This window comes from Pollachius pollachius (genome assembly GCF_949987615.1).
Source record: "Pollachius pollachius genome assembly, chromosome: 14".
NCBI classification, from domain to species: domain Eukaryota; kingdom Metazoa; phylum Chordata; class Actinopteri; order Gadiformes; family Gadidae; genus Pollachius; species Pollachius pollachius.
Genome location: NC_136947.1, coordinates 13,830,298 through 13,902,025, shown reverse-complemented (window position 1 = coordinate 13,902,025; position 71,728 = coordinate 13,830,298). Strand labels below are relative to the sequence as shown.

At 46.5% G+C, this 71,728-nt stretch overlaps 5 protein-coding genes across 5 annotated transcripts in view; 2 read left to right on the top strand and 3 right to left on the bottom strand.

Annotated features, from left to right (window-relative positions):
- ap1g2 (adaptor related protein complex 1 subunit gamma 2) overlaps positions 1-230 on the bottom strand; it is an 18,013-nt gene extending 17,783 nt beyond the window's left edge. Inside the window, exon 1 of the mRNA XM_079751086.1 lies at positions 91-230. The gene's annotated coding sequence lies outside the window, so the exon portion shown is untranslated. The remainder of the gene's footprint in view (positions 1-90) is intronic.
- Positions 231-25,717: 25,487 nt separating this feature from the next.
- slc7a8b (solute carrier family 7 member 8b) lies at positions 25,718-38,161 on the bottom strand (the record flags this gene model as incomplete). Its single annotated transcript, XM_079751096.1, has 11 exons — positions 25,718-25,842; positions 26,258-26,435; positions 27,365-27,514; positions 27,893-27,989; positions 28,600-28,703; positions 29,311-29,434; positions 30,095-30,248; positions 31,792-31,917; positions 33,586-33,737; positions 35,040-35,244; positions 38,014-38,161. The coding sequence occupies 11 exons, from the start codon at positions 38,159-38,161 to the stop codon at positions 25,718-25,720; spliced, it is 1,563 nt and encodes a 520-aa protein (XP_079607222.1).
- Positions 38,162-39,925: 1,764 nt separating this feature from the next.
- Positions 39,926-48,289, bottom strand: prmt5 (protein arginine methyltransferase 5). The gene is made up of 16 exons (XM_079751088.1): positions 48,176-48,289; positions 47,761-47,879; positions 46,877-46,962; positions 46,352-46,486; positions 45,923-46,038; positions 45,637-45,686; positions 45,378-45,541; positions 44,850-45,011; positions 44,511-44,588; positions 44,360-44,418; positions 44,090-44,212; positions 43,266-43,441; positions 42,217-42,420; positions 41,703-41,813; positions 41,443-41,507; positions 39,926-40,738 (listed from the first exon to the last, which is right to left on the bottom strand). Exons 1-16 carry the CDS (start codon positions 48,271-48,273, stop codon positions 40,586-40,588), a joined length of 1,899 nt encoding a protein of 632 aa, XP_079607214.1. The 5' UTR covers positions 48,274-48,289; the 3' UTR covers positions 39,926-40,585.
- An 893-nt stretch (positions 48,290-49,182) lies between these two features.
- On the top strand, positions 49,183-50,289 carry psmb11a (proteasome 20S subunit beta 11a; the record flags this gene model as incomplete). Its single annotated transcript, XM_079750614.1, has 2 exons — positions 49,183-49,762; positions 49,955-50,289. 2 exons carry the CDS (start codon positions 49,183-49,185, stop codon positions 50,287-50,289), a joined length of 915 nt encoding a protein of 304 aa, XP_079606740.1.
- A 304-nt stretch (positions 50,290-50,593) lies between these two features.
- On the top strand, positions 50,594-56,496 carry psmb5 (proteasome 20S subunit beta 5; the record flags this gene model as incomplete). Its single annotated transcript, XM_079751102.1, has 3 exons — positions 50,594-50,803; positions 51,355-51,661; positions 55,542-56,496. The coding sequence occupies 3 exons, from the start codon at positions 50,594-50,596 to the stop codon at positions 55,823-55,825; spliced, it is 801 nt and encodes a 266-aa protein (XP_079607228.1). The 3' UTR covers positions 55,826-56,496.
- Between the last annotated feature and the right edge of the window lie 15,232 nt (positions 56,497-71,728).

The following is a 71,728-nucleotide window of genomic DNA, read 5'->3' as shown; positions in this document are numbered from 1 at the left end:
AAGCCAACGTTAGCTTGCGGCTTAAAGCTCAAGCTAGCGATCCAAGCCCGGCTGTTAATGTTCCCCCCACCTCTAGGAATAACAACATACCTACTCCCTGGACAGTAGTCAGATATTGATAAACCTTTAAATGAATGGATCGACCGCCACGGAGACGTCAGAATTGGGCTGTTTTGAAAGAGGCTGCTCGTAGGGTGGATGTAGCTTAGCTACCGCCGCTTAGCCATCACTTCCGCAACCAGATCTTGCACTGTGGCGTGACTCCGCCCATTCCGATGACGTGTGTTTCAGGTGCGCCAACAGGTGGACTTAAAATATGGATGAGAACTTTAGACTTTAGTTTAATTCCCTTAATAATCAATGAAGCTGGCTCCTTGACATTTTCCTTGATCCGAAAGGCATCTTTAGAATGTTTGATTAATTGCTGACCTTTGTTTTTAATGTAATCCTTTTAAGAAAATGTTTAGATTAGCATGACTATGTTGTCCAGTGGCGGCGCTGGGGTGAGCAGAAATTACAACCGCATCACCATAGCACCACCAAGAAATTAACTGAAATTTGACATACAAATGGTCTGCTTTCTCTGTAGTTTTGAATGAAGCTCATTTTTCCAGTTGATCTAGTGAAACAGCGCCCCCGCACCCACGCAGCGGCAGCAATAAAAGTTACAAACTCTGTGCTGGTCTAAGGTCAGATCCACTCTACACTTCTGCTATTTGTTGTCAGTTCGTTGTCAATGTTTTGCCGTTGCTGTCCTCAGATCAGTTAAACTGATGTAAGCTCACTTACGTTGATGATGTCACTCACGCGAGAGATTTATAGACGATACATTGAACATTATGCTTTTACAAGCTAGCGTGCATTATTTTGGCCAGTGTTCGGCCAATTACCGTAGTGCGACTCGATAGCAGAGTCTTATCAAATCATGCTACCTATCAGAAAATGCCACCTTACGTCACAAGCGTATTTGATCTGTATACCAATCGCCTCTATCAAATGCTCCCACTGCAGAATCACGTTATTTTACACCACTACTCACCCTATGCACACTGTAAGAATATTGGGAGCATATTTTGATGCTTGTTTATAACGTCTTTATTGAAGATTTCAGGGGTACAGTATGTGGATAGACCAATTGCCTATATAATGCTCCCACTGCAGAATCACGTTATTTTACACCACTACTCATCCCATGTACATTGTTGATGCTGTTTTATAACGTAGCCTATACATTGAAGATTTCAGGGGTACGGTATGTGCAATGTATGTAATGTAAAAAACAACTAACCACTTAAAGTAAAAACATCAATAATCAATTAAACTAAATAAATAACTTAAACAAGAAAAGTGTAGCAAAGTATTGTTAAAACTTGTATATTGTGAATGGGATTCTGTATGTGTGGGTTTATATATGCAATATATAATAATTATTCAAAAGATAAAAACAACCAAAGATCTCAATTCTTTGTTTTATTTTGAGGCATTTCTTGCAGCGCTATTGTCATGGCCATATTGGGCACACTCAAAATGTGCCCACCGACTGCACAATTCACACTGCACCTGAAAAAAACAATTAAAAGAGCATGCGTTCACACCAAAAAACACATTTGTCGCCCTGTTGCTGTGCAAGTTTTGTCCGGTGATTCAACCCGGACTGCAATGCAGGGAACGGTTGGCTGGTTGAAGAGATCTTCAACAGGCGGTTCGCGGAGCCACTGCAGGGGGGTCGTGAAAGTATTGGTTGATTAGACATTTTTTTTATATTCCCCCCGGGATTTTTTCCACAAATTGAAATGTCTTTAAATACACATTAACATGAATCCAACACACTAGCCGCGTTTACATGGACACTTTTGATCCGATTTCTAATCGGAATAGACCTATTCCTATCATGCAATCCGAATGTATATATGGCATTTACAAAAGTGGTAAGCGTACGTTCGTATGTCTCTCACGCACACCTAAAAAGAGGGGTGGTGCGCACATCCAAAGGAAATCAACAGGTGCTAGACAATAGTATTGAATATAAGAAAAAAGGAGGGCGCACACCTGACACATCTGGACTGGCTGCGACATTTTTATGCATTTGATTTTAATGAAAGCCCAGCAGGAGAGAGCTTTTCTCTGCCTGCCCCTTCAATTTAAGGTCCCATGGCATGAAAATCTCACTTTATGAAGTTTTCTAACATAAATATGAGTTCCCCTAGCCTGCCTATGGTCCCCCAGTGGCTAAAATTTGCGTTCAGTGTAAAACGAGCACTAGGTGTTCCGCTCGCCTTTGAAAAAACGGAGGCTCAAGCGTGCTGATTTGGAATGTGGTCCCTTATGTCGTCATAAAGGATCTATGCTCCTCCCCTTTCTCTGCCATGCCCGCCCAGAGAATTTGGCCCGCCAATGAGACACGATCATGCGAGCGCTGTGTGTGTGTGTGTGTGTGATTAAACACACTGTAACGCAAGTTTTTGCTTTTGGTGCTATGGCGCATAACACGTTGGTTCTTTGACGTCTCTTGTATTTCCACAACGAGACTGTAGTTGGGGCTATCTCAGCCATAGTTGAGAAGGAATCGGGGGAAAGGAACTTTGGCTTTGACTCCCTGAAGTACATGAACTGCGACATGTTGCCTGCCGTCGGTTTCAGCGAGGCACCACCGCCGCGAAGCACCACTGCCCGGCAGCAGGCAGCCGGCAGCAGGCAGCGCGCGGTTCAGTCTACTTCATTGATGTGGAAGTGGAAGAACCAGAGACGTCGGAGTACCCGACAAAGTTGTTTGTGATTTATGATATCGTCTGGTGACGCACACAGCTTTTGGCCGTGATCATATGTATTATATGATATAGATATCTATGTATTATATGATGTTATTTAGATACAGAGCTCCAGGACTGTAACGCAAGTGTTGTACACTTCCTTGTTATTTGGATAACCGTTCTGCTGTTGGTGTTATGGCGCATAACACGTCGGACTCTCGTCTCTGGTTCCACAACGAGACTCGTAGTGGGGGTAATCTCAGCCATGGTTGAGAATTAATTGGAGGAAAGGAACTTTGGCTTTGACTCCCTGAAGTACATGAACCACGACATGGAGGAGAAAGGGATTGTTGGCCGCGAATGTCTCCGGCTTGAGCCCCGCTTCCCGCTGCCGAGGGACCACCGCCACGGCGCTGCAGGAGGCGGTGGTGCCTAAGCGCTGACGGCTCCCTCGGCAGCGAGGCTCCGTCAGGAGACAACCGCGGTCAACAATCGAGGGCAACAATCCCTTTCTCCTCCATGTTGTGGTTCAGTCTACTTCAGATTGATGTGGACGTGGAAGAACCAGAGACGTCGGAGAACCCGACACGGTTGTTTAAGATTCATAATATTGTCTGGTGACAGTTTATTATGTTATGTTATGTTTATGAATGGCAGTGGCATGGCCACCCTACTCACTGTACCTTGCACATGTTTGAAATAAAAACATGAATATATGAACCTGTGTATTATTTGAGTATCTTAGTATTGAATGCAAAATAACGAGGTACATTTATACATGGCACTATAGGACCAGTTCAATATAAAACACAATTTTATACAATATATAAGTAGGGGGTCCCCGCTCCATCTCTCCATCAGTTTGGGGGTCCTTGGCCTGGAAAACGTTGAAGACCACTGCACGTTGAAGACCATAATTCGCCCGATTCACGTCTCTACGTTCACTTTGTATGGGATCTTCTCGCCCCTTCGCGTTTGGTGTGAATGCACCTTTACAATTTACAATGAGATACATGGTAATATGCACACTAATTTTTGAGTCAATTAATAATGCAAAGCACATATTCTATGTTATACTTTACCGTTTTTTTCAGCAAAGGAGCAAACCACACAATAGTCCTCTGCATTCCCTAGAAACAATGGTTTTCATATAAGCTTTTCTACTGTGGCAACTCTAATCATTCTGTGTAAACTAAGTAAATAAATCCATCCACATAATGTACCCCTGAAATCTTCAATAAAGATGTTATAAACCAGCATCAAAATATGCTCCCCATATTCTTACAGTGTACATAGGATGGGTAGTGGTGTAAAATAACGTGATTCTGCAGTGGGAGCATAATTTGATAGAGGCAATCGGTCTACCCACATACCGTACCCCTGCAATCTTCCATAAAGACGTTATAAACAATCAAAATATGCTCCCCAAACGATTCTTTCCACCTTTCCTCCATAGCTTTATAAACACAAATATTTAGAATTGATGTATCAAGATATCTTGTTATAACATGATAAGATGTCGTCGCCCCCTTCCCAACCACCGACGAAAACTTTCTCCGCTACCAGTCCCTTAAAGATAACACAAATATCATCTTATCTCTACATTCAGCAGCAAAACCAGTGTTTACATGCACATATTTACATGCTTACAGGTCAAAAGGCGCAATGTTAAACATATTTGTAAGATAATTGCGCAGTTAAAAACATGCTTTAAAGAAAATACTCACTATCAGCCAAAAAGGTAGCAGAAATTAATGAATGCGCACGCAGGATGAATTTTCGCATGCGCAGAACCAGTAGTACTAGGTAGCAGAATTAGATGGTTAGCAGAAATTGAGCACCGGAGTGAAAAATTGATCGATTTTTAGTGAAAAAACGACCTAATCCAGAGGAATCAGTGGCGTCTCAGCCTGTCTAAATTGAAAGTGACATGCAGAAAGAAGTAAGTGGGGATGAGGACGACAGCAGTTCATCGAAGGCGTGTGAGGGCGAAGAAGAGGAACAAGAAATGGAGCGGGAAGAGAACGTGGAGGATGAAGCTGCTACTAGTGCTAGTGGGAATACTGTTAGCGATGTTAGCCAGCAGCCTGAGGAAGGCCCCCGTCGGCCAGCGTTGAAAAAGTAACCTTCGCAACAGTTTGGCAATCAGCAAAGGTAGGCCTACTTTTCTGATAACATCATTGGTGAGTGCAGTTGATTTTTTTATTTTTTATTTGGGCCTAGACTAGTGCTGATTATAATTATTATTTTGCGAATTTGTCGCGCCACATATTTTGCCCGCCAAATGGGCTTCATGCCAATTCATTCTCAACAATGGCCGAGAAGATAACCACCATTGCATGTCTTTAACTGTTGTGGAAGAGGGAGAGACGTCGGAGAACGACGCAGTCTATTCATAATATTGTAACGACCACGGAATTGGCAGTGAATAAAGTATTGATTAGACCGCGATTTATTAGATAGATAAACCGTTAGAACCCACAAGACCAGTAACCATTGCAACGCCGATAAACAAATCCCGCCAAGCCCAATCCCTACGAGAGCTCCCCGCGCTACGGCCATCCGGAGGCGCACAGAGCTTTTGGCCGTGATATTACATATAAAATTATATTATGTGATATACTATTATATATAGAGACGCTGGTTGAACACTGATTGGCTGTTACGTTACGCATGTCACACAGTGGCCACGTTGTTGAACGCTGATTGGCTGTTGTCACGCGAATGTCGCTGCAAAGTTGAAATATTTCAACTCAAGCCAATTTGTCGCGCTGCAAATCCACCTGAAAGCCGGCCAAAACTGTCGCGCTGCAAATCAAAATCGTGTCGCCCCTTCGCTTTTGCGTTGGCCTACACAATTTTTAAAAAAACAAACTTGCGTGACGCTTCGTGTGGAGGCGCATCTAGAGGATCACAAAACTAGACACAAGTCACGTTTCCATCTAAAAGGTGAAGCGAATCTTTAGAAAGTTCGCAAAAAAGAAATTCGAAATAGGTGCGTTTCCATCAAGTGGTTGGAGCGGAAAACTACATACATTCCAGCGATTGTCGTATCCTTTTGATAACATGCCCTCTCTTAGGTCCTGATATATCAGGGCTCCAGACTAACTTTTTTCACTAGGAGCACTGTAACCCCTAACTGAAAATTTTAGGAGCGCAACCATACATTTGAGGGGCACACACCGTAAATCAACATGCTAACCAAATATTCACATTTCTACTAATTTTCACTGTATTAGGCAAGGCAAGGCAAGGCAACTTTATTTATATAGCACTATTATTTATTATTACTAATAAATATTTTGATAAAAGATGCAGAAATTATGTGTTTCAAATTCAGTGTCACATTTTATTATGAAGATGCAACATAGTGTCATATACAGTACAATATATATAAAACATAGATTCAGAATAAAAGTGCTTAGTAACCTTTCTAACAAATGTATGTAAACATTAGGGGCACTGGCCAATAACATTCCACTAGAACAAGTAGGCCTAAACAACTTGTGCCTTTACTTAGAGCAGATCCTCCTGTGTTCCACTAGGAGACTCAGAAGGCCAGCCGACGTGCACAAGATGTAGGATGTTCTAGAATGGATCATTAGCATAGGTTTTATTTAATCAAAAAGTAATAATTGCTAAATCAACAAGGATATGATAATAATGGGTTAAGAATGGCAACTTTGTTACCTTCATCTCCCATAAGACTTGTCCATGTAGTTCCTGAAGATTACCCCTCCTTTATGCCCGAGATTGACAGCTGCACCATCAGCTCCCATGGCAAGTGTCTTCTCTAACCACCCTGTTTCTGTCCCTAGATGCTGGAAGGCCTCTTTGGTGGCATCATATACACCTTAAAATGAAAAGGGGTTATATTAATTAATTAAAGATAAACAGTTCTCATCTATCCGAACGGTTTCCACGTGTGCGCGCATGCGTTCGACGAGCACGGAAACGACAGTTTCACGGGAGTGCGCCCGCTTGTCGTGCCGTTTGATAGGACGCTGCACCTCCTCTCTGCCCACTCGTGTGAAAAGCCCTTTATGGCACCTGAAGTGATTATTTATGCTACAAACATATTCACAGTAAAGACAGCTACAGAAATGAGTGATCTAAACATAATCTGAATTGAAATACCTTGAGCGTGTGCGTGTTTCACTTCGATGTGGCCATAGTTTCATAGTTTGATACAAGAGCTATGGTTTGATAATGCACGGTTCAGTGCGTATTTCAGACTCAACAAGAGTCAATTTGAAACCCTTTTGCGCATCGTTGCGCCTTCAATAATAAAGCAAGACACCCACATGAGGCAAGCCGTCAGTCCAGAGGAACGACTCAGCATTTGTTTAAGGTAAATCCGCAAATATATTTATAAAAAGGCCTACAAAATCAGACATATGTCTCGTAGCTTCTTTTACTGCTAGTAAAAAGCAGGTAGTAGGTTACCTAGCTACAGGTCTAATGTAAGCTATGTTGTCTTGCCTCCCATACTCTTTGGTGTCGCAGAGCTTGTTCTCACTTTTTCAGCATACGTAGGCCTATTTTATATGTATAGCGCCCCCCTGGATAGCTGGACAGGATGTAGACTGCTAGCATTACCTACCTGACTGTCAGTCCTGCAAATTAAATAGAAACTGCTATCTAACTGCTAACGGCTACAATCAAGATCAACAGGTGTATGCATGCTTGCTCAATTGTTTCAGACTTAACTAAATATCACTCTTTGGGCAGGTATCTGGCAACTGGCAATTCATTCCGGTCCATCGCTTTCACCTTCAGGATGGGTGCCAGCACTGTGGTAGGCATAGTTCATCAGGTCTGCACAGCTCTTTGGGATTGCCTCCTGCCAGTTTGCATGCCTATTCCAGACAAAGCAGTGTGGAGAAAGATAGCCACTGGATTCCAACAGATGGATTTCCCTAACTGCCTAGGGGCAATGGATGGGAAACACGTAGTAATTGAGGCTCCTCCCTCCAGTGGCTCTGTTTACTACAATTACAAAGGCACTTTTTCCATCGTCCTTCTGGCTGTAGTCGACGCCAGGTACTTTTTCAGGCTTGTTGACATCGGGGCCTATGGAAGAAACAGTGATGGGGGAACCCTCTCCTCCTCCGCTTTTGGTACTGCCCTACGGCAGAACACGTTGGGTGTCCCGGATGACTCCATCCTCCCAGGGGCAGAACATCTTGGCCCGATGCCTCATGTGTTTCTGGCAGACGAAGCCTTCCCCTTGCACCGTAACATCATGCGCCCATACCCTGGCTACAACACTGGAGAAAAAAAAGTGTTTAACACCCGTCTCTCTCACGTGCGCAGAATGGTCGAGTGTGCGTTTGGCATACTGGCATCCCAATGGAGAGTGTACCGTTGGGTGCTGTGTGTCTCTCCAGAAGTGGCAGAGAACGTGGTTAAGGCCACCTGCATGCTGCATAACTTTCTGAGGTGGGATGCCAGCACAACAATACCTGCTAGGTCATCTACTGGAACATCCACAGCTGAGCCATCACAAGGTCTCCAGAACGCACCTCGCCTTGGCACCAACAATGCTGGCAGAGATGCTGTGGCAGTGAGGGAGAAGTTTGCTCAGTACTTCATGTCTGAAGCTTGACGAGTTCCCTGGCAGGATAACATCTAGGCCTTACAAGAACCAACAAAACCAACAGCTCTTTTAAGAGCTACCCTAAGCTTCTGCTTAAAAGCTATTCCATTTCATCACCAGCAAACATACACTTTTTGTATTCTTTGATTGCCAGTGCCTTACAAAACACAAAAATAATACCTCTCATTCTATCCCTGCAGGCCTCAGACTACACCAGATGATATGGTGAAGTTGAAGTTTTCTCTGAATCTTGGAAGCAGTACCACACCCATGAACAATAAAGCTGACATGGTTAAATAAATGTTGTATACCTAATAGAAATTGTGTGGCTCCTATGTATATCAAAGTGGGTATTGTAGTGATTAAACAAGATAAAATGTAAATCTCTTTCAGAATATCTAATGTAAAGAAAGAGGTACAAAGCAGATGTCAGTATTTAAATGTAATAATTTAATTTAAGAATTTCATTCATTCTTCTCCAAATTCAATATCAAAAAACAGTGACTGTATTCGACACTTTGCCAATGCCTGTTTGCGGGGCTCCAACCTTGCCAGTGTGGGTGCAAAGCTGAGAAGGAAACGCTCATGCTCATTCTCCTCTTTAGCAATGGCACTGAGGACCTGTTGCTGGTATGGGGTTATGGTTGCAGTGGCCTGCCTCTTCCTCCCTCTTTGTATTCTCATGGGCCCCAATTCTTGCTGCTGCTGCTGCTGTTGTTGTTGTTGAGGTGGTTGTGGGGGTGGAGATGGAGAGGGTAGGGGCCTAGATGAATGAGGTGGGGGCCTAGGTGAATTGCCATTCGAAGAACCAGGCCCAGGACTTAATGGTGGACTAATCACTGTGTCATTGAATGTAGTCTTGTCAGGTAAAGAAAGAACAGGACAAAACACAAAATTACATACAGCATAAACATTTTTTTCCTTTGCAATCCACATGATTATATTATTATAACACAGGACATAGTCCTACAGCTGATGAGCTTCACTCATTTGATTTAGCCTACAATTATGAATTGGCCTGTTCATCATGGCACATTAGCTCAATCTCTTCTAGTCTTACCTCATTGTTTTCACACATTGCATTCAAAATGCTCTCTGCTGTCTGGCTTGGCTGGTCGAAGTTGCTAACAGTGAGCCTTTCCTGTACATAAGGCTCCAGGAAAGTTCAGGTGTTCAAGTGTTCACATATTTCCAATGGTGCTTATGGCCTCCCTCCGATCCACTCCTCCTCTCCTTCATTTCCTTTCTCTCTTTGCCGTACTTGCCTCTAAGGTATTTCCATTTGTCACGGCAATCCTCCCCTACAGTGAATAAAAGTAAACAACAGGCTAGGATTTAGCCCTACCAAGACTTTCGCTAGCAGCTACTAACGCTTGCATTGTCCGTAACAACAGCCCTCAGCTGTGCTAACTGGTTAGCTTGTTAGGTGAGCAGATAAAAATTAAAATGAATACTTACACTTATGTCCCAAAATCCCACAGATCGTCCTCCAGATACTCTCCTTGTGATATATGTTATGGTACAACTTGTTGGTCATGTCGTATAGTTCAACATGTTCACTTACAAGGACAACCAGTTGCTCCGTCAGCAAAGACTTTTTGGTTTGGGTCGCCATTTTTTTAAATTGTTCTGTTTTCCTATTGACGTAAGTTCTCGTTCATTGGTCAGCTGTCAAAAAACTCCCTGACGTCGGGTGCTTTTTCTTGGCGAGTTGAACTTTTCCCAACTTGAAAACCACCCCGAGCAGTGAAAAAAACCCGCTGGCAGCGGTGTTTTTAAAAGCACCCAGGATTTTTTTTACAAAAACACTCTGTATCATAGGAATATAATGTAAAACATCCACTCGCACCTGAAAAAAAAACTGCCTGTGTGAACACGCCCCGAATCATCATCCTCCGACTCTGTAGACTGTGGCACTGGCACACTATTAGCCGCAAGTGCCGCAGGTCGGAAAAACGAATCAATTGTTCGCTTGCTCATTGTTCGAGTGACAGGTTGAGATCGTTCTCCTTCTCACAGACCCGCGCCGGTTGGCCGCGCTGGATAATCTCTATGACCCTCCCCCTCCACACATTAGCCACTTACAGTGGCCATTCCCTATCTTTCTCACACTCATTGGCCTGCTATAGATTCCGGATTCATTTACGCGCCCCTTCCACGTTTAACGTGTAAAAAAAAAAAGGGGGCAAATTTGCTGGTCGTGCATGCGCGACCAGCTGTAAAATTCAGTCGCGCATTCTCAAATTTTGGTCGCAAAACGCAACCAATTGGTCGCAGTCTGGAGCCCTGTATATAGTGGAATTGTGTTGTTTTCCATCTAAAATAGCTGTAATGTTTTTTTCTTCGATCAGAGCAAGGAAAAATTTTACCTCTTCAGCGGTCCACACGTATCTATTATTCACATTGGCCATCTGTTCCATGGAAGTATTCAAAAGATACATTGTACATATTTATAATTCGAAATTCGTCGCAGCCTTTATACAACAGATAGTCTAGGGTCTATAGCATATAACCGCGTTGTCTGATTACAGTTTATTCATTTTTCACAATTTACCAGCTCTCGTTTTGAAGGCTGAACAGACAATTTGACTTGAATTACGTAGTAGTAGTCCATATATCAGGGATTAATGGGCACGGTATAATTAAAGGATATACAAACATAGACGTCCTATATCATATATATGATATAGGATGTCTATGTATACAAACGCTTAAAAAATATATATATATATTGACGCTACAAGTCGGCAGGGTTGCTATGGCCGGTCGTTATGCGGAAATCGTAAAGACGTTGTCAGTCCTGTGTGTTCAATGTTCGCTACGTCACAGCTGTTTTCGAAAAGTGTGTTTCCATCTCCCATTTTGCACATTTACTCTCTTTCGCATAAGTCAAAAACCACCTCAAGCGAGCGGAAAAACCTTTTTGCGAATTAGAGGATTTTTATGTGAATTTTGGTGCTTCCATCACCGTTTACTGATTCGATACTTCAAAATTCGCATAAAAGCAGGGGGATGGAAACGCAACTAGAGTGTAAGCAGAGTGCAATGCTTCTAAACTTTTAATCAAATGTGCAGACAAAGTTCAACTTCATAAAGTAAAGTTCATTCATGGTGCATGCTGCTTAAATGTAATGCAAATGAGCCTTCAGTTGCCACACAAGGCGGCAACTGAAGGCTCATTTGCTTAGAACAGGGGTCGGCAACTAAGTTTGACAAAAAAAAATTCCAGCCAGTAGGTGGCTGGCCAGAACATTATCAAAGGCTAGTTCAAGGAATTGATTAATGAAAGTGCATCTGGAACTGTGACGCAGGCCCGTCAGCTGGCTTAGTCATATGCCTAGCAAGCACTAAATGATTCTTAAAAGACGTAAATATAAACAAGTGTATGGCCTTGTGAAAGTGAAATCCGCGAGCTGCTGATCATGTGAGAGAAGGTGATGCAGTCTTTAAACAAAGACGTTGAAAGATGGTGCGATCTACGAAAGAGACGCAGAGGAACTGTCCTTACGAGGCTTTTGTCGGGATAAAAAATCCTAACCCGTCCCTAACCCAAAAGTGGTCAGCAAAATAAAGAATATATTGGCGTTTTTGCACTTGTAAATAGTTAATCGCGTTTGTAGCCTACACTCAGACGTGAACTCATTTTTGCATGCGGGTGTCTTCATTCATAAAAAAATTAAAACATTCGGGAACATGCAAATTCTAAAGAGGTCCAGACTCCGTGCGCAGCCCCGCCTTCTCCAGTGAACCAAGAAAGCGCGCGCCGTGACGAACGGGGGATTTTACCCCCTTGTTTTTCCACAGGAAACTTGAAATAAGAAGGTGAAATCGCTTGACGTGCCAAGCCTCGACCGAACCGGCTTGGCACACAACACACGGCGGGTGCTGACTGACTGCACACACACACACACACACCACGGCGGGTGCTGATTGACTGCGCGCACACGCACATATACACACACCATGGCGGGTGCTGACTGACTGCGCACACACATAAACCTCCGTTCCTAGCCTTCTCACTGTTAGAAGAGCTGTAGGTAGTAGCCTCATAAGAGACTCTACTTGCGTTAAACAGCAAAGTCTCAGAGCTTGGCGTCTTAAATCTTTTGTGGACTTTTCTCAACAGCTCCCGCCTTTCTCTACGTGCAGTATCACACAAAAATACATAATGTCGGGTAGCCATGGTTGTTGTATATAGGCCTATAGAGAGGGGTTCCATTTCATTTAATTTTACATAGTTTCCAATAACTCCTGCTCAGCCCCTCGCAGCTTATGCGTGACCGTGGCGAGTGTGTCTCTAACCTTCCGGGAGTAGTAGCAGGATTTGATACAATTAAATTCAAAAACGGTTGTGAAAGAAACTAAAGTTCACTGTATCCGGCCCTTTACATTTAAGCTTACAGATATAGATATTTGATATTCCAAAAATAAATAAATACTAATAACTAAAAAAAAAATCATGTTACTTCAGAATAGAATCAGAAGAATTTATAATAATTTCATCATCACGTAAATCTTTTTTTTTATTTTTTGGAAAATCACGAGGAGGCGTTGCCTCCGTTGCCTCCTCTAAGGAACCGCCCCTACACAGTTAACTTCTATATGAGATCTATCAATTGCTGTTGCTTGTGAAACAACAGAGGCATTTACATAATGCTTGAAACTGACTTTTGAACACCACATGTCTGGCCTTGCGAATATATATTACCATCCAGTACATCCCTCAGCACCATCACTGAATAACTCAGACCCACTGTAGCACCAGCCACTGATGTTGTCTCAAAGATGCAAGTACTACTAAATAATGAACTCCACAACTCGGAAATAATCATTAACAGTTTTCTTTCAAAAGCCAATTAAGGCTTTTATTTCAGAAGACAGACAGCTCGACATACACATATTTGTCCATCACATGACGGAATCCCAATGTAATAAAACATGTCAACCAGTTAGTTAGAAGTGCTACATGTTAGTGCTACTACGGAGATTTCACGTGAACAATACAAACATTAAACTATATTACCCCCATCCTCCCCCCAACACAGACAGTATCACAGACCATGCAAAAACACATAAGACTTTTTAACTGTTAACATGAACATGGTGTGTGTGTGGTAAAGTGACCTCGTTCGTAACTTCGACATTGCACCTTGCATCACCTGTTGCCTGGCATAACTAGATTTGAGGCGGTGGTGTTCAGGGTTAAGGCCGTTCACAGAATGACTCAGTTCCTGATCGTCAAGTGGCTGTAGGGCTGTGCGGTATGGGAAAAAATGAATATCCTGATGCATTTTCTCCATTTCACGATATACGATATATATCTCGATATTTTGAAATCTTCTTTAAAGGACCCCATGAAATCGCACTTTTACCCTTTACCAGTCCCTCCAGAAAAAGGCTGCTTTTTTTGTGATTGTTGCGGACAAAAAACCTTGATTATGCGGCATGTTTTCTTAAAAAATGCGATGAAATATGCGGCCTATTTATGCAATTTTATGCAATGATATTGCGGGAACTGGCAAAAATTGGGGCAACAATTACATCACTTCATAACGTTCCCATGGCAACAGGGGGAAATTGCTGCTCTTGTGTGAAGTAAACGCAACATTTTTCAACTTTCTGCTAAGATATATGTGACTTTTTTGCAACGAAAATATGGGGATTATGAAATCATGCAAGCCCCGCATATTTTGCGCCGAAATTGGCAATTTATGCGGTGAAAGTGCGGCATATTTGAAAAAATGTGAGCCCTGCATGAATATGCGGACTTTGGCTGATGATGCGTTGAATTATGCGATCGCATAATCGCGTTTTTCTGGAGGGACTGCTTTACTGTTTTCACTACAATCCCTATAGACTTTATACCATTCTTGGTTATCTTCCCAGGTGGTTTCAATCAAAACATTTTAGATTTTCATGTTCATGTGATTAATCACCATTGAGTTGAAATAAGACAATTTTTTTATTCAAACAAAGCACAAACTGCAAAAACTATCTTCAAAATTACAAAAAAGGGGCAACATAAATATAACAGAAGAGAGAGAGAAAGAGAGAGAGAGAGAGAGAGAGAGACATTAATAGGCTTATAAAGGCTGAATCATTTAAAAATATTTTACACAAATAACTAATTTAGGCAGCATTTTCTTTATATGTAGGCAATTGCAATGAATTAAACTCAAATATTATAAACTCATTTTGATACAATGTGTTCGATATTTTTGAACCCATTGAATTTATTTATTTAGTCCCTCTAACCCCAGCGCCTTGCTGGGGTTGACAGATAACTCCTCTCTCCAACAAACCACGCAGACACGTCCCAGTTAACTCTGTATAGTTGCTTGAAGTAGGGTTAAACAACGATGTTTTCCGAGGCTAACTTATAGCTAGAGAAGTAGCATAAGATGAGGGAGCACCTTGTATTCCGATTGTGTGTGTAACTGTTACGGAGCGTGCAGCTGGTAACCATGGCGACATCAGATCAGACTAGACGTTACAAGCATTGGCGTGTTTTGCTCAAAGTCCTCCTCTCGATATCCAAAAAACTGCCAGATCAATGATCCCTTATTAGTTCTTTTAGGAACCAGCAGTTCGTCCGCTTCCATGTTTCATTTGTCGATTGAATTGGCTTGGATACACTATATGCTACACTGAGCCGGCCGGCACTGCAAACCGTAAAAAACTTGAAAATTAGTTCCCTCCCTTCCGCCCCTAGATGTCGCGTGGGATTGGTTGTTGAATGTGTGACGCAAGTGGTTTTTTTACCCCTCACTCACGTTACTGCGTGAGGGAGAGGGAGAAAGCCACCGGAGAATGTTTTAAATATGAGACCAAGGCAAGTCTCGGCTGCTGCGTGAAAAAACCCAGATGACCGTAAAATACTCGATACTTACAAAATAATAATTGTATGTATCTCACACAGCTATTTCGGAGATATATCGAGTATATTCGATATATTGCACAGCCGTGGATGTGCACCATTTCACTCCCAGTTCCTAGGATTCTGTCCCCAGCATGTTTTTTTAAACCCATGCGTTTCAATTCATGTCTTTTTCAACGGTTTCATTGGATAGCGCGTCAACCATCCACTTTTAGCGCCCCGTCTTCCTCGTGCCCCTCTCCTTTGTCCTCCTCTGGTGGGCTCTGGTCCATCGCAGGGTACACCACGGAGCAGAACTTCTGGCACACGTGGGTCAGTTACCTGCATGTGATAAAACAAAGTGGGAAGGAGCAGATTGAAGGAACTACAGTTGCAACTACTCCCCCAACCACTCCTCACCCCTAACATAATTATTTTAACATATTGTTGTTCTATTCTTTAGCCTATATCCACAGGGCCTCAACATTTAACCTGTTCATGTCTTTATTCTCTACATTCCATTCACATCTCATCAACTGCCCAAGCACTTTCTTTTTATCATCCTGTGCAAAATATAAATAAAGTGACAAAGAATAAAAATACATTAAAACAGCAATAGGTAAGTTTTGCCGTTAGAATCCTTTAGTGGTGTGATTTGTTGCTACAGTTAGTTTAAAAAGGAGCAGAAGGGGACGAGAACAAAACATTTCAGAGAGAAAAAGAAACCTGGATAGATTGACTCGTTGATGGCTGCGTTCAAGTCCTGAGAATGTCCCTAATGAATTGAACACCTGCAGCAGGAAAGTTATAGTGCAGGTTTAAACATCACCAAGTGCTTACAAAGGCCTATGTCGAACCACTCGGGCTTGTTCTCCCAGTAGACACCCAGGTAGTAGACGGGGATCATGCCCGTCAGCATGATCAACAGGCCGATGCCACACACCAGCGGCTCAGAGTAGAGCAAGAAGATCAGCAGGAAGCCCCAGAACAGCAGGTAGATGACGGGCCACACCAGGCTGATCTACAGGACAATGTGTAGATGTCACTGGTGCACATCTTCAGTAACTTTGAGACGCACTGAGGAGAGTGAACAGAGAAAGTTGGTTATTCTCTGGAGTCTTGCAGTTGGTCAGCAGACTTTCGATAGCGCCTCTGTAGAAGGTGATCAGGATGGGAGGAGGGAGGGAGACTTTCCTCAACCGCCGCAGGAAGTGCAGGCGTTGCTGTGCCTTATTCACCAGGGCGATCGTGTTGAGGGACCAGGTTAGCTTGTCGGTCATTTGCACCCCCAGGTACTAAGTGCTGCTGACGACTTCCACCGCAGTCATTGATGTGGAGTGGTGTATGACTCGGCCGAGATTTTTTGAAGTCGACAATGATCTCCTGTTTCTTTTCACTGTTTGAAGTCTGAGTGCCAGCTCGTCGGGGTGAGGGATAGCTTTTATTGCGAGCAAGGTGTTTAAATCCTCAAACCGTCCAAAGAACTGATTCAGTTTGTTGAGGAAGCTGATGTTTTTCTGACAGGGGGAGCGGGCAGCCTTGTAACCTCTGATGGACTGGATGCCCTGCCATAGACGTCTTGTGTTACCCGGTTCCTGAAAAAAAACATGGATCTGCTGGCCTTGGGTGCGCTTTTCTGCCTTGATGGTGCGATTCAGGTTGGCTCTTGCTTCTTTTTACAGCCCCGGTGTCACCAGATCTGAAGGCGACATCACGCTCCCTTAGCGCTAATCATACCTCTCTGGTCATCCATGGTTTGTCATTGGCCCTGGTGATAACAGTCTTTGTAACAGCGACATCCTCTGCGCACTTCAGGATGTACGCACACACGGTTGAAGCATACTCCTCCACATCTGTCAGTTGCAGCCTCTTTGAACATGTCCGAGTCCGTCCTCTCAAAGCATTCCTGCAGCGCCGACATAGCACCTTCAGGCCACACTTTAGCTTGTTTTACTGTGGGCTTACCTCTGATGAGCAGCGGTTTGTATGATGGAATCAGCATAACAGAGAGGTGGTCTGAAGAGCAAAGGTGGGGGCGGCGGGCTGCTCTGAAAGCTTTCTTGACGTTTGAATATACCAAGTCCAATGTGTTCTCTCCCCTGGTGGCACAGTCCATATGCTGGTAAATATGTGGGAGAACAGTCTTCATGTTGGCCTGATTAAAGTCCCCTGCCACGATGAACACTCCCTCTGGGTAAGTGGTTTGCAGGTTGCTGATGGCATTATAAAGAACCCACAGGGCTTCCTTGGTATTTGCACTAGGGAGGTATGTAAACTGCTGCGATGATTACTATGGAGAATTCTCTTGGGAGGTAGAATGGTCTGCATTTAATATTTATAAAGTCAATGTCCGTGGAGCATTGACTTACTAACATTTTAGCGTTGTTACACCAGCTTTTTTTTATGTAGACGCACATACCCCCACCTCGGGATTTACCGGTGAGAGCGCAGCTTCTGTCTGCTCTAAGTGGATTAAGCCCTTCCAGGTTAATGCCAACGTCCGAGACCGATGAGTTTAGCCATGTCTCTGTAAAAATGAAAACACAACAGTCTCTGATTTCCTGTTTGGGGGATAAATCCAGCTTCAGGTAGTCCAGTTTGTTCTCTAGAGAGCGTACGTTGGCGAGCAGGATGAATGGAAGCGGCGATCTGATAGGGTTAGCCACGCTTCTGTTTCCTGTCACACCGCCTCCGGCGCTCCCTCGGGTGGTCTGTGCTGGTGGGTACCTCCGCTGAGACCAACTGGCGTAGCAGTCCGAGGTTGTGTAGAGCGGGTAGCGCTTCGGTCTTTACTGACCCAAAACCGCTGAAACCACGAAGTGTCAACACAAACTGACGGTCATAGATGTGGATAGCGATGTTCCGCTTTATTGTTGTTAAAGATTTATCTTGTTCTCATGCTGTATTCATGCCTTATTTCCTAGTTTGGTGAAAACTATGTGAGCCAAAGTATCCGCAGCCGACATGGGTGCCACCGTTGCATAGCAACTATTGTTGCTATAGTTAGTTTAAAAAGGGGCAAAAGGGGACCAGAACAAAACATTTCAGAGAGAAAAAGAAACCTGGATGGATTGACTCGTTGATGGCTGCGTTCAAGTCCTGAGAATGTTCTTAATGAATTAAACAGCTGCAAAGTTATAGTGCAGGTTTAAACATCACCAAGTGCTTACAAAGGCCTCTGTGGAACCACTCGGGCTTTTTCGCCCAGTAGACACCCAGGTAGTAGACGGGGACACCCGTCAGCATGATCAACATGCCCATGCCACACACCAGGGGCTCAGAGTAGAGCGAGAAGATCCGCAGGAAGCCCCAGAACAGCAGGTAGATGACGGGCCACACCAGGCTGATCTACAGGACACAACATGATGATCATCACATCAGGTAGAGGACAGTATCCCCCAGGCTGATCTGCAGGACACATCATCTTAATAAACAAACGTCAAGTCACAAACCTATACATGGACGGACATACCGTCTGGTCATTTAGCAGACGCATTTGTTGAGTCAGACATGGCATTAAGGAGGATACCTACAGGGGTTTGGAACCTAGAACCTTTTGTAAACTCAATAACTACTCACTTTAATAACAACACAAGTAGAGTCAAATACAGCAATTACTTTTATATCCTGCCCAATTACGTCTCTAGTGATTGAATTTTATTAACATCCTTGTGTTTGCTTGGGAATGTTCTTGCCATTGATGTTTGCCTTGTGAAAAAAACAATTGATACGCTGATCCACGTTAAAACATAGAACAAAGCCAATTTTCTTTTCCGTTTCCATAAGCCAAGAATGTCATCCCAAGAAAATTTGAAGAGCCAATATGAACAAAATGCAAATCCTGCAATGCGGGGCTTGTACCTTGATTGGTCGCTTGAGGTCCGGCTGTTTGATGCGCAGCACAATCTGCCCGGCGACGGTGACTCCGTAAAAGAGGTAGTTGATGAAGCCCACGTAGTTGATGAGTGTGTAGATGTCAGTAGTGCACATCATCAGTAACGTGGAGACGCAGTGAGGAGAGGGAACAGAGAAAGTTGGTTATCTTCTTGAGTCTTCCCAGAAAAAACAAAGGTATGCGTTAACATCAGTGACATTCTGTTCTTTCAATAATTGCAAATGGGGGGGGGGGGGGGGTGTAGATGGTTTATTTATTGGCCGTTGGTGTTTAACAGTCTATGGGCCAGGGGGGAAGAAACTGTCACTGAACCTAGATGTCCTACTGTGGATGCTGCGGAACCTCCTGCCAGAGTTCCGCAGCACTGCTCGTACCTCTCTGGTCATCCATGGCTTGTCATTGGCCCTGGTTATGACAGTGTAACAGCGACATCCTCTGCGCACTTCAGGATGTACGCACACACGGTTGAAGCATACTCCTCCACATCTGTATGTTCACTGTCAGTTGCAGCCTCTTTGAACATGTCCCAGTCCGTCCTCTCAAAGCAGTCCTGCAGGGCCGCCATAGCACCTTCAGGCCCACTTTAACTTTTTTTTTTACTGTGGGCTTACCTCTGATGAGCAGCGGTTTGTATGATGGAATCAGCCTAACAGAGAGGTTGTCTGAGGAGCCAAGGTGGGGTCGGCGGGCTGCTCTGAAAGCCTTCTTGACGTTGAATGTACCAAGTCCAATGTGTTCTCTCCCCTGGTGGCAAAGCCCACATGCTGGTAAAAATGCGGGAGGACAGTCTTCATGTTGGCCTGATTAAAGTCCCCTGCCACGATGAAAACTCCCTCCGGTTGAGTGGTTTGCAGGTTGCTGATGGCATTATAAAGAACCCACAGGGCTTCCTTGGTCTTTGCACTAGGAGGTATGTAAACTGCTGCGATGATTACTATTGAGAATTCTCTTGGGAGGTAGTTTGTCTGTAATGGTCTGCATTTAATAATTATAAAGTCAATTTCCGTGGAGCAATGACTTATGAACATTTTAGCGTTGTTACACCAGCTGTTTTTTGTGTAGACGCACACACCCCCACCTCGGGATTTACCGGTGAGAGCGCAGCCTCTGTCTGCTCTAAGTGCAGTAAGCCCTTCCAGGTTAATGGCAACGTCCGAGACCGTTGAGTTTAGCCATGTCTCTGATGTCTTTTGGTGGATAAATCCAGCTTCAGGTAGTCCAGTTTGTTTGATCTGAAAGGGTTAGCCTTTAGCTTCGCTGCTATACCACCGCGACAGCCGCACTTCTGTTTCCTGTCACACCGCCTCCGGCACTCCCTCGGGCGGTCTGTGCTGGTGGGTACCTCCGCTGAGACCAACTGACGTAGCAGTCCGAGGTTGTTCTCTTCCGTAGAGAACAACCTCTACGGGACAACAAGCCAATGCAACTGCAGATACAGCCCAGGAAGGGCAACTCCACGATACATGGATTACTATCTGAGACGTGCCTGGAACTCACCAAGGTGGTTGGAACCATTCCAAGTCCTGTGGATCACAGCAAGGTAGCTAAGAGTGCTACCCAGATTCATGCAAGCCATTGCAAATGGGCACCATCACCAACAACAAAGGTCACTTCCGACCCAACCCCCTTGGCCGTTACCCCAACACTGAAACCAGGGTGAAGTGCTAGTAACTCACCCTCACACACACAATCACGTCAGATCCAGGCCCAGAAACTTTCTCTGGACAGGGGAGGGACGCGGCCAGAATCGACATCAATCAGCATGGACGCCAGACCCGGACGACGGTACCTCTTTCAAAGGCTTGGATGGGGGATCCGAGGAACTATGAACTAGGAATCTGTGGCCTGGTTGTTTTAAGTGCCATTATGTTTATCCCATCATTGTTCCTAAATCGGTTAACTGACCTCCCTTTACGGGAGGTCGGTCAAACATGATAGATTTTGGATTTGTGATTATAAATCAAAGGGTGGAGTGTGATGGAAAATCCACACGTTTTTCTTTATGAACTTAGGTTTTGTTCACTATTCTTCTTCAGGGTCGTCTAAAATGTAAACCATTGTGTTTCGTGTAATGTAATCTGTTTTCACATTCCGTTCCCTTGTTGTCTGTTGTTGGTTTGGGACTGTTTCCTTGACCCCCTGGGGAGCGTCGAGAAGCAAAGGGTGATAAGGCACGGCCGCGACCCCCTTTTATGACATCCTAAGTAGGGCTGGGTATCGTCAAGGACTTCGCGATACGATACGTATCACAATACACTGGTCACGATACGTTATATCACGATATATCGCGTATCGTGATATATCACAATGTATTGCGATATTCCACATACACAAATTGAGTCAAAACAATTTCACGTGATCGTGACATACGACTCAGTGGCTCTTGACGTCCAGCCGTCACACGCAAGGGCCACTCTTTCGGCTAAGCCAAGAGATGTTTTTACTGCTTGCTTCCTCCATAATGTTTGCGAATTGGGATTATATAGCGCGGTTCCATAGTGCTCACCATATGCCTGAAGCCACTGTTCTCAACCACGCAATAAGGGCGCATATCTTCACATATAAAATGAACGACCGACTCTGTTATCTTCTGAGCTCTAGATGAGGTGGATGGAAGTTAATTACTCGCCGTATTAAACAACGTTGTTTGAATCGTGGTCCATTGCTGCTGCTGTGACGTTGCTGTGTCGTCCTTGTGGTGTCTTGTTAAGTGGGCTCGTAAGTTTGTTGTGTTGCCTGAGAACTTTACAGCAGCGTTACAAAGTTTGCAAACTGCATTTGATTTATCCAGATCCCAACTCCGAGTTTGCTTTTGAAGCTGAAGTGCACCCACACATCGGATTTGAATTGGGAAGGGGCAGCTCTAATGCTATCCTCGCTGTTAGCCATGTTGTTTGTAGCTAAGCCATAAACATGAGAAGGATTCAAGCCGATTCCAGTTCTCACTCTGCCACACATGCGACACCTACTGGAGCGGAGTTTGTAGTTTACATTTACAACCCTTTTAAAAAATGTTTTTGTCTCTGTCTATGTCTCGTCCCTACATCTGTGCTGCTTAAATGTGAACACACAAATTGTCATGTGCCCCACCTACTATCATGTCTTTCACCTGTATTGTCCTGTATCGCATCACTTAAAAGAAAAAGAAAAAAAAGTAATAATGTTTTTTCTTCAAAATATCGATATTTTGATCTGGAAATTGATACTGATATTGGCAAACTAAATATCGCGATATATTGCCATATCGATTTTTTGACACAGCCCTAATCCTAAGGAGCTTCAATCAATAGATTACCATTTGGTTAACAAAGGCTTTTGGTTTATTGGGGGACAGCTGCTCTCAAAAACTCGATCTAAGTGTATAAGAACTCATGACTTTAGCCACTGAGTGGACTTCTCCTTGCGAACCTTTAGAGATTCACAGGGTGAACTCCCATCTGAGGCCTCCGATTATTATTGTATGCCTGTTTTATTGTTTGTTGATGCATGTTGAGATGTATCTTTGTTGCTACAATTTTTACAAAAATATATGACCAGCAATTGCCTGCAAGTGTTGTTTGCTTTATGCATCTAAATATCTCATCTGTCTTATACACAATATCTGATAGAGGAATTGCCACGACACAGTCTATCCTCATATTTCCCAATTTTGTGTAAGTCCATGCCTCACTTTTACGTCCACCTCTTCCCTTCTTAAAGACCTTTTCGCTGCCCCATCAGCTAGCTCATTCCCCTCTATTCCCACATGAGCTGGGACCCACATGAACCCCACTGACTCTCCCGCCTGCTCAATCCTGTATATCAGGGTAAGAAGCTCCACCATGAGGTCCAACCTGGCTCCAAGCCCTCCCTCCCTCAATGTCATCAGCACTGATGCAGAGTCAGAGCATATCACAACTGGCCCTGGCCTGACCTCCTCCACCCACTGCATAGCCCAGATTATTGCAAGCAGCTCTGTAGTATAAACTGAAACCCCCTCTGACAGTCGCTTATACTTGATAACACCCAAATCTGGGATGCAAAAAGCAAACCCAGACTTCCCAGTTCTTGGGTCATGATCCCCATCAGTGTAAATTTGTATGTACTGTCCCCAAGTGTTATTTAGCCTTTCCTTTTCAATGCCCCCAAATGTTGCAGTTCTCTCATAAGCTAACACAATTAGATCTATCTCTGGCTCTGGTAGAATCCATGGTGGTATAGCTGGCCAGTGAACTATAGGGGCCACCCCCTCCTCCCCAAACTCCATCCTTCCCATCTCCTCATTGACTTTAAAAATGAAGCACACCCTTTTCACTCTTGCTCCTCCCCACTCCCATGCACCTTCCAAAGACAGCTGCCCCACATTGTCCCCTTGATGTCCCCTTAATTTACAGATGTACTGCATTTCCAGCTTAGATCTTCTGATACCCAATGGGGTCGCCCCCATTTCTACAAGTAAGGCTGCGATTGGGGCGGAACGGAATGCTCCACAGACGACTCTCAATGGCTTTGCCTGCACTACATTGAGTCTCTTGAGAATGGATTTTGCTGCCGTCCCGTAACACAAACACCCATAACCTATCCTCGATCTGACCATTGCCCTGTAAATCATTATCTGTGTTTCCTGGCCAGCACCCCACAGACTTCCCGATAGGGACTGCATGACATTTATAGCTTTTTCACACTTGCTCGAAATGCTATCTACATGCTTTTTATAAGTCAATCTTTCATCACAAACTACTCCCAATAATTTAAACTCTTTTACCCTCTCTACTGCTTGCCCATACATTAATAAACCTTGAAACTCAGTTTTCTTATTGCCAAATACAATAGATTCATTAGATACGATATAATTTTGATCCGTTGATATCCTAAATCCCCACCTGCTTCCCCAGTCCATTATTTTATTTAATGCCTCCTGTATTTTCTCTGTTATGTTTGATGTTCCTGCCTCTTTTCCACACTGTTCCGTCGTCTGCAAACAATGAGAAACCAAACCCTGATCCAATGTCTTTAAAAGTGTCATTCACCATTACATTAAATAAAACCAGACTCTACCATTACACTTCCCTGTGGTGTTCCATTATCAATACATGTGCCATTCGACATCGCCTCCCCTACCCTAACCTGAATTACCCTGTTCTTTAAAAAGTCCTGTACCCAGTTCAGCACACTCCCTCAAATCCCTGCATCATACAGCTTAATGATGAGCCCCTCCTTCCACAACATGTCATAAGCCTTTTCAATATCCAAAAACACTGCAACTACTCCCTCTTTATTAACCATGGCTTTCTTTACATTCGAATCCAGGGAGATCACAGAATCCATGGTATTTCTTCCTCTGCAAAACCCACTTTGCATTAGCGTGAACCACCCCTCATCCAGTTTGTATACTAATCTATCCGTCACCATTCTTTCACACATCACTGTTAGTGCAATAGCTCTATATGACCCTGGATGCTCTGCTTCTTTCCCTGGCTTTAAAATTGGGACCACCACTGCCTGCTTCCAGGCTAATGGAAGCCTTCCCTCTTTCCAAACATTATAAGTGCTACAATTTCTTCCACCACTGGATCACCCATTCTTTTAAATACCTCATAGCGTATGCCATCCTTCCCTGGTGCTGTTTTCCCCCCATTATTTATGGCTCTGCGCAGCTCTTCCACTGAAAAGTACAAATTAACACAATCAGTATTATCGTCATTCACCCCAAGTTTAAATATGCGTTGTCTTAGCGTCTCATTCTAATACCTTCCCCCCAAATGTTTGGCCGCTTAGCCATCACTTCCACAACCTGATCTTGCACTGTGGCGTGACTCCGCCCACTCCGATGACACATGTTTCAGGTGCGCCAACAGGTGGATTTAAAATATGGATGAGAACTTTAGACTTTTTCAATTCCCTTAATAATCAATGAGGCTGGCTCCTTGACATTTTCCTTGATCCGAAAGGCATCTTTAGAAGTTTTGATTAATTGCTGACCTGTTTTTAATGTAATCCTTTTAAGAAAATGTTTAGATTAGCTGGACTATGTTGTCTCAAAGATGCAAGTACTTCTTAAAAAAGTAATGAACTCCACAACTCGGAAATAATCATTAACAGTTTTCTTTCAAAAGCCAATTAAGGCTTTTATTTCAGAAGACAGACATATTTGACCATCACATGACGGAATCCCAATGTAATAAAACGTGTCAACCAGTTAGCTAGAAGTGCTACATATTAGTGCTAATACAGTGATTTAATGTGATGAACAATACAAACAATAAAATATATTAACCCCGTCCTCCCCCCAACACAAACAGTATCAAAGACCATACAAAAAACACATTAGGCTTTTTAACTGTTAACATGAACACAGTGTGTGTAGTAAAGTGACCTCGTTCGTAACTTCGACACTGCACCTTGCATCACCTGTTGCCTGGCATAACTAGATGGTGTTCAGGATTAAGGCCGTTCAAAGAGACTAGGAAGAAGAAAGCAGGAAAACCAAGCTCTGTGCAGCAGAATGACTCAGTTCCTGATCATCAAGTGGATGTGCACCATTTCACTCCAAGTTCCTAGGATTCTGTCCCCAGCATGTTTTTGAAAACCCATGCGTTTCCATTATGTCTTTATCAACGGATTCATTGTATAGCGCGTCAACCATCCACTTTTAGTGACCCGTCTTCCTCGTGCCCCTCTCCCTTTTCCTCCTCTGGTGGGCTCTGGTCCATCGCAGGGTACACCACGGAACAGAACTTCTGGCAGACGTGGGTCAATTTACCTGCATGTGAGAAAACAAAGTGAGAAGGAGCAGATTGAAACAACAGTTGCAACTAATCCCCCACCCACTCCTCACCCCCTAACATAATTATTTTAACATTGTTGTATTCTTTAGCCTATATCCACAGGGCCTCAACATTTAACCTGTTCGGGTCTTTATTCTCTACATTCCATTCCCATCTCATCTACTTCCCAATCACTTTCTTTTTATCATCCTGTGCAAAATATAAATAAAGTGACAAAGAATAAAAGTACATTAAAACTGTAAGTTTTGCCATTAGCATCCTCTACTGGTGTGATTTGTTGCTACAGTTGCTAAAAGGAGCAAAAGGGGACCAGAACAAAACATTTCAGAGAGAAAAAGAAACCTGGATAGGAAAGTTATAGTGCAGGTTTAAACATCACCAAGTGCTTACAAAGGCCTCTGTCGAACCACTCGGGCTTGTTCTCCCAGTAGACACCCAGGTAGTAGACGGGGACGCCTGTCAGCATGATCAACAGGCCGATGCCACACACCAGCGGCTCAGAGTAGAGCGAGAAGATCAGCAGGAAGCCCCAGAACAGCAGGTAGATGACGGGCCACACCAGGCTGATCTACAGGACACAACATGATCACCACAGCAGGTAGAGGACAGCCCCCCCCAGGTTGACCTGCAGGACACATCATCATCATCATAATAATCCGTCAAGTCACAAGCCTAAACATGGACCGACGTACCGTTTAGTCATTTAGCAGACGCATTTGTCGATTCAGACAAGGCATTAAGGAGGATAACTACAGGGGTTTGAAACCTAGAATGTTTTGTAAACTCAATAACTACTCACTTCATTAACAACCCAAGTAGAGTCAAACACAGCAATTTCTACACTACTTTTCTGGTCTTAGTTTCTTATAATGACTCCTATAGAGCAATCGACACAAATCACTGCACAAAAAAAAACTGTAGATTTTCAGGAAACTTCCTCTCATGTGGGCACTTTAAGCATTCTCTGTCAACACCCGGCTTCGTCCTTCTCCACCCCCTCACCCCCTCCTGCCAACCCAACTCCGTTGTGATTGGTTACCTTCCAGAAGAGCATGTTGCAGCATTACCATACATGGAAAATCCTGAATGTTCTACGTAGATAAATCCCGGAAATTAGGGAACAAGTGAATCGCGACTGCCGTCCCTAGTGTTTAGCGCTCTGCACAGCTACCCCAGACGGTCAGCAGGGAATACGTCTAAAGGCATGTACGTCATTATTTTACACTTTAGTATGGTTAAACATGACTATAAAACGTTTATAGGTCATAAAAGTCGAAAAAGCATAATAGGTGCTCTTTAACATCCTTGGGTTTGCTTGGGAATGTTCTTGCCATTGATGTTTGCCTTGTGAGAAAAAAATTTGATGTGCTGATCCAAGTTAAAATATAGAACAAAGCAAATTTTCTTTTCCGTTTCCATAAGCCAAGAATGTCATCCCAAGAAAATATGAAGAGCCAATATGAACAAACTGCAAATCCTGCAATGCGGGGCTTGTACCTTGATTGGTCGCTTGAGGTCCGGCTGTTTGATGCGCAGCACAATCTGCCCAGCGACTGTGACTCCGTAAAAGAGGTAGTTGATGAAGCCCACGTAGTTGATGAGTGTGTAGATGTCACTGGTGCACATCATCAGTAACGTGGAGACGCACTGAGGAGAGGGAACAGAGAAAGTTGATTATTCTCTGCAGTCTTCCCAGAAAAAACAAAAGGTATGCGTTAACATCGGTGAGATTCTGTACCCTTAATAATTTCAAATTGTATAAAAACCAACCCAAAGAAAGAAGCCATTACACAACATTTGCATTAAATCACGCAGTGGAATCAAAGTATTGCATTGATAGTGACTTATTTTGAAATCAGAATACGCTTGTTCAACCTTCCTTTTCTCAAATGGTTAAAAAAGAACCAAAACTAACAAATACTTTAACCATAAGCTCAGTAAAGTCAAAATTCTTTGTTATAAATCGAACCCAGCATGTGTATTTCGGTCCTTAGCTCCCGTCCAACACGGTCGAGCGCGACCCACCGTGAAGAGGAGGGCGGGGATGGGGGTGCAGCGGTTCATGTGGATCATGGCCAGGAGGCGGGGCAGGTGGCCCTCCCGGGCGCCGGCGAAGAACAGCCTGGAGGAGAGAACGAGGAGCCAGAAAAAAACCCATTTGTCCTTGCAGCGGCAGCATCGAGGGAGGGGTGTCGGCTTGACCTGTAGTTTATCGCCCCAACGCAAAGACTGATGTAGGGTGACGGGGTGCAGGAAGGGCGTAGCAAAGCTTGAGAGGAGAGGAGGTGGGGCAGAGGGGGGGAGACGGCTCAAGTCTCGTGTGGAACGATGACTCTGCACTCCAACGGAAATCAATATTCCAGATTTTATGTCAGGATTCCCGACAAACTGAAGGCTTCCATTTGCAGAGAAGAGTGCCTCTGATGTGAAACAGGGAATTCAGATGAAGGCCTTTACTGCCAAATTAATAGCAATAAATAATCAAACAATTTACCAACAATTGGCTTCTGACATTTATGACCACCAATCAATTAGCAAACATGCAATTTACTAATGGCCCTCTTGTCAGTTACAGCATCTCAGTGCTTTTGGGCATTGAAAATATTTTTTCTTTTCCAGTTCAGACCTTATTGTGTGTGGACTGACACGATCCCGCAACAAAGTAAACCGCCAACACAGTTGCGGAAATAAGAGGGAAGAAGAGCGAGGGATGGGCGAGGGACCAGACTGACCGCGAGGAGGTGAAGAGCGAGCCGTTGACCCCCCCGAAGGTGGAGAGGGCCACAGAAATGGGCATGATCCATGACATCACCCCTAGCAGCTTCTCTCCAAACGTCTGGGGGGGGGGGAAGAGAGAGAAAGAAAGAAAGAAAGAAAGAAAGAAAGAAAGAAAGAAAGAGAGAGCACATGCTTATAGCTAAACAGCCGCATGCCATCAGAATGCTAGTTAAAAAGGGTGTGAGCTAATGCTAACAAACCATTTTCTCAAACACAATCCTATCAATTAGCGTGACTACACTTTAGTAATAAATTGGATGAGTGCAATGGGACAAACTTTTAACAACCAACGGATAGGAAAATCCAAGCAATACAACTACATGCCTTGTGTGGATGGATGAAACGTGCATTTTATACATTCAGGAAGCAACCATGAAGAGTAAATATGGGCCCTTTTTTGGAACCGGTAGGGGTAAGGATGCCTAACTTAAGGTGCACGCAGCCAGTCAAACACCACACAAAACCCAGCATTAGGCCAGCGATCCCGTCGACAGATTACATTTTTTCTTTTTGCCAAACAAGTCTACAAACATCAACTTCTGCGACATTGCAGTGGGTCTCGGGTCAGTGTCCGATCACCTTTAAACCGCAGACCTTTGAGGGGGAAAAGAACCCGGGACCTTGGCGTCGAGGGTTCAACCGCCAGACTACCTGCGTGTACTCACCACGGCCACGGCGTTGGAGGCCATCAGCTCCTGGGGACTCATGGCGGTGATGTAGGCGACGTTGGCGAACACGTAGACAAAGGTGACCAGGGGGATGGAGATGAAGATGGCTCGGGGCAGGTTCCTGGAAAACCAGAGAGATAATTAATATTTACTCACCAAGGGACCTATATTTTTTGTGTAACCACCTAGGGGACTATTACTGGGCTTCTACAGACAAAGCACGCAGGTTGGTGATGAAGGAAACCGTTTTATTGTAGACATTTGTAGATAATGAAACATAGTGCTTGTGCGCTTGTTTAACCAGTGCACACCGTTTGCTCAATGTGTAACAGGTGTGCATCCTCCCCCAGCCCCAGAGTCCAACCAGTCTGACTAGGGCCAGGTGAGGCTGCTTGGACCAGCCATCATCCACACACTCACAATAAGGACAACGTTGTTGTGGAACAGCTAGGTAGAGGTTGCTTAAGGATCCTTCTAGATATTCTGCGGGGACGGTGGGTTTCAAACCCAGAACCTTATGGCGGATAGTTGAAAAGCCTAACACTGTCCTGCCCAGCAGCCGAGGGAGGATCTCATCTGATAATTCATGTAAAACTACCATGATCCAAATCACAAATGTGGGGGTTAGAATTAAAATACAAACTTTCTTAAGTTACATTCGGTTATGCAACAAACAACATTCACTTGGCCCACAGGCTTGTGTGCACTCTGCACGACAACACAGAACATACAACTTGCTGTATGCGTGTGCGCTACTCCATCCGGTCCCCTCCTCCATCACCTGTAGGGGTCCACCAGCTCCTCCGTCACGTAGTTGAGGAAGTTCCAACCTCCGTAGGCGAAGGAGCCCTGCAGGAAGGAGAGGGCGATCAGCCCCACTTCGTAGTCCCGGAAGGTCTCGAATGCATGCACCGGCTCCAGCCAGTAGTAGTGGCCTGGGGAGAGACAGGTATGGCTTCATCATCATAACCGCCTGTGATGCTGCTGCCACTCTGTTCCGTTTTGATGCCATGGCAACAAATACTCTGCAGTGATTAGAACAGTGTTTTCCTTTTTCCTACTTCAACCATAAATGTGAATTTTGATTTTAGATAGTGTAGAAATCATATACATTGCATAATTTATAGACTTATTAAATGTATAACCATGCAATAAAATTAGTCATTCAAACACAGGCAGACTAACATGTATACACACAAATATACCATGACCAAACAATATAAGGGAAAGGTTATGCAACTGGACCAACAAAGAATGTTAAAACCGGAGGAGATCGATTCCAGGAACGCCTATGTTATGCAGCCAACAAGTACAGTCACGCACACATGAAGATCCCAGGCAGGTATAGGAAAAACCGGCCCACGTTTTAAGCGGCCATTCTGGCAGTCTGACACCCCGGGTGATTAAGTCAGTAATGGTGAGTATCGCGAGTGGGGGGGGGGGGGGGGGGGGGGGGGGGGGGGGTGGAGGGTAGGGGTCCCTGGGGGAGGGAGGGAGTGGGTCCCTGTGGATTACGAACAGGAGACTATAATCCCTCGTTCACGTTGGGTTCATGGAAAATCCTGTGCGCCGGGATCAGAGGGGAGGGCTTTACGGCGGAGGTGCCAGCTCACGCTCTTATCTTGGAGCCGTTTGTCTTGCAGCGGTTTAGCAGGTAATTTAGATAGGGTGCTGTGACAAAGTCTGGAGCCAACACGTTGGTTACTGGGCTTGTCCTCCCCTGTAAGGGTCTTTCTATGTACTTACAACATTCCCATACATTGGTGTTTGTAACAGCGTTTTAAGTATCATCTTGTGGCTCGGCTTTTATTTTGGTGAATAGAAGCTGACGCTCCACCCACATCCATTGAAGAGAGATTCCTTGAACACCATGTTCTACAAAAAGTACAAGAAGGTAAATATACCGTGCTCTTATGCAAGTTTTTACAGCATCCAAAGATATGACCTCTTTGGTAAAACACACTTCTTCACTAAACTAACTTTCATAAATTAAATGTGTAAGAGGTTCATATTGCAACAAGTATTTCTGCTTCTCTACATGCTTGTAAGGGAAGATGGTGTTCAGGGAGTGAATGAGCTCTTGTTGGTTGAAAACATGAAGGAGCTAGTATTTAACATGGGGATGAGATGGTAGGAACTAAAAAGGGGGCCGGACAGGGTAGTCGCTCGGGAGTTAGGACTCCCAGCTCCATCCCCGCTGTCTGCATCCTAACGTATCCGTGAGCAAAATGCGCCGAACCCCTGTGCCTCTGAAAACCCCCCCGTGTATCTGAAGTCACTTCAGCTCCCTCTGGATTACAGTGTCTGCTGAATGACCCTAGGATGGCTTCACGTGAAGCAGCCATCTTGGCGTTTTTTTGATCGAGTTCTTGATCAAGCTGGACTACCACGAGGGCGACTTGGAAGGTGCTTTTGGGACAACCAATGGCATGATTGAAACGCTGCTGCAGGAGAGCGGGAACGGAGGACAGAAGATACCTTTGCAGATCTGAACGATGCCCATGATGATGATCAGGCCCAGGGCTAGAAGCTTCCCGGCCGTGAAGACGTCCTGGACACGGGTGGCCCAGCGCACACTGAAGCAGTTCACCCACGTCAGCAACACTGCACACAAACATCACCCGCACAGCAGACAGCCCCCCCACACAGCACACAGAACAATGGCATTAAACAATTAATCTGGTAATCCAAAACTCTAAACCTAAAATTCTAGGAATTTACATGTTGCCCGGATTTAACTATTCTTTGTGTTTGTCCTTGCGTGTTTAGTTATATAGACCCAGAGCAACCTCAAATATAACTTGTAACACAATTACACGGCTTTCCCTTCCCCTATTTACATTTTGCATTTGGATGAATCGTTGGATTCTTTACATAGAAGAGAATTTTACTTCAGGTCTGACGTGCAACTCGCCACCAATGTAAGTAGGGTAAATAAAGGCGGAGTGAATGCATTGGACCCAACCCCTGACATTCAGGTGACCTTGAAACTCCCCTTCCCAACCCGCGAAAACAAGCATGCGAAAGCCTTACGAAAACAAGTACGCGCTGCTATTGGCCAGAGAGGCAAACCAGGTCAGGAACATCAGGAGCCGTAAACAAAACTCCAATGCATATATGGGGGGAATCTTTACAAATTACCGAAGAACGTAAAGGGCACCGAAGCCCTAACACCAACTTAACTGACAACGCTTAAAACGATTCTGCTCAACCAATGAGTGCCAATGCAATATTATGATCATAAACAGGCATTCGTTTCATAAATGGCCTTCATGATCCGATACATCAACACGCTTTTGGCTGCAGACCTGGCAGGGGAGGGGTTTGTGATGTTTCCAGGATCCCAACGGACTAGTCTGGAAAGCAGCGGTTTGTTTGAAATATTTAAGTGAAGTTGTTTTTCTTCCAGATCGCCTCGTGCAGTTCACCGTTGGGACAGTAGATACTCAACGGCTTTAGAGACCTCAAGGCTTGTGTATATTTAGTGATAAAATTTGAATTTTCAAATCGAAACAGGAAGGGAAAATCTCAATTGGTTACAGCTTCAAAAAAGGTAAGAAAATCTAAAACGCACACACAATTGTGTCCCACACAATGAGGAATCATTCTAAGTCGTTATCAGGTTACTGTAATATTAGCAACAAACAGATATAATCAGTTTCACATGAGCAGCAGCCCGAGAGAGTGACAGCTTTATACGAGACCATTATGAGTTGCCTCAGGGGCTTGTCTGGCAAGGGAATAACAGGAACAACTCATTCCACGGAAAAAAGAACAAGACAAAGCAAACCTATTCCTTAAGGCCTCCGGGCCCCATCGGACCAAAGACCTGCCTTCCAGAAAGAGAACCCCCATGCCCCAGCTACCACTTCATTCAAACTGCATCAACCCTGACCTCTATTTATTCCAAACTTTACATCTATTCTCTACACCAGGTGTTCCCAATGTTGTTTAGACCCTAGACACACCAGGAGCAACCCAAAAGCCAAGGAACACCAAGTTAGAGTGGTTTGATTATGGACAATGTAACATAATTGGAAATTATGTAAACATTGTGATTAGCAATCACCAGTTTATTTAATGTCTAGGATCGAGGATATGCTGGGGACCAATGAATCAAAACTAAAGCAAACATATCAGATTGCAATCAATGTCGGGATAATGTATTAAACCCACAACACATCACGGCTAGTCCGGTCTCCAGGGATCCCGGAGCTTTAAACCACTGGTCTGGGGCCGCAGAAAAAGGGTGCATTTGTTTTGCTGACTCACGCAGGCAGACGGCGGCTAGCAGACGCAGTGCGGTGTCCGGGGGCAGGCAGCTTGGGAAGAGGGGCTGGAGGATGTAGTTGGCGAATGTGAGGGCGATGACCGCCTGGTTGGTGGGGTAGATGACCAGCACGGCGATCCACAGCCGCAGGAACCTGGGGGGGGGGGGGGGGGGGGGGGTCCCACGCCAATGTGTTCGTGAGAACATGTGACTTTAACGACCCATTTGTTTGTGGCCCCACCGAGGGGGGACACACACACACAGTATTTCTCATACCAATTGCTACTCTGATTTCCAATCTTTAAACTATGTTTCTGCAGCACTTTTTTTTGTATCCAACTTGTAAGTCTGTTTGTATAAAGGCTGCAGCTAAACGGAGATGTTTTCCCCCCCCCTCACATGAAACAAAGAAATTTCTTGTCTGAACATTGTATTTAATATTATACTCCTGCACTGAAACAGGGATGAAAGATAGAGATGGCCCCAGAGCACACAGACCTCGGAAAAAGGAGCGTGCATAATTATTTAATGAGATGGGATTTATTAAACCAGGTGGGAAATTGGGGAAATGGGTTCTGGATGTGGTCCCAAAACTGAAATGTATAACCGAAAATAAACGTACGGTCTCCATCATTGGACTCCGAATCAATGATAGCATGCATGCAAAGGTGCTTGTGAAATAATGAGCATACGGGTGTACCCCTAGTTGGTGTTCTTCGTTACTCTGGTGCTGTGGTGCATGAAGGTCCTAATGTGTGTGAACACCTAATAAGCCTGGGACTGAACAACAGCCCCACAGAAGGAGTGTTGTTGAGATGTGTGATGGCCCATAAAGAGCAACAGTGTAGAATGTCGAATGTAGCACGCATGCATCTTTTATAGCGGATGGGGTTGGAAAGCAGGGTGAAGGGGGGGGGATGGGGCATTCATGAGGCGCATGCTTTGTCTCCTTTTGAAAGGTGGGTTGAATTTATGAACTGGCATTTGTTGCGGCAGAGCCAGGAGTTTGACAGAGCTTGTATAGGGAGAGCTACACTACTGCTGTCCAGTCGTCTTTATTTACGGCCTGGTGTGCAGCCAGTAACAGAGTGTGGAACATCAAATTTAACGTCTCTTTCCAAGTTCGGAGTTCCCTGAAGAAAGGCCAATCTTTTGTTGACTACCTATAGTTGAAAATAAAAGCAGCACTACCAAAGTAACAAAGCACAAACAATTTCATATTTTCAATATTAAATATATAAACAATTCCTTTTCATCACAAATGTAATGCCTTTAAATGCAAGTATTCTTTAACATATTACTTAATTTTATCTGACTATATTGCTTGCAGCTTAGTTCTGTATATCGAGAGTGCCCACGCAAACCAGAGCCAAGTGCGACATATTTGATCATAAAACCTGACTCAGACCCCTTGAGAAATCTAACTCCATTTGTTTGCTGATGCCTTCCACCTCACCCTGCCAGGCCGCCGAAGATGTCCTTGACGTAGGAGTAGTCTCCTCCAGACTTGGGGATGGTGACGCCCAGCTCGGCGTAGCAGAGCGCTCCGATGGCGGTGATGCCGCCCGTCACCACCCACACGATGATGGCCAGGCCCACGGAGCCCGCGTTCTCCAGAACCCCCTTGGGGCTCACGAAGATCCCCGACCCGATGATGTTGCCTGGGAGACGGTGGACAAACCAACTTCATTAATCAATTATCAGAACACACACACACACACACACACACACACACACACACACACACACACACACACACACACACACACACACACACAAAAGTGGGCTTTGGTTGTTTGGATGATTGGTATGTTGACCGCGCTTATACAGCGCTTTTCAGATTGGTGTCCCTTAAAAGCATGAATTATGCCTCACATTCAAATAGTCATACACCTACAGCAGAGTCAACTATGCAGAGCAACAGTGAGTATTGGGGTGTCTTGCTCAAGGACACCTCGACACAAAGACAACCAGCTCTACCTCCTGAGACCATCCTGGCCCAGTCTGAGTGGCACTAGGTTCAATGCCCGCTGTCCAGCCGCTACAGTCTGCCGAAGGCATCCCTGAGCAAAATGCCCAAACCGCTAAACTCAGTCCCAACAATGCGGCCTCGGAGATGATTGACAAACAAACATTTGATCATGAAAGCAACATTGTGCATTGGTCATTATTGGGAGTGCACGATGGTCTTATGTTCAGGGAGTTTGACTGCCAGTCGTCAGTGTCCAGAGTCCACCTGTAGGCCATGTTGAACACCATTCCTAGCCTCGTTGGACCACCCTGATCATGAGATTCCATTCTGTGTTGAAACCATTGAATGTAAAAATCAACTCACCGACCGTCTAGTCCTCTATCGGGGGAGGGGTTTACGTTTATGATGGCCATGGAGTGCCGCAGTCTGCACAAATCCTCAACCAAGACGAAATCAAACTGAGTGTTACTTCCAACATAATCCATCTCATTCTGTGCATTTTTTTGTACAATGTACTGTCATGCCCATATTTGGAAACACAATTGCTGCCTAGCCAAGGCCGGACGGATATTCAATCCATAATGCAAAATTCAATATCTGGAATGTCTCACAAGGCTAGAGAACGCAGAACTAATCCCACCTGCTCCACAATGATATGAATCAAATTCACCGAGTTGCTTTGGCTAAACATCCACCAAGGGAGGCAACATGAAGAACCACAATGTGATTCGTTCTCATTGCCCAGAAGATAAACCCAGACAAGGAAATTGTCGTTTGTTCAAGGACAAAAGGTATTTAGTAACCGTCAACTACTTCGAAGATGCACTGCTATTGCCATGTTTATGCAGCACTTCTCTGTGGAAACCGACAGCAAGAGAGTCGCAATATGTGCAACATGGGGGACAAATGAAAATCAATACATCGAACTGACGTTGGTACAAGAACACCATTTATCACATCTATTTACACGCTCAAGTAATCAATAACATGAACTCACAAGCAGGGGGGCTACAGTAACACACACTACAAAAGACCCACTTCCCAGCACCAATTAGTGGGACTCAACCCCCTGTCCTGCGGGGACTCTAACCTACTGTAATAACTAGGTCGGGCCGTGACACCCGAGACAAAGGGACTCAAACCCACCCTGATCCCCTACACAGGGCTTTCACCCCCAAAAAAATAGGACAATCAAGGGCCACTCAAACCCCGCCCCCTAATCAGATGAGGTTTTACCTCACTGTTGGGTTGGCATCCAACACAGAAACAAAGGGAGTGCAACCCAGACCGGGATCCAGTCCTTTTAAAGGACTGAACTGGGACAGGTACCCTATCTGCCTGCTGGTATTGCACAGACTTCCATAATCGTTAAACCTAAAAAACAAGGAGAGCTGGATTTTACGAAAGCTCATCATTCAACAGAAACCTCAACAGGAGGAGGCTGGGGGGGGAAACGTTTCCTTTGGTGTGAAAATGCAAGGAGGGCAGAAAAATGAACGAGCGACGGAACAATGTCAGCTTCCTGTATGGAGACGTGACACAAAGTCCGTCCTCTACCTTTCTGTACAGGACGGCCAGCAGTCCAAACCCCTCGTCTTGTTGTACCTCATCTTCAATACAGCACACCAACTTCTGTCATTCTGTGATTGACTGACGATGGCTCAGTCGGTGGCTCAAACAATCCAGATCAACCAATGAAGCACATTTGTGTTTCAACAAGCACACAAAGGCCACTTAGTCGAGCATACAAACTAGTTAGGAGGCTGATTTGAATTGGCTCATTTAGTAGGCTTAAATAATACCATGATGAGACATCCTTAATAAGTCACACAGAGCCACTATTGGCAAAAAAAGTAACTTTGGAATTAGAGTGCAGAAAACGATTTACAACCTTTATGTTGCTGGCCATGCACGCGCACAGACACGCGCTCGCCATTTGAATTATCACTCCCCATTTATTTCACATGGGTCAGCGGAAAATGGATGTCTTGCATGGTCATATGTTAAAAGGAAAAACACTATTCAGTGAATATCGCGTCAGCAACAGACGTGACGGTGGACGGGGGGGGGGGGACGGGCGGTGGACATTAGTGAGATTAAATGTATCGGCCTGCATGGTGTGCTGCGGTGATGGGGATGGGGCCGGGAGTCAAAGCCGTTTAGTCCACAGATCAGTTTAAGTGCACCATGTGATGTTGACACATATCTATTAAAGTACCTATATATCTATATAGATGTATCAAATTAAGTCATCTTGTTTCTTCACATTGTCTCCCAATTTAAGTTTATGATGAATAATAATTGAATAATGCAAGACGCTTCTTCCCAAAGCTTCGACGCTCCGATAACATTAGATTGTGTTACAGGGTAAACTCACTCAGCTCAACCCTACACAATGGGCTATCCGGTGAATGACAAAACCGGGACAGAAGTAGAAAGGGCAGACTTAAAAACTCACCAACAATAATTCCACAAGCGCTGACTAAACCGATCTCCTTCTTCAGAGCAACACCGCCTCCCCCTGATTCCTTGGCGGGCTCCGGCGTGGGGTCCCCGCTTTCCGAGTGGGAGCTGCTGGCACCCCGCTTCCTTGGTCCGTCACTCATCTTCGTTTATGTTGACAGCCACCGGTGAACGCCTTTTGCACCTAGTAAGCAGGTAATTACTCAGGTGATCGTGGGCACGGCTGGATATATCGAATAACAAGGAGTGGAATAAAAGCTCTATTGTAACCACGCTGCTTTAGGTGCCCTTCATTTTTCCACGGGAACCACCAAATAGCGACAGGGAGAGGGACCAAACTTTAAGACCCGTTTCAAAATGTCCTCGTTTAGTGAGTGGATTGCAGCCTGATAATTGCTTCCACTAGGCTACTGGACCGACGTGCAGTTCGGGTGCGTGGTTACCATTTTTTGGACACCATGTCCCCGCATTAATTATTTGGTGGATTCGAATAAAAGAGCTACGCCAACTGCAATCATTAAAAATCTATCAAAAATAAATAAATGTTACATTTATTTTTAAGTTAAATCCCCCCAAAAAACAGCGTCACGTTCTAAAGAAGCGCATTATGTTGGATGAACGCCTACACGTTCAGGTGTAGAGAGGGGTTCAATCGTAGGCTACCGGTTCGGGGGTTACAAGGGTGCGTGCAATCCCAGCCCGATGAGCGCAAAGGCCTACTGCACTTTGAGTCACAATTAAATAAAACTTCAATTCAACACAAAAACTGCGACTCACCTCTTCACTGCAGGAACTAGATGATTAATTTATAACTTAAGTTACGGACGTCATTTTGCGACCGGCTTCCTGCTGCTGACCAGGACGGTCGAGATGCTAAAAGATTACCGACGAGAACACCGCCGTGATATACACAAGCTTGTTATTTGCAGCCAATCAGGCCGCCGGGAATTGTCAACACATCAAGCCCCGCCCATCATGCAGAGAGACAAGACAGGTCTATTTTCCAAACAGGCAGGTCAAAAAGCTTTTTACATTAAATTCACCGCAAACAACATTTTAAGTATGAACTTGCAATACAAGGCCCATTTTAGATGTATGCTTATTGCACAACAAATCTGATGTAAGAAGTTTAATCCAAACCAGAGAGGGCAACTGTAGTTTTGTCTGTTCTGTGTTTGTGATTGCAACTTTATGTGATAAGCTTTCCCTGACCCATTTTATGATATATTTAGCACACTCAGTGGAAGGTATGGATAATGTATAGGTTGGTCAGCCGTTCATGGCGGAATCAACTTTTGAATGTTCAATAAAAACGACATTTAAGATTTCGAGACATGGCTGAAGGTTTACTTTGCATTTCGAAATGCATGAAGAACGCTAATATTACCTGGGACATGTTGGAACCATAGCGACCAACACTTTACCACCAACACTGTATCGGCTGCTCAGATAATGGCTCCGGCGACCCCTAGTGTATTCCATTATGTTCGACAAGTTGCATGCAAATTCGCATAAGTGTGTTTCTTTCAAAGCTAATCGCACAACTCGGGAATGAGCTGGAGTTATTTTACCAGGAAAAATTGCTTGAGGTCAAATGACCTCTTTTTCGAGCAATGCCTGGCCAAAATGGCAGCAGTTAAAATGAATGAAAGACAAAACAAAAAGAAAGCAGACATGAGAAAAAAAGAGACAAATACATTCCAGTGGGTGAAGAACAATTCCGAGACAATGATGAAATACTATTCAGTGAAACATTGACAAACTCCAAAATTTGCCATTAGAAAACATGTGAGTCGAGTTTTAAAATCATTCATAGTGATGAGCTCCTGCAATTTGACTGTTTTATTACAACTGCAAATGGACAAAAAACATTTGGACCAGTGAACCATGTATTCGGTGGATATGGAGTAACTTTTATTGATACAGACCAGCCAGTAACAGTGGAAAATACCAAAACAGGAGTAACAACATGTAAAATGGGACCCAAACTAATGTTTAGTCATTCCGAGTGGGGGATAAGTGCTTCAAATTTGAGGGTAAGCAATGTGGACCCCGTAAGGCAGAGTGGGCCTCAACCAGTGAGGGGGGGGGGGGGGGGGACGACAGAACCACACACACACATAATGTATGGTGACTCAAAAGCTTTGACACAACGGCAAAATTAACAAAAAGAAATAACTGAATGTGGGAACCACACATACAAGTGTTGAACGATAGTCCATGCCCTCAGGAAATTGTCCCAGAAACCAGTTGTTAATACTGGCATATTATCGACCAAATTGGCGTCTGAACAAGAACCCATTTAATCTGCTCCCTCACCGCTGTGACCCAACAAATACAACATTAAATCCCACCCAAAACCATTACAAAAGAGGACACTATGGGCCCCGTTCACTTAGCGGCCGTCTGGGTTTAGGACCTAGAGGGCCGCTAGGTGAACAAGGACCATTGGAAAGGCATTCCAACATAGTCCCAACTGCCATGTTATGATGTCATCGTCCGGGGTTCTGTGGATTCCTGATGGTGGATTGGCTGCGTAGGGGAAGGGGGGGGGGGGCTTGGCCTCTTCACAGGCCAATGGTGTAGGAGCGTCCGGCGGGGTTGTGGATGGCGGAGCAGGCGGGCTCGGTCACCGCCCACTCGTACCACACCTTCTTGCCGTTGTTGCAGCGCCAGAAGCGCACCGTGACGTCATCATTGTGGGACAGGGGGATGGGTTGCTGGTCGTGGTTAAAAAAAAAAAAAAAAAAAGAAGATGTTAACATTTAACAGTGACTTGAGCATTAACTATTTGAGGAGTGGTTGTGTATTGGAGTGGCAAGACAGTCGAGGTATTGTCTGCTCAACAGTGATAGTATTTAGCCTGGGTATACCCATGCTGCCTTGCACGTGATTTCATTTCACTCTGCTAGGCAGCCTGGATTCCATGGATCCGAATTTGGCCCGAGATAGGGAACCAATCACAGAACGGGGAGGGACGGCAAGACGATTAAGACGTCTATTCGACACACCCATCGTCTTCTTTCTCATCGAATTTCTGTCGCTCTACATACTACATCTGGTATAATTGATACGATTGGCTATGAGCTACATACAGACTCATATGATAAGAGATTCGTAGTGCCCAATAAACGGCTCCGGGCAATCTTAAACCACGCCTCAAATACGAGAAAATGAATGTGTGGTTCCCAGACCTCATCTCAATGTAGATTGAGATGGGGTCTGGCGTTAGCCAGGCTAGATAGTATTGAGTCACACCACAAACATATTGTATTTTATTTTTTTATATTTAAAGCACAGAAATACAGAGTATGTCACAAACATTTCAATGCACATCCTGTACGAGTAGGTAAATAATAAACCTTGAAATCTTGAACTTTTGTTCAATGGAAATAACAAAAGAAAATATAAATTGTAGACCGACCTTAAGTGGGAAAAGGATTGGGAACCAGGAAAACATCCCAGGGGAATGCGTTGCCGGTTTGATACCTGTAACACAAAGACACGGACATTACGTTTGAGGAATCACCACTCAACTTTAGCAAAACAATGTCTTTATGCGAGACAAGTTTATTTAAATAGCAGACTTTAAAACCAACATATCATTAAGAATGCTTTACATAAGCCAGGATTAGCATTGTATAGGCTTTAGAACGAACACACACACACAGTTTTGTTCCTTACTGAGTGTGACGTCTTTGTACAGGGTGGTCTCGAAGTAGCCGGCGAAGCCGTGGAGGACAGAGTTACAGCCCACGGAGAACTTGAGGCACTGATACCGGTTGTTGTTCATATCTAGAGGCGCATAAGAAAACAAGACAGGTTGGAACGTTTTTCTAAACTTAGAACACAACCTCTACATCCCCCATTTGTTAATTCCCTTCATTCCCTGTTTGACCACCAGGTGCACTGCCATTACAAGTAATTGAAAAAAAAAAAATTTGACATCACACATGGGAGTGTACGATGTATGATGGAGACACAGTCACCGAGGCTAACCAGTGTCTGCACAGAACACCCAGCTGGGTGCAGTCCCAATGGCTGATCAATGTCATACCGGGGGGGGGGGGGTAGAAATAAAGTTCCCCTTAATAGCCTTTTAAACCCAAAGCACATGGGGGGGGGGGGGGGAGGAACAGAACAGAGGACAGCCCACGGAAGGTGAATGCAGCAGGGCCGCCTCCTTCAGGGATCTCACCTGTAGTGGGGTGTGTGAAGGTGAAGCAGGCCTTGGGCTCAGCCAGCTGGTGGAAGTTGTGCAGGCGCACCACGTAGGGCGTCTCAAAGTGGCTCTCCGGGTCCTTGTCTCGCTCGCGGCAGCCCCGGACCTCGTTGTACAGCTTGGAGGAAGACAGCGGCGCCAGGAAGGACGTGTAGGAAGACGGGATGCTGACGCCGTCCTCTGCGGGGAGGACAGGATGGAGGATGGGGTTACATCCCAAACAGAAAAGGAACACTGGGAGAGGCGATGACGCGCAGAGAGTGCGCCGAAGTAGAACTGAGAAGCGGTTTTCCGACAGGAAGGGGAACGGTTGATGCGGACGCGGGTGTTGAATGACGTTTTGATATGGGGATCCATGATTAAAACAGAGGCTGGTCAGAGGTCACTACTGGGTGTTCATAGAAGCAAAAATAAAAGTAATAATAATAATAATAAATTTTATTTATGGGCGCCTTTCTTGACACTCAAGGTCACCTTACAAAATCAAACATTCATAAGAGAAAACAAAAAACAATAACATAATAAAACAGTGTACAAGAGAAAAACAGTGGGGTCATTCTAGTCCCAAGAATGCAACTGACTTAAAGGGAGTAGGCTTGGCTGAATAGATAAGTTTTCCGGTGAGATTTGAAAGTGATAATGGAACTGGAGTGTTGGATGTCATGAGGCAGAGAGTTCCAGAGGTGGGGGGGCTGAGCGACTGAATGCTCTTGACCCCATGGTAACCAGGCGAGCAGGTGGAAATGCATCAGACTTGTGGACTATTTTGAAAAGTGTGCTATAAACACATCGGTGTGTTGAATACAGATAGATGCAGTACCCCCCTAAGCATTTGTCTTTAAATGTATGTGACAATTCTGATCACTGAGCAGAACCTTTTATAATTACAGCCAGACAAATTCATACGTGTTCGGGCATCTTGCTCAAAGATGCCTACAGGTAGACAGGGTTCAAACACCCAAACCACTACACCAAATACAATTATGTGAGCAAAAGCGTGTGGTCCCGGCGGCGGTGGGCGGTACCTTTGAGGAAGTGCTGCGCTCCGTCCAGACATTCGGGGGACAGCTCGTTGTCGCCGAACGACCCCAGCAGCTCGCTGACGATGATGTCAGCCTTCTCGGGCGCGGCCCAGTCCCGCATGTCGCATGACACCACGGTCACCTGATCGCCCCACTCCTCAAAGCGCCAGTTCTCCAACCTGGCCGGGATAATGGACGACGTGAGACCTGGTGTTCAGGTCTTGGTTCCTGAACTCCAGGGAGATTCGGGAACTTTAAAGAAGTACTTCTTCTCAAACACAGCAGTGTCCGGATCTTGAGCACTTTCATGTGCTGAAGGTCAGTTTAATATTGACTCAGTGGTTCAACAGAGGGAGCAGGTTAACGGTTTGCCCCCTCGTCAAACGCGTGGTTCCAAGCCATGGGGCTGCTCCAATTCTTATTCTAAATGCTTGCTCTCAGGCTTTATCCCTCGGGCTTTGAGGCAGTAGCAGTATCGCAATGTAGATGCAATGTGGGTTGCTGACCAGCCGAGCTGCTTCAGCATCAAGAGTCGGCTTTTTGATGATCTGACCAATCACAACATCCACACTTTGTAGGCAATCCCGTTGGTTGATATGCAAATGTGTGATTAAATAGGGAAATTTAAGTAGTAGAGTCTCTGTACGACTCTTGGGTGGACCAGTTTTATTCTTAAATAGAGTAAATAGCTGCCATTTCACCTTTTATTCAGAATCATTGATTTATTGCACCGTTGTGTAAATATTATTCCTTCAACACCTTACTTAATAAATGGCGTGTCATCTTATCCCGGCAGGGTGACAAGATGGCGTAACATTGCAACTCACGTGACGATGGCGTTGGGGTTTTTCTCGACGGCGTAGATCTTCAGTTTCCTGTGCGCCTGGCGAGCAGCACGGAGGGAGGCGTTGACCAGTGGACCCCTGCCTGCCCCCAGGACCATCAGCACCCTGTGGCAGAGCCGATCTCGTTAAGGTCCAGTTTGTGTGGAACACACCAATCAGAACACGCATCGTCGCTCATATTCTATTTTGGTTCTGATCTGCTTCAGCATAGTGGGTCTTATGAACCCAAGCTGAGGGTTTGTGAACACTCACTGAACGTTGGTGTCCTTCTGCTCCTCAGGAACGCGGTCCAGTAAACACTTGTACACAGCCTGGTGAGAGAGGTAATGAAAAGGTCAATTCACTGAGCCGGAGATGCTTGGAGTTGGAGTTCTATGCTGTGGTCTGGTGCTGTGGAGGTTACCTGTTGGTACTGGGAGTACTTTATGGGGTCCTTCTCAAACACCTCGTATGTCTGGGATTCCAAGTTATCCATCAGGGGCTGACAGTGAGAAAAATAAGAATACCAGCCATGAAGACAATTTCAAGGGATGTACTGATACTCATTATCCTAGGCTGATAAATACAGATTATCGGTCTTTATTGAAACGGTAAGAAGCATCTTGCTCAAGGACACTTTCAGGCAGAATGCGGACAACGGGCATCAAACCTGACATCTCTCAGCTTGGAGTCAGACGCCCTGAGCATCTACACTAGTCTCGGGCAGAGAAGCCCACAGCCTACACAGTACACAAATGCACACCTGGAGCGGGGACTGCAGGTAGTCTTCGTAGCCCTTGGCGAAGAGCTCATAGGCATTGGGTGTGGGCCGGTTCTGGCTGAGGTACTCCAGGTACTGCAGGTAGGAGCGGAAGTCTTTCTCACTGTGACGGCTGGTGCCTGTGAAGATGAACTGGGCCTCCAGCTGGGGGGGGGGGGGGCAAACAGATATTTTGGTCAATGTTCCTCATTGAAGATGATGTGAAATAGGATATTTTTTGGACACGTTATTCAAGGATTATTTTTTTAACGTGTTTTAGATAAAGTGTTTTAGAGACCATCTTGGTTCTTTTCCAGGCAAAAATAGGAATATAAACTTGCATTAAGCGAAACATGAATGTGATTCTATCCTTTCGTTTGAATATTGTCAAATGAAAATGTTTACATTGAAGTCTTTACATGATGGAAGGGTAAACATGACAACAAACAAAAAGGTAGACTTCTAGATATTCTAGACAATGTCAATGAACAGCGTACAATTTCATAATACTAGTAAAGCATTGCCCAGTACCTTAAAAAGACTGAAGATTATCCGTTGGTGTGCTTTCGACAGCACAGGGAAGCCCTTTTTATTGGTCAGAAAGATGCTGGTGGGCAGAATAGCTGCTTTGATTGGCTCCCCAAGCCACTTATCAATCACAGCTTCTGAGGGCATGTCTGCACCCACTTCGATCGCTGTCAGGGAAAGGAAATCAAAGTCAGCACCAGAAGGACTACAACTCCCAAGAACACGACTGCTGACATTGCTCAATGTGGCTATGTGCTCTCACCAACACAGATCCTCTTGTTGTAGTCACAGAGAGTCCTGAATGAGTGCCACCTTAAAAAAAGAAATGGAAAGTGTCAGTCATAATTGAACCGTAGTCAACAGCAATGTGCATATTCACCTAGTGACCATCTTGGTTCTTTACGCTAGCTGGCTGGAGGAACTAAATGCAGAATTCCAGATTCAGTTCCCCCATCCAGCTAGCATTGAGAAGTAATAGGAGCCAAGATTGCCGCTTGGTGAATAGGGCCCATTGGGTGTTCCAAGCCGATGAAGGTCCACCTACTGACCAGATCCAGGTCTTCTCGTCCACGCTAGTGTCATCAGGGGCGGCTTTGCCCTGCTCGTTCTCCACCAGCTCGTCACGCATGTCCTCTGGCGCGAGCAGTGGTACGCGGATCCAGAACTGGTGGGACACACAATGATAAAGTCAGCACACTCCAACGATGGCATTCACTCACATTCAATCAAGATGATGGCGATGTCAGAACTCTGCACTCAGTTATTTACATGCACACCTCAATTCACCCAACTTCAGAGGATGTCTACCCCTGCGTACGGTTACGGCTCATGGATCACTCGATTTTGTGTTGGTCGTTCTCCATAGATAATTACATGCGACTGCCCCTTACCTATTGCATAGCAACAGTGATAATTACGACCATTCACTCATCATAGACCCTCATAGGGGTTGTGTGTCGCGTGTGTGGTCCGCTTACATTGGACGTGTGGTGCCCGGTCTGAATGTGGTTGACCAGCACACGGGCCAGGTTGGCGCTGTGGGCTCCCTTCAGGGGGATCATGAACGCAGGCAGACCCAGGTAGGCGGCGAAGTTCAGCTCCTGGACCAGCGCCTGGGAGGGAACACACACACATAGGAACACGTCAGTCAAATAATTATAAACCCTCTGAAAGCCCTTCATGATGATGGCAGGAAAGTAGACATTGGGATGAACGAGGCCACTCAAATGTACACGCACTTCTATTAATGTTGATACAGATGTGTGGCGCTTTGGACCCCGATGTTGGTTTAATAGGGATTTCTTGTTTTATTGTTCGATACTGATCTTTTGTTATAGTCTGTGAACTCATATTTTTTCGTTTTTGTACCGTTGTATGCTGAAGTTACGCTTCCATGTCATCTCAGCATGCCATGAAGGCAGTATCCCGCTAATCTAATGGAAGGGATAATACACCACCTACCGCTTCAAAGGAGCAGGAAATGAGAAGGCTGTGGAACTTACGGCCTCGGAGTTCCTGCGTTCTGTGGTGATCTCGGAGTCGGCATCAATCCATGGCGAGAGTTTGCCTACGATAAGGGTATTCCAATCTGGGGGAGACGTTCACAAGAACGGAGAGAGTGAAAGGAGCGTCAGCTTGCATGCAAGGCATTTCTCACCGCTGATTGCTCATCCTGTGGCCCTTCGTGAGCCAATGGAGAGGCAACGTGTCCAAGAAACACACATAAGCGACAGTGAAAAAAATAACCAAGTCTGAATTGGTTAATGGTCATCCAACTCTGTTGGATGACCAGAGATACATCTCTGTATATCTGGTTGTCCTCTGATTTTCTCGACCACCGTTCAGCCGACCGCATTCACACTTGGCGGAGCACCGAAGGGAGAGCAGTGTCGTGTGTAGTAGTTTGGATGAGTGGTTCTGGAAAAAGCTGCAAGCAGCAATACTGGAATTATAAGGCCCATTCTGGACACAAACGTTGTGCCCAGGGAATGCACTCAATAAAGAACGCAATATTGGAATTTGTTCATACTACTGTGCTGAAAATGGTTATACAGTATGTTTTACTACCTAGTGGGACAATTGTAATACGTTTAACTTGACAAACCCCAACCCCCGTGAATATGCAAAGTCCAAACGTTTCCGAATATGATATGGAATATTACTTTATATTTTGAAAACAGTTTATAATGTTTAACACCTTAATTATCCATACGCGTCCACATCGACAGTTACCTCAATAGCCCAGGAATGCGTCAACGAACTTGAGACTAACATATACATATACCATAGCTTTCTGACAAAGCATCAGTTGTGGAAAGTGTTGTCTTCTATATATCTTTGCATACACGCATATATTGCACATACACAACATATAAACCCACGTTACCTCTTCCACAAAGAAGCAGATCTGACCGAGTCTGGGCACCGAGCCGGTCTTTAGCGGGGGCCAGCTCATACTCCCTCCTGAACCTCGGGTGGTACAGGGGCATGCACAGGAAGTCAAACCTGCAAACACAGTTCAAAAAGTGGATCAGTGATGACAACCGGACGGATCAAACACATTCACTTACCCTAGCCATCTCGTAAATCATGGCACGTAAACATGAGAAACTACGAGAAATACACATTAAACGATTTTGGAGATAAAGAGGAGTGTAGGAACTCTGAGTAGCATCATTGTGATTTTGCACGTGCTATTCATTTGCCGGCTAACCTAGCAAGACTCACGTGCACAAAAGAAAATAGCTACGTAAACTCCACTCCAAAAACAGACTAGTATAAAGCAAGTGTATTTTTCTCACCCAAGTTTGGCGACTGCTGCTAAAGTGTCGGCTACCTCCGGCACACAATTCAAATCCCTCCCGCAGGATACTCTGCCTCCTGTACTACCAGACGCCATGATTTAGCAGAGTGAGTGAATGGAGAGAGAGAGCGCACTGTGACGAGCCCGTTCTCGGTTTTGGGGAAACTGGCGCCATCTTGGATCTCCAGACATGTTTACTCATTGCGCTCTCAATACATTAAGAGCCAAAATGTCTTCGACGTATTCCAGCTGCACGATCAACGAACTATCACGATACTAGCATAAGTTTGAAACGTACAGCAGAGGTAGAATCCGATTCGGGTAATTATTTTCTTAAATAATTAAACATATCCTCAAATATTTCTTCATGAATTGAGTAGAAGTTAATCCTATATTCTAACAGGGGAAATTAAAGCTGAATATTGTAGTTCGATTTTTGTCTTATAATAATTAAATACAAATAACAGTTATTCCTAGAATTGTAAAACGATCGCTTAAATGCGTTTTGTGGGTTTGCACATGAACAAGTCGCTTCAGCAAAAACGAATTGTTTGTAGCGTGGCTTTCCATATTATCACTTTCGTAGGATTTAATATCATAATATCCGATGTCAACTTCAACACAGTTTGGCTTGTGTCTGTGTGTGCGTGTGTGTGGGTGTGGGTGTTTGTGTGTGTATGCTCGCGTGTGCGTCTTTCACGATGGATTGTTTTACAGCACTATAAAAGGCCAGGTATTTTAGGTCAAATGGTTCCTGCACTCTTTGGCGTTGACCTGAGATGTATGGTATCTGATGGATAATAAGCAAAGAGAGAGGGCAAGCTTGGAGGATGTCCACATTGTTTCCTGAGAAGACATTGATGTCCCTTCGAGAAGACCTTGATGTTACTCACAACTTGAAGTATATTTGTTTTCGACTGACTAACTCAACTGACTCTTAGAAAATACTTTTGATCTATAACCTTATTTGGTGAGTTGAGGTCATCTTTCCCGATCTCCTCAGCCATGGCGTTAGAAGACTTCTGCAGCTTCAGGAACAACCCACACCTTTGGACTCCTGCATCTCTCCTTCTGCCTCTACAAAACCCAGCCTCCTCCACCCCAGGCATCCCCGAACACCACCACTCTGGACGGAGAAGATCGGAGTTGAGTAACCGTGACGACGGGCCGCCGCTCCGCCTCACCCTCCCTCCCACCTCCGCCGCCCGCCGCCTGATGCCCACGGTCCGGCGGCCCTTCCCCCTGACCCACGGCACCACCACCCTGGGCTTTGTCTTCCAGGGCGGGGTGATCGCGGCGGCCGACACCCGGGCCAGCGCCGGGGGTCTCGTGGCGTGCCCCGAGGTCCACAAGATCATCCCCGTCCACTCCCACCTGGTGGTCACGTCGTCGGGCAGCGGCGCCGACTGCGTGCTGTGGGCGCGGGCACTGGAACGCGAGATCCGGCTGTACCGGCTACGCCACGGCCGCGTTCTGTCGGTGCGCGGCACGGCCAAGCTGCTGGCGTTCATGCTGCATCCGTTCAAAGGGACGGATGTGTGCGTGGCCCTCACCCTGTGTGGGTGGGACCAGGGACCGAATGGAGGTCACCGTGATGGAGTTGACCAGGGCTCGGCGGGGCCATCCGGGGATGCAACCACAACGGAAGCACTGAGTCGGATAGAAGGGACGTCTCCGGCTCCGGGTCACGTGACCCAGAGTCCTGTCTCTGAACAGTCTGGTCACTCCTCCTCCTCCTCCTCCTCCTCTTCCTCCCCCTCCTCCACCTCCTCCACAGCTAGGGAAGGCCCAAAGGTGATCTACGTGTGCAGCGATGGCGCCCGCCTGCAAGGGGAGCTGTTCTCCGTGGGGTCGGGCTCCCCGTACGCCTACGGGATCCTGGATGGAGGCCTGAGGTGGACCCTGAGCCGAGAGGAGGCCTTCTCATTGGCCAGGGAGGCCGTCTTCCGAGCCACTCACAGGGACGCGTACTCTGGGAATAACGTGGACCTTGTTTACATCACGGAGAAGGGTTGGAGTCGCAGAGAGAGAGAGGACCTGAAGGAGGAATATTACAGACGAAAGGAGGAGATAGGGAAGATAGTGGAGGAAAGATGTAGAAAGACTGACTGAGTTTTTATTTTATGAACCCTGTTGTTATTTTGTAGTTATTAATAAATTGTGTGTTGTTAATGTGTTGCAGAAAGCTTTTCTTTTGGGTATTTGTTTTTATATATATCTTTATTTATTTTCGTAGGGGAATATATATCAGCACTAAATCATATATTAATAGACTGTATAGAATGCATTAAAACACTATTTTAATTGTGCTGTTTATAAAGCATCGCAAATAGGGGGCGCTGTCATATTTTGTCTGCACCACCAAACCATATATTGTAAACCAAGGAAGTCCATTGAACAATTATTAGTTTCAAAGATGGCGCTCGCTAGTGTGTTGGGCAGTGATTATGCGGATTTTTCATTTGATACTGACAAATCCTATGCTTTCGGCAGCGGACTCGCCGCCGAGCCTACATCGATAGAAAACCTCAGCTTCGCCATTAAAGGGGCGTTTGGCTCCGCGGAGCAGGACGACGTGGAGAAGAAGATAGAGTTCCTCCACGGCACCACCACCTTAGCGTTCAAAGTAAGCTAGCTACCGCTGCGCTGCTAGCCGGCTGTCTTTGTATCTGGTTCTCCTGTCCTCCATTTAAACGCAGGACGTATTTACCTGGCTAACGTGTATCGGAAATGTTGAACCACCTCACAAGTTGTAATGTCTCTGATAAGTCGTAAGCTGATTGTGCTTCGGGATCTCTTGAGAAATCTATGGTCGTTAGCTTTGTTAGCCTGTCCAATGCCGCCGCACCGAGGATGACAGTGTGGTTATTGTGGCTGGGAAGTCTGCTCGCCTCATAAACTTCAACTTCGCTTCTTATTTCACGGTGCATCAAACAGGCCTAATATTTACCTATCCAGTGTTACTGACCTGCTGCACATAAAGCGACATCAAGGCGTTGAGCTGTTTACAATTGATTTTACTTCCAAATCAAACTTTACTTATCGAGTTATAATAATAACCGTAACGTTGCACATCAGAATCACGATGATGCATTGAGGGAACGGCAATTGAGCACGCTCAAAACATATAAGGGAAACTACAAAAAATAAATTCAATACGTCCGTTATCTTTCCCAGTTCGACCATGGCGTCATCGTCGCCGTGGACTCCAGGGCCACCGCGGGCGCCTACATCGCCTCCCAGACGGTCAAGAAGGTGATCGAGATAAACCCCTACTTGCTGGGCACCATGGCCGGAGGGGCGGCCGACTGCAGCTTCTGGGAGCGCCTGCTGGCCCGACAGTGTCGCGTCTATGAGCTCCGCAACAAGGAGCGCATCTCCGTGGCGGCCGCGTCCAAGCTGCTGGCCAACATGGTGTACCAGTACAAGGGCATGGGGCTCAGCATGGGCACCATGGTGTGCGGCTGGGACAAGAGAGGACCAGGTAAATGTTACTGTGTGTGTTGACATTTATTTATTATAGTTTTATCATTAAAACTCCTCATGGCGTTGGTGATCTACCAACACCATTCCACTGCAATCATTTGCGCTGCAGTACTCCAGACCATTTCTGCCCCTCCAATACTGTGAGTAAATGACCGCTGTTAACACGTCAAACCCATTAAGGAAAGGGAAGTGACATGGAGACAATCTAGCGATCAATAAAATGATGCTTTTGAAATAGACCTCACCACTTGCTTAATGAAGTGAGGGGTAAAAATCAATTTGGCCCATAATGCGGCTGACAGGATGGCGGCGCTCAACTGTGCAAGGTCAACCAAACCTTAGAGCGGTTGATTGGTTTGTCTAACATTTAATGGCCACTCAAAACACTTTATTGACTCATTACTGGGCTCTATACCTACGTAATCGTCGTAAGCATCGATGTTAGTAACGCAGTGGACACTTAATAATTATGTATTGCTTGAAAATCAAGCAACCTGAAATTTGATTAAAGAGGCTGTTTTTTTTATTCGATTTGGATAAGAAAAAACATAATTGGGGAGTTAAGACATGATGATAGATTAAGTCATGATGAATGGTTGAAATACAATTCTCTTGAGAGTTGGAAAAGCCTTGCTTTAAGTTCATGGTGACTGCAATACACCCACATCGGGGTGCATCTCTTTGCATGGTGTGATGGCAGAATTGTAGATTGTAGTTACCGTTTCCAACACTAGATGGCACTGTCGGCTCTCCTAAACAATATCCCTGTCTCTCCAGTCGTGAGGGATGATTTATTTATTTCTTTATCTTTTGATACCACGGCAAGGACCCAAGAAGCCGTATATCACGGCCAGTGTGCTTAAAGAGGTCGCAACGGTGACACAGTAATGGCAAATCAATGAGGCTGCGAGCGCGGGCCAGGGAGAGAGGTCCCAGACGATGATGGACACAGGGTCTCAGCCCCGGACAATTGGGTCGCATGCATAATGCCGCCTGCCAGTCCCGATGCCACTGATCGATGGCCAGCGCTTCCGAGGGAAACTGCGGTCGTCCACCACGGGACAAAAGACCGGTAACCCGGCCCGGCGGTGCCGGCGTGGTTAATCACGGGCTCCAATCAATCGCAGAAATAACAACCGGCGAATAAGTTCGATAGGAGCGAGGGAGTCTCGCTGTCGCCTTGGGTCACCCTTGGCAACGGCGGTGATTGAATGGAAAGGTAAATGACATGTTAATGAAATCAATTGCGATTACGGGCGGAAGCGCATTAGCCGGCCGCAATCACGTCAAGAGCACTTACTCCTCTGTTGGGGGGCCCGTTACCGCCCTGCGGTGGAAGGCTTTAATAAAATGCGGGTTGTGACTGAAGTGATCAAGGACGCAGTTTGACCTACGGTAGTTTCCTATGGGGTCTCGACTATCTTGTACCTGCTGTACAGCACCCTCCTCTGGCTAATGTTTGACCCTAAAAATAATGATAATGTATATCAAGTGCGAGAATGGCGGGGGTCCCCAAAAATGGAAGCAGGAATTCTTCATCTTAACCCGGACCGCTTGGTGCCGACCCAGCTCTAGTCCAAACCGTCTCTTAGGACCACGGCGGAATGCACGTCCTGTCATAAAACATGGCCGTAGTGCCGCTGTTTTATCGCCTCTCCCTGCTAGGCAGACGGTGCCTTGATATATAATGGCGGCCGTTTGTTCGCCCCCCCCCTTCTCCCCTTCGTGTTCTCCGGTTTCATTTCAGCCCCAAGCCTGTCATGTGTTTTGTACGGGAAAGGGCACCGTCGACAGACGGCCGTCTATAGACAAGACGCAAAGCTAATTTAAAGCTGACGAACCTCCACCTTCCCTCCCCCACCTCCGCCCGCAGTGGTCCATCGAGCCAGCTGCAGTGGATGCTGGCACTCTTTAAAAAAAAGAAAAAAAAAAAATCTGCTTATCCACCTGTCAGCTGATGAAAGAGTGGAAGGAGCCGTCGGCTGGCGGAACGTTCCGCCATCCGTCCTGCGGCCCCGCCCGCCGCTCCCCTCGCTCTCTGATTCAAACGCCAGACTCATGAATTTTCTGTCTCAGCGGTTGTTTTTTCTTATTCAGTTTTCCTCGTTTTTCTTGTTGGCCAAGTGCCACTAAGGTGGCAGCACCCATGTGGCGCGTACATCCCCTAAACCACGCCGCGCTCGGCGCCTCAAAGGGCCCAGGTGCGCTGTTGCCATGACGGCAGCACACTTCTTCGTCTTGGGCTTTCTAAAGACGTCTCCATCATCCTCTCATCTCCTCTCCCCATCGGCGCTGGCACTGAGCCCGGGAGACTGCCTGGCTCTGAGCGCCCGGCCCGCACGTCGTGGGGGGGGTCCTTTTTTAAACGTTTATTTAATGACTGCATTTACGGCTGTTGAGGAAGCGGCGCCCCTCGGCGGGGCACGGCCAGGAACCGGCGGCGGCGCTATTCACTCAGCAGACGCAGGGTGATTATCCGTGCCGCCAGGTAGTGGCTGGATGGAGAAGGTGCAATTCGCCGCTGAAAGCGATTGCCCGCGTCCACATTATTTTCGTCTCCATGACTGTCATTTGTTTTTCAGTTGGAACTGCGCGTTTCCTTTTTTTCCTCTCTCCCCAAAACGTGTCGGCTATTCGCAATGTTCAGTTTTGAGTGTGGGAGTATGTGTGGGAGAGCTGTGTGTGTGTGTGTGTGTCTTAACAGGTTTAGGCCCTGTGACGCCGCTAGAAAAGACGTAATTTTCGTTCTGCCATCTGTCGGGAGTGCGAGGGCGATCGCAGGCTGTCGCCAACTGCCCGATATCTCACTCGTCACGCTCATCGCGGCCGGGTCACGGCGAGATGGACAAAAAGTCTTGCACGTGTCCACAAACGACAAGATGTGTGCTGTGTACACGCTTGCTGTCCGTGCACGTGGACTTATGGGGGGCCCTGTTGGGATTTCAAATTTTATAAATACCTTTTGAAGAATTGTATAGACGGGAAGTGTGCTGTTTTCTGGATACGCCTGTGGGGACAACCTTGTGGTGTTCAGGCATGTTTGCAAACCTGAACAACAGAGTCTAAAGCTGCGCCGATCAGCAGTGCAGGCTTGCATTATGGCCTGTATGATTGCATGTTTTTACTAGGTTATAGGGGAAACAAACGTGTAGGACATATGTTTCACGTGCGCGGTGTGCGAGAGCGTTCATGCATGTCTTTGTGTTGCGTCGTCCTTGTCTGAAGGCGAGAGGAAGCATCTCCGAGGTCCACTCTCACTCGCTCTCCTTCCTGCCAGCAGGAAGCGGCGGGGGAGGTCACCTGCTCAGCTCGCGTTACTGGTCGATAGTTAATTTTTGGTGTGTCGGGCCCAAATCAATACCCTGTACTATTCCTGCTGTAGCCGGGGGCGTCCGCGTCTTTTTGGAACGCGCGCCGTGTCAGCAAATTCCGTGGCCAGCCTCACCTCTCACGGACAGGATGCAGCTGTTGGCATCTGGCTGTCTCAGCACACACACACACCCCTCCTGTTCCTCCTCCATGAAATCACAGCTGTTCAACCCCCCCCCCCCCCCCCCCTCTGGTGGGCCCTGTGTAGGCTGTGGTTTAGGGAAAGCTGGGCTGCTGGATGTCACTGTTATGTGTATGCGGGAATTTTGTCCGAGTGTAGTGTATAACCAAGCTGTTGGAAGTATGCGTATGCATTTGTGTGGTCTTTGTTCTAATGACCCAGAACTCCACTCCCGAGTCAGGTGAGCGGTCTTCCGTGACGGCTCTGTGGTACTGACCGTACTCCCTTTTTTTCCTTCTCCCTCCCTCCCACTCCCTTGTCCTTCCCCTGCTTCCGTTCTCACTCTTTCTCCTCCCTGCTTTCCTCTCCCCCGTCTCCCCCCCTCCAGGCCTGTACTACGTGGACTCCGAGGGGAACCGCGTGTGCGGCGACCTGTTCGCCGTGGGCTCGGGGTCCATGTACGCCTACGGCGTGATCGACAGCGGGCTGCGGCAGGACATGAGCGTGGAGGACGCGTGCGAGCTGGGGCGCCGCGCCATCTACCAGGCCACGTACCGCGACGCCTACAGCGGCGGGCAGGTCAACCTGTACCACGTGCACGGCGAGGGCTGGACGCGCGTCTCCCAGGACGACGTGCTGCTGCTGCACCACAAGTACCAGGAGAAGCTGTAAAGCAGGAGGCCCGGAGGAGGAGCTGATGGAGGGGTCAAAGGGGAACGGCCACTTGAGGCTGTTTTCTGATGGAGGAGAGCGCTGCTTGCTACGCGTGTTGTGAACCAAAATGGCGGTCTGACAAATGGACTCGTTCGCGATCCCCATGTCGGACCAATGATATCAACGGTCCAACCTCTTTGTGTTCAATGTTGAGGACCGGTTAGTATATTTTTTCCACACCACGCGTGTAAAGCAGTTCTGTTTTATTAGAGAATAGCAGAGCGCCGCTGTTCCCAGTTGACCCAGCGGTTCATGGGTTACAAAGGCTGCGTTATATTCCCTGTTGTTCAGTACATGTTCACATTGTGTAACGGGCGGGGGGAGGGCGACGTGAAAGTAGTGCTGATCTGTGGGGAGGGCAGATGGATTTGTTTGGCGAAGGATGAGATGTGAGTAATTTGCCTCGTCACTGGGCTCCAATGAAAAGCATCCACTTAACGTTGTAGATTATTTTGACAGGAACACTTGTCAACTGACTACACACACACACACACACGGACACACACACACCTAAACGTAGGGAGTGATGTTTGTTAGGCTGAGGAGGGGAGCACATCGCTTGAATATGTAACCTGCTAAACAACATCCTTTCTAATTAATAAATGACACCTTGTTGGTTTTTTCCAGAATGTGCACGTGTCATTTGTCTTTTTTTTCTCTGTCGGTTAACTTTAAAATTCCTTATCCAGTGCATTCCCAGAATGGAAAGATGATCTTCGACACCCGTCCCCTTGATGTAGTTGCTTCTGTTTACATCGCCGTCATCTGTTCCCACAGCTGTTGGCAACTGTCGTTAGATCCACAAACTCCTGTTTCGGCAGCGTTCTGCAGCCTACGCGCGTCGCTTATTGGCAGAAACAAGAGCCCCGTTTAAATGGAAGTTGCTTAATTGCATCGGGCCATCTTCCGTTGTAATTGCGCCTCGTGAGTTGTGCAATGTATTTTGTACCCATCGCCGCATGCGCCCCCCTTTTAGTCTTTCAAAATGTCTCCCTGTTCTCCCACTTTGCTTACACAAATTCTTCCTTATAATTGCATGTGAAATGCACTTTACTTTTTTTTTCAACCCACGCGTGTTTTCCTTTGTCTTTTTGTTCTTCCCAACAATGTAACGACCCGCGCAGCGCGAGGGTGCCACTCGAGCGCCTTTTACGGTCTGGTATAAACACCAATAAAAGGCGATGAGTAGACCTCTCCAGCCTCGGAGCCGTGTTTAAAAACTAGTTTCACAGGTGACTAGTTGGCAGATGGGAACAGAAATGGGATTTCGATAAATGGAAAATGAGCTGGTTATTGAAGTCCAGTAAATGCTGTTCTTTTGAATCAATGTAGTGCCCCTGCTACACTGCAAGGAGAGGGCATAAAACAAAGGTGAGCGTGATTAAATAAGTTATATAATACTTTTTATGTCCTCTTCAAGTATTCCACGAAAAGACTAGAAAAATGAGCATTGCAGTGCAAGTTGTAAGGTAAGGCCTATTCTCGACATGTGGTAGGAGTAGTACAGACCTATTTAAGTGATTATTTTATAACGGCCATATGTGACGCGTTAACAATAACGTGCCTCACAGTCGTCAGCGTCCCTATGAAAAGTCACTTCCGACAATGAAAAAGTCTGCTTTAATGGGTTACAGTGTTGGCCCATAATTACTAGATAAGGGGTTATTTCAGTTCTGCAAACACATGCACGCGGGGGGAGAAGAGTGATTCACAGGAAGAAAACAAAACACTGCCTTTTGCTTGAATTTTACACCTTTTCCCTCTGATTACCAGGTGGACTTAGGTTGAAATGTGTATAAATGTATATTCTGTGTGTGTAAGGCTAGGTTGTTTGATCTTCTGGTAGCATCAATGTCTTTGGCAATTGAGTCTCCTCTTTATCTAGGTCGATCGATGTTCTTGTCATTTCATTTTGTGTTTTCGATTCATATTTAATCTGCCGTTGGTGATGCTCCGTCCCTGCGGCTTTTTTCTACCGTACTTTAAGAAACCTCACTTGTTCTAACCGCCTTATGAATAAGTAACTAGCAGACTAGAGGGCACTAATATCCCTCGCCTGGCAGTTGGGTTCAAATCCTATAATATATTCATCCGCAGCCTACTTTGGATGAATAATCGGACTTCTAGAGTCTCTTTTTAATCTAATAACAGGCATATTATTTACCTATTCAGCCGTGTTGGCCAGTATTTTGACATTTTTAAATTGTTTTGGTTGTAAAGGCAACCTCATAAAGCCTGCAAAGGGCACGGCTGGCAAGCATTTCAATTAAGCACGATCCAATCAAATCATGCTCTCCTCCTATGTTTTGAGCTTCGCTAATTGCCACGCACCTGTTCCAGACATCAGGATTTACAGATTTGCAGTGTATTTTAATTGGGAACGAAACCACACAATTTGCAATGATGATTTTTATAACTACGAAAACTTCAATGCTTGCATACATCATTAAGTGTGCTATGAAAAAGGTACAAGCAAAACACTAACCACTTAAAACATTGAAAAAAGTGAAATTCCCCTCTCTGTCCATGTGTTTTTTCTTTCATGTCGATTGGCTAGAGAATCAAATGTAGTAACGTTGAAAGACGGTTCCCTCTCATGTGTTCCTTCTCAAGGTAGGGTGATTGGTCGTCTTCCTTTTAGCACGTTGACACAAACAGTGATTAAGGGCTGTAGAAATAAATTGTACTTGACGCATCTGTTTAGTTTAGGTAGGCCTACAGGGTTGGAAACAGTTAATGGTTGCTATTAGCTCAGAAACCACTAAGGCTATCTGTTTAGTAAGGGGTTTAATGCAATCAGGTAGAAAAATCTATTAGTCATTATTGACCAATCACAGGCTGCCTTTAGCTTTGTTGGCTTTTCACGCTCTCTCTTGTGTAATTGAATCAATAGCAGCGTGTAAAGTGATGCCTTCGCGATAGCCTCACTACTCTTTCACCTATCGCTTCCCCGCATTGTTTTCACTCAGGAAGTGCTCCAGCTCAAACAATTCTCGCCGTGCGACCTTGGCAATGAACCAGCGGGTCAGCGAACATCTGGATCCACGACGGTGAGAGACGCGAGTGCTCAAACAGCAAGCCCTACTTTGACTACAGTAGGGGGTATTACCGTCGCCACGCGTGGCACTTGTTGTTTCATTAGCGGTTCGCACCAGTGATGGTCCCCGGCAAGGACGCAGCGCCGTCACCGCAGAGCAAATAACAGAAAGATGTGTTTGTATTTTTCATACCTAAAATGAGACTAAACTGCAATGAAAACGACCAGCTGGCAACGTTGGATGGTGGCAGCTCGATCACTTTCACACCGTTGCAAAATACCCAGTTAATTTTTTTTCTCAAATTTGTGTTTTTTCTTGCCCACGTTGAGCCATCTGTGAGGCAGAGGATAGTGTTTGATTTCTGTACCGGCAGAGAGCGGATTACACTAGAACACAGTCCTCAACAAGGCCTTCTATCACTTAGGTATGCATCCCGTGGGAGACGAGCCAATAGGATCCAGAGTATATAGGCCCAAGTCATTTTGGAGCATATTTATAAAGATTAAAAGGAAAGCACACACACACCCAAGGCAGACTCTTGTCTGCGGCCCTCCATTCTGAAGCTATTATTCTATCTGTTGATGCCGGGACCTGTTGTGGGGGGGGGGGGAAGCAATGAGGAATCTATTTGGCGAGGGGTAATGACTCCTTGCACGACAGCTCCCCTCAAGCCCTGAAGTCTCCCTGCATGTCACACAATCAGGGCGCCGGCGTCCTTTAAATATGATCTCCCTACTACACGTCCCCACCCTCCCCACATAATTACGTTTGTGCTCCCCCCGTGCTTTCCTTCCCCTCGCGTCGTCGCCGGCCCACCGAGTGGCGACCGCCGCCGCGCCCGCTCTGAGAGGCTCCGTTTCCCACCCCCCCGGGAGGTGACAGCCAGGCTCTCTTGTCATTCCCAGCGCGCGCCGGTGCATGTGTGCTCCCTGTCCCGATTAGCTCTTCCTGAACTGGATGTAAACCCCCTTCCCCAACCCCCTGTCCTTCTCTACCCTCACCCCTCTCCCCCCTGAACATATTCTCCTCCACCACCGGCGGCAATAACATTTTGTCAATTGCTTTTTTTTTCTCTTTTTTTTGCTAGCGTTGTGTTGCACGATTAATTCAGCGGCACGACTCGATGAAGCCGGTCAGGGGGAGACAGTGCGGCACTTGACTCACGTCCAATCAGACTCATTCCTCCGCTGGGGAGCTTCGGCCAAACACACCGCTCTGAACGCTCCTCTCCCTGATCACCACCACCACCGTCATCATCGTTGATCCCCATGACGATGATGGGATGGTGATGATCACCCTGAACTGGCCACCAACAACCCCCCTCCCCCCTGCTATTAGTGCAATATGTCCCTTACGATGATGACAGCCATCGTCATCATCGCCAGGACATTGAAGGTGATGATGGTGGAGATGACCCCCCACGAAGACAACCAGCAAACTCCACGCCTCCCCCCCCCCCCCCCCCCCCCCTAGTGTAGTAGGTCCCTTACAATAACCCTAACCCTAGCCATCATCATCAGCGCCATCATAAGGATGATGGCGATGAGCGTGGTGATGTCCAACCCCTTCCTCAACTCACTGCCCCCCCCCTCCTAGGCTATTAGTGCAGTCTCTCACTGCAGTGCCCAGCAGCGGTGGCTGTTTATCATGGTCATGACACCTGACTGTATAAATGGGAGCTGTCTGTTTGTTTTATCGTCACCCCCGCCCAGGCCTGGCCCCTCGCAGGCAGACAGAGGCAGGGTCACGGAGCCTATGTGGTGGGGAGACGGCGGCAGGAAGAGTGATGGACTCTGCCACGGTCAGTCCACTTGTGCTCGGCCGCGTGGCTCCTGGCTTCCCCTGACGCACGCCGTCTTTCCTCTTGAAGACGGAGGACTGAGCCCCAACAATAGTACATGTACATGTGGTACATGTAGTACATGTGGTTTTTCATGCGATGGCTCCCTCCCCGGGGAAGTTGCTGCATGTTACCCTGTCACCTGCCGACGAAGCGGCGACGCGACCCACCTGTGCTCCGCTTATTGCAGGTGAAACGAAGGGATGTTTACCCCGGAGCCTGCAACTCTGCAGCCCCAGAATGAACCAAATCCTGAAAGCTTTTTTAAAGGCGTGGGTCCTCCTTTATAACGCCAAGGCTGAGTGATTGGCCCTGGTGATGGAGAGAGTCTGACGTGGTGCATGATAACGCTGGAACGATGGCATGTTGTTTTGGGTAGGTCTGGAAATTAAACGGACGCCCTCCATTTCTACCGTCCCTGACGGCTGGAGCCTGTTATTGTACTTTAAGAGTGTTTTTGACGCTTTCAGGAAGGGAGCGTAATTGGAGCAGGGACAGCATGATTGGATTCTAACAAGGGTTTTACAGGTTTACATGGCCCAAACACAAGGAGTGCTCGTCTGCACAACGTGGCCTTCAAAAACAAACGACTAAGCAGACACATGGCAGGACAAGAAGAACCTTGCTGTGTTTGTTTATTGATGAGAGAGGGGGGGAGAAAGAGAGGGAGAGAGAGACGAATGATGAAAGGAAGAACAAACAGGCGACAAAATACACAATCAATGAGAGCAGAAAGAAAGTACAATAAAAAGTGTCTGCGTATTGTGGCATACTCCACCGCGACACAGGTATCTTTTTTTACGTTGTGCTGTGATGAAGTACACCTTGATTTAAGGACAGATTTTATTGTTATTTATAAAGTATGAGAGTCGTGTGCGCCTGTGTCTTCGGCTCACACCAAACATAAGGAAAATCATGTCAGGGAGTGTGTGAGTGTGTGTTATTGCTTTCATGGGGCTCAGAGCTGAAGGCTTTATGACAGACAAGCATAATGCCATGCAGAAGATTCAATTTCCAGGAGCTTGTAGTTCTTACACTTCCTTCTCTCGCTTTCCCTCTCTTCCCGTCTACTGCTCTCCCTTCCTTGTTCTGACTCTCTCGCTCTCTGTCTCTCTCTCTCCCTAGCTGCCTACTTCTTCCTTGCTCTGTCTTTCTGTCTCTTCTCTCTCTGTCTCCCAGTCTCTCTCTCTCTCTCTCTCTCTCTCTCTCTCTCTCTCTCCCTCCCCCTCAATCCAATTCAAAGAGGGTTATCAGCTTGGGAAACATGCTGTAACATAACATGTAAAAAGGAAATGAGATACATATTTTTGTCAACAAGTACATTGCCCAGAATATAACACAACATGTACATACAGTGCAAAATGTTTCACAGGTTTTTTTGGAGCGGAAAGAGAGAACTATTTTTACACATTTGGGAAGAACAAATGCGGTGCCAAAATGTTATTCTGTCAAACTCTTTGCAGATGGTGCGTGTGTTGCTGAAGGCTTTCTTGGTTGGTGGGATGATCTCCTCACCGTCACCATTGATACCATTGACCTTGGTGTGGAGCAGGGTAATGCCGGGTGCTGCAGACGGTAGGAAAAACCTTTTCAGTTGTAGAAGTTTAAATGAGAGGAGCGAAGGCTGAATCCCTTTCTCGCCCCAAGACTCTGGGATAATACGTCTGTGTTTAGTCAAGTCGTGCTGCAAACTCTGTGGTTGTCTGGACTCTATTACAATGTCGATTTTATTCCATCCAAAATCACTTTCTAACAATTAGTGAAACAACCCTGGAAGCCTGTGCCAAATTAAGGCTTTTTTTAGGAACGTGAAAGCAGGAGAACAAATAGCTCTGTGTTGTTGTTTATTTGGCTGTTAATTACGGCGCTGGGGGTACTACATGGGTGTTTTTTTGTTAATCTGGTGAAAATAACCGATTGGACATTTGCAGAGGACAATGTTTTCTGTAATTACAACGTGGTCGTCAAAAAAGTTGACTTTTGCTCCGCTTTCGTGGATTGACTTTTCCAGTCCTTTTTCAAATATTGGGGACAATCCCATTGCTGAGGAGCACGTTGAAGTCTGGTAGTACAGCTTATTGGGATTCAGGGTCCATGTCCTTTATCACTCTTCCTCCTGTCTGTCTCATCCCTCGGTCTCAAGTGCAATCACCTATTATGCCCGTGAATTTGCGTTTCCAAACTCCGAAGCGAATCTACCCCGGTGACCAGCTGCGGACGGTGCCGGATCAGCCCAGCCTAGGCAGCCGGTCTGAAACACCCCGTCTAATTCTTCACACTTGTTACGGACATGGAGCGGAAAACGCTAATTTTGCGACCATTTCCTCACCTCCACCCAGTCGTCCCCTCTCGGAATTGTTGAACCAAACGATCTTGCCTGTCCCCCCCCCCCCCCCACTTTCCCTGATCTTGCCTGTCTTGCCTGTCCCCCCCGCCTACCCCCCCGACAACCAACCAATCCCACCCCCCCTCCAGAAAACACTGATCCCGGAAGCCTGTCCCCTATTTCCCCCCTCCCGACCTCTCCGGTCAATTGGAATTCTGGAAGGATCCTGGAATGTGCGAGGGGTAATGACGGAGCGTCGGCGGCAACCGAGCGGATGACAACCTGGCTGACGGATGATCCTCTGGGCCGGACGTGAGGAAACCGACGGAGGAGCGGGGGGCGGGGGGGCTAAGATCTTAGGGGGCCCAGATGATTGACAGCAAAGCTCCGACCGGAGGAATAAGAGTGAGGAAAATAATGTATGACTCGCCGCCGCCGGGAACGCGGAACTGCCCCCCTCCCCCCCCCGAAATGAGGAATGACCTCCTGTTTGAAGTTGTGGGGCCTTTCTGGTGCGCCGGCGATAGTGCGGCAGTTTGTAAGGGACATGAGGGCCCGCCTGTCGCCCCCGCTGACGGATCGGGGGGCGACGCGTGAAGTGGTGGGAACAAAGGAATCATTTTATGCTAATGACAGTTAATTTGCCGCCGACAAACGCAGTGGTTGTGTGGCGCTCCCAGCCCACACAAAAGGGGATGCTGAACAGAGGCGTGGAGCAGGACAGCAAGGTTTTCATTCCAAGATTGGTCCTAATTTGGTCCAGTTTTTCTAAAGGCACTCTTTGTTGATCACCCTCTCTCTGACTTTCTCTCATTCTATTCGTTGTGTGTGTGTCTCTCTCTCTCTCTCCCTCTCTCCCTCTCTCCCTTTCCCTCTCCCTCCCTTCAAGAAAAGGTTAATAATTGCAGATGTTTTCAAGCAAGCGGTTTTGCTCCCCGATGCTCATGTCATGATGTCATGATGATGATGGCCAGTCAGCCCAGTGTGACCGACACCATTCCCCTTAATGCCTCCTCCGTCTCTTATCGCCTCTTGCTCTCTTTCCTTCTTTCTCTAGCTTTCCGTCTGCAATTTAGTCGCTTGTACTCATCCTCCCTCCCTCCCTCACTCCCTCCCTTTGGCTCGCTCTGAGCCTGCCTATGTTCCTTTCATCTTCTCTTCATCTTCTTTGCCTCCGTCGCTCTCCCTCTATCCATCTCCTTTTGGTCATTACCCATGTTGCTTTGTCACTCACGTCTCTCTCTCTCTCTCTCTCTCTCTCTCTCTCTCCCTCTCTCTCTCTCTCTCTCCCCCTTCTCCCCAGTCACTTCTGGCACCCTCTGCTTTTATACCCTGTTCAACTCATTACTCTTTCCCACTCTCTCCCCCTCTCTTCCTCCCAGTCCTCCAGAGGACAGATATCCTCTCATTACGTCGATGACACTCATGATACAGCTGAGTTCCCCCCCTTTCCCTCTCCGTCCCTGTCACTCCCTCTCTGCACTCCCTCCCCCCCTCTCTTTTCTTCCCTCATCGCTCGCCATCTCATCTCAATCATCTCAGTCTCCTCATCCTGTCCTACTCTCTCTCTCTCTCTCTCTCTCTCTCTGTCTCTCTCTCTCTCTCTCTCTCTCTTTCTCTTCCCCCCTCTCCTCTGTTTCCATCTTCCTCTGTCCACCCCTTTCTCTCCATCACTTGAAACTCTTTACCTATCTATCCCTCTTTCCATCTCTCCCCTTCTTTCAGTTCTCTCTCTTCCTCCCTCTCTCCAGCCACTCTTTCCACATCGTTCTGTCCCCCACTCCCTCTTCCTCCACTCTGTCTATCGTCTCCTCTCTCGGCAGCATGTGGCGGTTCGCTCTAGAAGCGTTGCAGTGGGTCACCGCAGCATCTGCTCCTTCTCAGCTCCTCCTTCTCTTCGCCTCCTTCTCCTCATCTACCTTTTCCATCTCCTCCTTCTCTTTCTTTCTCCTCCTTGCTGCAGCTCCTCCTGGTTGTGATTATTATACATCGCGCTGTGAGACCACGCTCCTCCTTATCTCAGCCTCGGTCACACCCACCAGGTTAGCATCCACACCTGCACCAGGTGTGGATGCTAACCGGGTGCTAACATACAGGTGCTAGAAGTCCTGTGTGTGTGTGTGTGTGTGTGTGTGTGTGTGTGTGTGTGTGTGTGTGTGTGTACCCAAGTAGGTGTAGGTGCATTTGTAGGAATATATCTCGATTTTTGTCATTGTTTTAGTGTAGGTGTGTGTCTCTATGTGTGTGTCGGATCATGTGGATGTAGTTGTTTTAACGTTTACCATTTATGTTGTTTTAACGTTAGGTGTGTGAATATGTATGTATGCAAATATGTTTAGATGTATCAATGTGTATGTAAATGGATGTGTAGGTGTATGTATAATGTGTGTCTATATATACGTATTTCTATATGCAGAAAGAAGTACCCCCTGTGTGTGTGTGTGTGTGTGTGTGTGTGTGTGTGTGTGTGTGTGTGTGTGTGTGTCTTGAGTTAAGTAAGAGAGTTAAGTTAGGTTAGTGAGGAAAGTTAGGTTACTGTCCAAAAGGGGTGCGCAATATGTCGGTTTATTTCAACGTATTTCTCCCCCGGTGAATTTCAATGCCGGGAAACTACTTTTTTACACTTTGATGTTGGCAGTACACTCTCACCTCCCTCTCAACTACCCCTCAACTCCCCCACAAACCGGTGCCAGCTCCAATTCGCGAGGTTCTCACGAACCTACAAGCCATCTTCCATCTCTGAGCCCTTAATGACTCACGTCTCCCAGCCTCCCTGGCACCGGCCCGCTGACTTTGGTTCTCCTTGACTTGCTGAGACTCTGACTTCTCTCTGTCTAGCTCTTTCTTGCTCTCACTCTCTCGCACTCTCTCTCTCTCTCTCTCTCTCTCACTCTTTCTCTCTGTCTTTTTCCCTCTCTCTCCCACTTGTGCTCTCTCTGTCTCTCTCTCTGTCTCTCTCTCTGTCTCCCTGTCTCTCTCTCTGTCTCTCTCTCCTGCAGTGGGCTGCTGTATGTGGGGAGGTTTCCTGGGCCAGCTGGTCATTCCAGGTTATAGACGGTTGTGTTGCTCTGTGGCATGCATGCACACTCAAACATAATACATTCAGACTTTTATGCCTAATCTTCATATATTTGGGTTCTTTCCCTATAGATATTTTTGTGCTAACCCGAATATGGCTTACTTCCTGCCGGGTCACTGTCCATGGTCCTGACAGCCCCTCCCCTGTGGAGTCCATGGTTTTTATCGTTCCATCGGTCTACCCAAATGCAATATCCGTTCTCTTACTTCATATGAGATGCGGACACCAGTTCCCTGTCCCCGGAGCGAGAAATGTAAGAACACGACAAGGAGGACCAAAACAAAAACCAAGAGAACATGATTGTTTGACGAAGAATTTAACGTGTTTTGGACTCATCCAAAACATATAACAGGAAACGGATATGCCACTGTCAAAAGTCCCTCCTTCACCCTCGCCCCTAAACCCATGTCACTGAAAGTCCCGCCCTCTTCCTTGCCTTTAAACCATGGCCCGCCCTCTCTCTGGCCTTTAAAGCCATGTCACTGAAAGTCCTGCGCCCTCACTCTCCTTTAAACCCATGTCACTGCAAGTCCCGCCTTCTGGCTTGCCCCTAAACCCATGTCACTGAAAGTCCCGCCCTCTCTGGCCTGTTACACTCATGTGAAGCATTTCCCTATGCAGGCGTCAGCATTTCCCTTTTGAGACTAAAACGCCTGGGAGGAGGATCTGACGACCCAGGGGCCTCCACCACGCCTCCAGGCACACACCCAGACAAACACACACATAGATGTATGCTACACCTGTACACCTGGACGCCGGGCTGCTCCACCTGCTAGTTTGGGAACCATAAAGGCAATACGCCCTGTAGAGGCCACAGGTTCAATTCCCACCTGTAGCTCTAGGCTACTGCCCAATCTCTCTCTCTTCCAACCCAGTTCGTCTGTCTCGTCCAAAATGATTTATTTCAATAAACAATGCAGTCATTTATTATACGGTCGCTTTCTCAAGAGGAAGTCCCTCAACCCAAACTAATTACAGCACAAACAATACAGATATGTTTCCACACTCTCCCTTCTTCTTGACCTGCTTGACTTTATTGTTCATCTGCATACCAAATCTTCCACCTTCCGCCCCTTGCAGCCAGGTCTTCACTTTGTCTGCCCCCCCCCCACAAACCCCTTTAATCCCTCCAGGGCCCCCCACTACGTCTCACGCCCCTCTTCATCGCCGTCCAACCAACCACTGGCATCTCTCCATCCTCTCTCTCGGCTCTGTTTCCTCCCATCTTGTTGTTGTTGCTTGTCGAGAATCGGTGCTGCCGCCACGTTTACTCTTCCCGTCAAGGTACCCTGAGAACAGTTGTTAGACTGCTCAGGTGTGTGCGTCTGTCTGTCTGTGTGATTGTGTGTGTGTCCCCAAGCATAAAACATTAACATTGTTTGTCTCCCCTCTGTGCTCGCTGAAGACTTTTCCCATGGAAATAATTTATTTCAAAATATACACACGTTAGCAGGCAACTACTGTGAAGTTCATTACGGCGATGTGGGGAGACACACGCACGCAGGCACGCACACACGCACACAGACACACACACAGATGGTTTATGACCCTGTTGTGTTTTTTATTTCCGTAACCTCATGCTCACTCCAGTTTCGTGGCAAGAATTATGAGCAACTTAATATTAACTCACACTCACACACGCAGATACACACTCGTATACACGCCAACACACACACACACACACACACACACACACACACACACACACACACACATCTAAACTTAACAATCTCATTTCGCTGCTACCGTGGCTATTCCTTACCTCCTGCAACATTATTTGAAGCTTCCAAAGTCTTAAATCCGCGTTGTCTCTTTAGATTGGAATATTTCTACTCGATTGTCCGGCAAACCCGTCCTGCTGCTCCGGCGACTATCGCTTCCGTTTGTCGTAAACGGCTTCTGACTGGAGGACGGGACGTTCCAGGGGTGATGGGGGCGGGCCTGGGTGTGAGGGGAGGTAGCGTACCATGGGCGAAGGTGCAATGGAGGGTGGCAAAGGTGGGCAGAAGGTCTGATACGAAACCTGGGGGGGTGGGTGGAGGGCGGGGGGGAGGCCGCTGTTGCTGTGATCACATGTGATCACGGTTGATCCAACACGATGCTGTGCGTCTGTGAGAAAAGGGTGTGTGGGTATGAAGGAGAAAGTTTTTGTGTGTGTGAAAGAGAGAAAATGTGTGTGTGTGTGTGTGTAGGAGAAAGTGTCTGCGTGTGTGTGTAAGGCGAGGTACTTTTTCAGTCGAGATGCATCATGACATATGCTCATTTGCCTTTGAAAGCATCTGTACTGTAATTTGTTCCTCGGGTGGTTCGCACTGTGCACGCCGTGCGCGCGTGTGTGAGTGTCTGTATGCTCACGCTGCTGAGCATCTGTCTGTGGATGCATGCTGTGTGGATTCAAATGCTATCAAGCCAACTAAAACTGAATAGGGGAGGAGGAGTGTGTGTGTGTGTGTGTGTGTGTGTGTGTGTGGGGGAGGGGGGGGGGGTGAGGCTTTGGGGCGGCATCGGGCCAACTTAAAATACAGTTGGCCCGATGCCCTCGGTTACACCTCTTAGCCTGTCTCTCTTCTCCTCCCCTCTGAATCTCTCGCCTTTTCCCCTCTCCCCTCGCCTGCTCCCATCTCTAACTCCTCTCCCAAGGGACTCTCATACCTCCTTTCCTCACCCTTCCTCTCCCCTCTATACTCTCCTCCCCTCCCCTGCTTTCCTGTCATCTCCTCACCCTCCCCTCAAAACCTCCCCTGCCTTCCTGGTTCGTCTCTGCTGGAGGTTCAGCTCTCTCTCTCTCTCTGTCCCTCCCTGTCTCTCCCTGTCTCTCTCTCTGTCTCTCTCTGTCTCTCCCTCTCTGTGTGACCACAGCTGGCCACAGCAGGTGGGTCTATGGTACCAGCAGAGGGAGGGAGAATGTGTGTGAACGTGCGTGCACGTTTCTCGCACTCTGAAACAGGCACTCACTATGACCCACGCACGTGCACACAGGATGCATACTGCTTACAAGTGTGGACGCTACAACCACAAAGGCAGGACAATGCACACCAACACACACACACACACACACACACACACAGACCTGTGACTCATCCTTCCCTCCCTGTGCGTGCGTTTGCCGGTGTTCAATGTTTCAGCCGGCCGAACATGCTTCCTCTCATGTCCTCACTCCTCCATCGACCTTCAGCGGCATTGACAGCCTATCTGCGGCGAGCATCGTGTGCTGACGTAGGCGTTCTGCGGGTAGTGCGCCTCTAAAAAGTCTCTTATTGTTTGTGTTGAGGGGTTCGTGGCGGGGGGCTCCTGGAAGCACGCACAGCCCAATAAGAGTCCCGCTGCTGCACGACAAACGGCCCGGCCTTTCTGCCCATCCACCTCCTGCAGGCACCTGGATGCTAGTCGCTGCCTGTCTGTGTGCATGTCTGTGTGCATGGCTGCCTGTCTGTTTGCATGTCTATGTGCATGGCTGTCTGTCTGTTTGCGTGTCTGTCGACTCTGGGTGCATGGCTTTGTCTGTGTCTGTCCGTCTGAGTGCCTGTCTATCTGCTTTTCTTGCTGCCTGTATGCTTGTCTTCCTGTCTCTATGGCTGTCTGTTTGTCGACCAGTAATTCCCCTCCCCCATCTTCCTCTTCCTCCTCCTCCTCCCTTTTCTCCCGGTTGACTCCCGCCACAGGTGTCTAAACCAATCATTAGCTCCGGCTTATCCTGACCCCCGGCAGCTCCTGTTTATCTGAATATCTGCTTCCTACCAGTGTGTGTGTGTGTGTGCGTGTGTGTGTGTGTGTGTAAGCTGTCGGTATTTATGTGTGCGTAAGGTCGGCCTTGTGCTCGCCTGTCAATCATACATCCCCCCCCCCACTCCCCCTCCCTCTGTCACTTCTTTAGCTATCTTTAATGGCAAGGTCAAAGAGAGAGAGAGAGAGGGGGGGAGGGGGGAAGAGAGGGGGAGAGAGGGAGGGAGAGATGTGTGAGTGACAAGGCGACATGGCTAATGACTAAAGGGAGATGGATAGGGCATAGCGAGAGAGGTAAGAGAGAGAGAGACAGGATGAGGGAGAGACTGGCAGGCAGAGGGGGAGAGAGAAGGCATATGTTCACACTTAGATGCAGCCAGAAATTCTGAAACGACACTCATATAACTGTTACACTTAACACTGTTACTGGGATAGCCTTTTTGTTCTGTAGGAAGGTAGAGGAAGACTATGTAAAAGACTTGTTTTGTTTTCAGTGTCGATACGGATTCGGAGAGGCGGGGCGTTTACGAAGGTTTTGCCAGAATGTGCACCAAAAAAACTATGAAAATTAGAATGTTAAATATGATTCATACTTCAGTGTCATTCAAATAGAAGTCAAGCTATGAAAAAGTAATACAATTTTGGCGACTAAATTGCAATAATTGTCTTACACACACAAAGGCACCCATGCATGCAGGCTGGCGGGCAGGAAATCACACACACACACACACACACACACACACACACACATTGCTCACAGATGGTTTGTGTCCAGCACACCAGACAAATGTGCCACCATAAGCAGATGTGTACACAAACATAAGAACTTCCCCATTCAAAGTGATGTTGAGTCAAACACGCACGCACGCAAGCACACGCACACACACACACACACAGACACACACAATTACAACCCACAAACATAAGCACTTCCAAATTCTAAATGATGGACACTGACAAACTGGTGGATGAACACACACACACACACACACACACACACACACACACACACACACACACACACACACAAAAAACGAATCCAACCCACAGCGTTTTTAAAATAGGTAACAAAAACACACACACACACAATGTGTTGAGTGCTTGAGTGAGTGAGCGGTGAGAGGGTGAGGGGTGAAGGGGTGAGTTGGCATGCCACCCTCTGGAGTGAGTGAGCACCAGAGGGGGAGGAGGAAGCCAAGAACTCTGCTCTTGGTTTCCAGCCAAGGCTCTCTGTGCCCCCCCCCCCCAGCAAGAAGTTCTGCTCTAACATAGTAGGACTGTTGGATCAGAAGTTCTGCTGTAACATAGTAGGACTGTTGGATCAGAAGTTCTGCTCTAACATAGTAGGACTGTTGGATCAGAAGTTCTGCTCTAACATAGTAGGACTGTTGGATCAGAAGTTCTGCTGTAACATAGCAGGACTACTGGATCAAAAGTTCTGCTGTAAGATAGTGGGACTGCTGGATTACACATTACAAACAGGGAGGGCTGGGCATTTTGCTCAGGGAACTCAGCTGTCCAGTGTAGCAGGCAGGATATTGAGAGCCATGCAGCTCAGCAATAGCCTACTGTTGGACAGTATGTTGAGTGCTAACACAGCGAGGTTAGTCGTAGTAGTGAGTCACAGGCCCGCTCAGTCCGTCCCCCCATTTTATTCACTTCTATTCTAATCTATACTCACTTAGATTAGAATATCTTTCCCATGAGAGCCGTGCAACGCAACACTCCTCTTTACAAGACAGACACACACATACACACACACACACACACACACACACACACACACACACACACACACACACACACACACACACACACACACACACACACACACACACACACACACACACACACA

What these genes read in the sequence shown, in the direction of transcription:
- prmt5 (XM_079751088.1), bottom strand. Translation starts at nt 48,273, where the DNA reads ATGGCGTCTGGTAGTACAGGAGGCAGAGTATCCTGCGGGAGGGATTTG. An exon ending in TCTGCTTCTTTGTGGAAGAG is followed by an intron (nt 46,963 to 47,760) that starts GTAACGTGGGTT and finishes CGTCTCCCCCAG; the next exon opens with ATTGGAATACCCTTATCGTA. An exon ending in AACCCCAACGCCATCGTCAC is followed by an intron (nt 43,442 to 44,089) that starts GTGAGTTGCAAT and finishes TATCCCGGCCAG; the next exon opens with GTTGGAGAACTGGCGCTTTG.